Source organism: Mirounga leonina, unplaced genomic scaffold, assembly GCF_011800145.1.
Source record: "Mirounga leonina isolate KUSES-001 unplaced genomic scaffold, KU_Mleo_1.0 Mir_173, whole genome shotgun sequence".
NCBI classification, from domain to species: Eukaryota; Metazoa; Chordata; class Mammalia; order Carnivora; family Phocidae; genus Mirounga; species Mirounga leonina.
This window is the reverse complement of record NW_023270447.1, coordinates 11,220,699-11,292,787: the sequence shown is the minus strand read 5'-3', so window position 1 is coordinate 11,292,787 and position 72,089 is coordinate 11,220,699. Positions and strand designations below refer to the sequence as shown.

The 72,089-nt window shown below is 39.2% G+C and overlaps 2 long non-coding RNA genes across 2 annotated transcripts; one reads left to right on the top strand and one right to left on the bottom strand.

Moving 5' to 3' along the window:
* Positions 1-53,086: 53,086 nt before the first annotated feature.
* Positions 53,087-66,741, top strand: LOC118019100. Its single transcript, XR_004681567.1, has 3 exons — positions 53,087-53,367; positions 60,534-60,614; positions 66,523-66,741. It is a non-coding gene; the product is annotated as an uncharacterized LOC118019100 (long non-coding RNA).
* On the bottom strand, positions 60,049-65,131 carry LOC118019101. Its single transcript, XR_004681568.1, has 2 exons — positions 65,096-65,131; positions 60,049-62,141 (listed from the first exon to the last, which is right to left on the bottom strand). It is a non-coding gene; the product is annotated as an uncharacterized LOC118019101 (long non-coding RNA).
* Positions 66,742-72,089: the final 5,348 nt, after the last annotated feature.

Below are 72,089 nucleotides of genomic sequence, written 5' to 3'. Positions count from 1 at the left end.
ATGTAGAATTTCTCCCTGCTGAAAAGTTAAAGTAGTTTCCCAAGTCATGGATCCACCTCACTCACCTTGAAAATATAAAAACGAGAAAGGGAGAGAGAGAATGAAAGTGGGAAAATATTTGGGAGGAGATTTCTTTGGAGAAAGCTATGCTTTGAGCTTTCTCCCACCTACTCAGGACAGGGAAGTGGTCAAGTATTACCTCATGTCTCTCCAGCATAATAAATGGACTTCCTGTGGCACCTAATTGGCCACTGGATTTTCCCCCGTAGTTGATGGGCACAGAAGACTGAAGCTTGACTCAAACCTCAGCTAGCCAGAATGTCCTGTGGCAGGGTAGCCCTATTGGCATGGAGCTACTCTCTCAAATTTTTGCTGGGACAAGGGATGTATGAATGTTTCTGGTGGATGAGATGCAAGGCCCTTGGTAGACAGAGCTACCATGGCATCAGAGTGGGCCCAGTGAGGCAGGGACACCTGGACAAGCAAAGAAATTCCAGGAACAAGAAACTAGAAGACTCTTGATTCCTAGGGACTGTGGAAGGGAGTCAAAGTGACCATGCTATATAGAGATAGATCTGAGAGGGTTTACAAACCTAAATGTGAGAGGTCTGCAGGGATGAGAAGCCCAGAAAAACACAGAAAAATGCCCAACAGAGAGAGAATCACATTGGAAAAGTACTCAGCCCAGAAGAGCCAATTTATGACCTTTTCTATTCCCCTCCACCTGCCCTCCCAAACCTCAGTAGGGTCAAGAAAAAGCTCAAAAACTGGAATGAAAAGAGTGGTAAGGAGGAGAACAGCACAAAGCATACGAAGACAGAAGCCAACAATGTCTCTTCCATCATGTCTATCAACTAGAAGAAGGCCTGGGTTGGAAAAAGGGAAAACATCTGATACTGAATCAAGTTCATTGTGTATTAACATCTTAGACTTGGCAACTCTGATTTATTTATTGAGACTCGGTTTGTTTCTTAAAAGAGATGGTAAGATATCTTAATAACCAAGTAAGAGCAGAAAAGTTATGGAACCTACCCAAGTTCTGATTCACTAGCAAGAGATAATTACTCTCATTGAATGTCTGAAATAAAGCTGAGAGAGACAATAATGAAGTTGTGTTTTTGCTATGTGTCATGAGTCGTGTCTCCCCACAAAGGCCTGAATCTCACAACTAATCTGTCTCAATCTCCTCCATCTTCTCTTTCTCTCACTCCTCCTCCTCCTCCTTCTTGTCTCTCACCTTCCGCCCCCTCCAATTCTTCTCTCTCTCTTATCTGTGCATCTGTTTGTCTCTCTCTTTTTCTTTTTCAAGGATCTTTGGAATTATCATTAAAAAGAATTAGAAATAATTGACATTATAACATACCAAAATAGGTAAATAACATTCCCAACACAATCCAGTTTGCATCCTCTATTAGTCAGTGTTCTGTTGCAGAGAGCAGAACACACACATAAAGCACTTAGTCCAAGTGCACATAATAAGTACTCAATGAAGAACAGCTATTATTACTTTAAACACCACCTCTTAAGCATGCTAAGGGACAAGGCATCTTGAGAATCACTCACTTTTTCTTTTTAGATGTTGTTCTGCCACTACTTACAAAGAAATGCATTGTATTACTCATTCTCTTTCAACTCATACATATTGTTTGCAGATACCAAGCTTCTTTCCAATCATTAGAAATAATAAATCACATTTGTACATTCCAAACTCTGAAGGAAGTTAAATATTTACAAAGTTCTGCGTGGCAAATAAAGAACAATTCATTGAGACAGGCCCTTAAGAATGATTCTTTATACATTTTTGGGAAACTCTATCAGAAATTTGGCCAGAACACTATAGCAATAATTCATCTGACCTTTAATGTTATCACTGCTTTTAACTTCCTCAGATCCACACAAGAACAGAATGCAGCAAGATCAACAGGAGCTGTTAGTAAACTAGCATTTTTCTATCGTGTAAACTTTCGATGGTGCCAACTGCAATCACCTAAAAGACATAGTAGGGTGAAGCAGATTTTTTTCCATTTTCCTTCTGCCTTTCCCTGCTCCAAAATCAAATGGAAAAAAGTGCTCAACTTTCCAGCCATCTAATGTTACCAGAAAATCTTAAATTTTCCGGATTTTTATGAAAGCATACATCCTTAAAATGAAACATCCAAGTAACTAACAATTTTGTGAATCTTTGTGGTCTACAGAGCACTTCTGCTATTCACCACTCTTGCAATGCTCTCCCTTCCCCCATGAGCTAGACTTTATCCTCCTAATTTATAGATTAGGCAACTACAGCACAAAGCCAACCAGCTAGCAAGTGCTGGGTTATAACTCAACTATTACACTTCTGAACCTTTTTCATTTCAGTATTTCATGCTTTCTTAACCTCTTCAAAAAAAATATTTTCTGCTCCTTATTGAAAGTTGATCATCTATAAGGAAGTGAAGTGATTCCACATTTAGGACTTGTAAGGAGGACAGAGGAAACCCCAGTTCTTCTTATACAGTTATTGAATGACCAGAAGATGCAGCACATACTCTCTGGGCTTTTAGGTTTCTTCCAGTGAAGTAGACATTCTCACTGCCTTCCAGGGAGGTAATGAGAGAAAGAAGGGAGCAGATGAGGATGGGGATGTGTATCACGTGCTAACTGATCTTAAAAGTAGAGCTGACTTCAGCCTTTGCAAGCGTGTGCTTTAACATAGACCTTGGCAGATGGCATAAGCGAATTCAGAGAGGCTATGAAAATATGGTTAGGGAGATCCCAACAGAACACCCAAAAGCATCTCCTGCTAGCTCCAAATCCAGCATTCAGGAGGGCTGGGCACCTTCATACATTGAGTCTGTCAGTCAAAAACTTCACTGTGGGCTGAGGAGGTGGAGATGCAATGTGGGCTTATCTGGAAGGATAAGAGATCAAAAGAAACAGAGAAAGTGTCTATGAAGTGCTTTGAGCTCTTTAAAGATAAACGCTTACTCTGAGATGCCATCAGCAAGGACTGGTCGTGGCTCTAGGAGGGAGATGTTAATTGTGTGTTACAAGTAGGCTTGTTTTGCTTACACCTACAAGGATAGTGACTGATAAACCTGACTCACCAGATAGACACAGTTAGTAATCTCACTCTCCCTAGTACACAACAGAAAAGGTGTTGTCCTAGCACAACCTTTGCTCTCTTTCTATGCCATACCTTAAAGATTGCTTGCCTTCATCAGCTGTATTGTGAGCTATGCTCTTCCTTTTTCCCAAATGCCTGCAATGATAGAATTCTGCCTCCAGATAGGATTTTACCTTCGTCCCCTTTTAGCCATCTCCTTATCTTTCTTTGCCTAATATTCCTTTCTCATCTACCCTCACATCAAGAGCAGATATGTCCAAGTTTAAGAAATAGGAAAAATTTGAACTTACAAATATAGTAATCATGAGTAATGTTTCTGAAATATTTAATTTACAAAGATTAACAGAGTCTTATAAATAAATATTTTCCGAAGTGCATTTAAAATGTATTTAATATATTTTTGAAGTATATTACCAAGTACTTTTCCAATTGCTTAAAATGAGGTTCACTTATATTATCTTCTCTTAGAGAATCGTTAAGTAGCCAAATAAATAAGTAAATAGAATCAGAATTCAATATTGCATTATCAGGTTCTTATAGCGTGTTGGTTTCAGCAATGTCATGAAGGGGATAATACTAGAACAGCCAATGGATTTCATTAAAATTATAGCTAAATTTTAATTTGGGCTTCACTACAAAAATCATTTCAGGCCCTAATTACTCTTGGGTATGGGACAATTTTGTCATTCCTCAACATACTAATGAGCCTGGTGATCTATTAAACAGAGGGGATGGACTGTTTGAATTTTCCAGGCTACAAAAAGGCTACTCAACTCTGGTCATCTTTCAAAATTACAAATCTTTTTGAAAAATATACTGGAAGAAAGCTTTGAACAGCTATTTCCTAGTTCTTTTCAAGGCATAATGCCTTGCTCTTAGAATTCTTTCAACATATAAACTAAAAGCCAGTTTTAAATTTATCAAAATCCCCTCAGCATGCCTCTTTTCCTGAGCCCCATCCAGCCGTGGAGATAAATTTCTATGTTCATACCACCAGGTTTAAAATTCCAACTACAGGGACACCATAGGTGAGTTATATTGCAGAAAGAGAATTAAGCTTAGCAAATACATGAAAGCTAAATTCCCTATTAGGTTAGCAAAAGAAAAATTTATCCTCCTTACAAAAAACAAAAACAGGGGCACCTAGGTGGCTCAGTCAGTTAAGCACCTGACTCTTAATTTCAGCTCAGGTTATGATCTTGGGATCATGAGACTGAGCCCTGCATCTGGCTCCACCATCTGTGGGGAGTCTGCTTGAGATTCTCTCTCCCTCTCTGTTTGCCCCTCCCCCACTAAAATAAAAAATAAATCTTTTTTTTTTTTAAAGGCAAAAACAAAATCAAAACCCTGTGCTTAATGTGGAACCTGTTTTGTATCTTCACTTTTCTTTCCCTAAAAGTCTTTAAAAGTAATGATCAAGATGTTTCAATAAATTGAGTGCCAGGTCAGAGTGAGGTCACTGTCTGCTAGGAAGGAGATACTTTGCAGTATTAGCATCACTTGGTCAAGAAAGTTATAAAGAAAACTATACATTCTTCCAGGTTCCAGATCTGATAGACTTGTGGGGAAATAGATAGATGATTAGATACATAGATAGATGATAGATAGATAGATAGATAGATAGATAGATAGATAGATAGATAATAGATAGATAGATAGATAGATAGATAGATAGATATAATGAAGAAATCCCTCCCAAACTGCTGAAAAGCTATAAAATTATGTGTATGTTTATAGAGTCCTAGCTGGACCCACATCACACATAAAGTTTATTTCCTTAACATAAGACAAAAGAAGAGAGTATATATCAAGGTACACTCTTTTTTCTGCTTCATTCTATTCTGACCCAGTATTTAGATGTCAAAAATTTATGGGTTTTTTTATTTTCCATTTCTAGATCCCTCCAAGATTATTAAATATTCAGAAACACTCAATCAATCTCCTTCAGATATTCTAGAAAAAGCTTGCTTGGGAGAAACCAGTCATCTTCTGTTTCAATCTTCTGAAGTCTACCCAGGTGAAAGAAATTTGTCACCACCAGCAAGTCACAGGCATGCTTAGTACCACCAATATTTGCTATTTTTTGTTATTGTTTGCCCACCCACTAATTCTACGCAGCCTAACAAACAGAAGTAGGTCAAAATTACCTGTATATTAAGAAAAAAAAAAACTAATATTGAAGCTCTCTCCACTTGCTCTCTACTTATCACATTAATCAGCCTTTTATTTTTCTTCCATGACTTCTCCAAATGTTCAAATAACAATAGACAAGACCTTCCACACAGCATTTTTCCTTTTAGATAGTAGTAAACAGGGTAATTGCTGGCATCAGGATGGTCAAGGTCAAGCAGGCAAAAACAATGATTTGCTTATGATGTGCCTTCTAGAAACACATCACCAGCCTCACGCCATTAGTAAAGTTGGTCCTGAATTAGAAGAAAGGCCAACATTTTAAATTACTCTCTGGAAAAGTCATCTCGGAAAATATCCTTCACTGAATCCTCATCCCCTTCATTTGTTCTTCCTTTCCTCCATTCCTATTGATCCTCAGTGTGAATTTTCAAGTTCTATGGCAGCCACTTCCAACCTCATTGCTGAGTTGTTGCCAGAAATAGTAACAGGTTCGCAAAAAGAGCAACAGCAGAAGTCACTCAGAAATATTTCCTTTCAAGGAATGCTCTGACAGAAATAACCTTCAATCCCTGCTCTCACCAATGTCCTGAGATGTATGTAACATTAGTCTTAGACTGGGTTCTGAAGACTTAGAACAGACATCCTGACAATTTATTCCACAGAATCCTGGAGCTTCTAGAGTTGCCCTAGGGGCCACCCCAAAGGCAAAGATAGAGCAAATCTACACCTGCTCTAACCCATGACACATAAACACACACACACACTACACCCAATGCCACGTCCAATTTAGCTCTGGTTTTTTGGGTTTGTTTGTTTTTTTAATTTTGAATTTCTATGTAAGATTTCCTTGGCAAAAAAAGGTTTGTACTGCTAAGAAAAATTATTGACTCAAGCTTAATCTCTATATTTTATAAATGAGAAAACTGAAGAGAGTAAATGATTTTCCCAAGGCCACATAAATAATGAGTAACCAAGCAAGGTCTTGAATCCAGAGGCTCTGAGTCTATATCTAGCCTCTTTTTAGCTCTTTGTTATTTTTCTTCATGTCAAGAAGTCAAATGTTTACCCAATGTGTCCACTTCTGTGACCTACATTAGTTTATCCAAAACAAGGCAAACTGATGATCAAACTATTAATTCCACCAATTATGCAGCCTTAATAAATAAAAATCAATAAAACTAAACTTTCTTCTTTCACAAAATTTTTTTTAAATCTTCCTAAATCCCTTGGCAGAAGTTTCCTTCAAATATTTTTTCTGATAAATGTCAATAAGGTCAAGAAAGAGGCCATATATAGATTATATAGCTCCTGTACATCTGCAAGGCAATGTAATTATGTGGTCAAAGAATGACACAGACCCAGAATGGATTTTTAAAGTTTCATCATAAGTTTCTGAAAAGTGAGCTCTTGAGGAGGTGGGATAGGGAAATAATATGACTAAGGCTTAGGAAGACACGATTTTATTTTTAGTTCATCAGCATTGCTATAAATACAAACTGATCATGGAACAGAAAGGAACCCAGAGAAGTAAGCCCTGCATTCAGAGCCACTTTTTTCTGGAGACTTCCGCTTCTTTTAGGAAAGACAATGAGGTGCTGAGCAGAGATTCTGGAAACCTTCTAGGTTAGAAGAACAAACTTTCTTTGGTGAAATACTCTATACTTTGGGTTATAATCCCAAAGGGCTGAGTCTAGGAAGAAGGATAAACCAGAAATAGTTCAACCTTTGCAGGGACTGAAATACAACTTCATATCATATTCATTTCTATAATTAGAATGAGTTGATCTGGGATGGCTAATGCTTCTACACTCTTGCAAAAAAAAAAAAAAATACAGTTAGTAAGGCCTGGGATAGCATATCATATGCTTCAAATTAATTTTATAGATTTCATTATACGTTGCTCAGCACAATCAAAAGTAACAAGACAATGTGATTAAAAACTAAAAGAAATAAGAGAAAACAGATTTAGAAGATTCAGATGATGAAAATTCTATACACAGACTTTAAGCCTTTATTAATATGTCAAAAAAAGAAAGAAAAAACTTAAAGAATTTTGACAAAAATATAGAAACTATAAAATAAAACCAAGTGGAAATTCTGTGCTATGGTGAGCGCTGTGAATTGTTAAGACTAATGAATCACAGACCTGTACCTCTGAAACAAATAATACATTATATATTAAAAGAAGAAGATAGTAAGAAGGGAAAAATGAAGAGGGGGAAATTGAAGGGGGAGATGAACCATGAGAGACTATGGACTGAGAAACAAACTGAGGGTTCTAGAGGGGAGGGAGGAGGGGGGATGGGTTAGCCTGGTGATGGGTATTAAAGAAGGCACGTATTGAATGGAGCACTGGGTGTTATACGCAAACAATGAATCACGGAACACTACATCAAATAAATAAATAAATAAATAAATAAATACCAAGTGGATACTAAAAACTCAATGGATGACTCTAAAATTAAATTATGCACAGCTAAGGACAGAAATAGTGAACTAAAAGCAAAATTTGAATAAAATCATCAAAATGAAGCATGGAGAGATAAAAGTAGAGAAAATTCAGAAAAAAGGGTAAGAGATATAGGAGATATTATAGTGAGAAAGTCTAACTACTTATAACTGAAATCCCAAAAGAACAGATTGCTAACGGGGCGGGAAAGTAGGAATTCCAAAGTTTCTGAACAAATGGCTTTCGAAACAGTTAAAATCACCTAGTTTCAGCAGTATCTTTTGCAACAGTCAACGCTAAAATAAAATTATAGAATTGTCAGTCAAGGCCCAAGAATTTTATAACTAGCCTAATTGTCATTTGCCTAAAATCAGAAGCCAACTGTGGAAGTTATTCTCCTTGTTTATTTTAACTGAAATAAATAGGCATTGAAGTGTATGACAGTTATATTAATATCTTACCTTTTCAGTGATAAAAATGGTTTTATATATTTGTTTTTTATATTTTTTTGTTTTTGTGCTTATAAATATGATGCTTACAAGCCTACAAAAATCTGAAGCAAAAACTATCTTACGGGGGGGTGAGGGGGGGCCGGAGCAAGATGGCAGAGGAGTAGGAGACCTGGATTTCCTCTCCTCTCAGGAATTCAGCTGGATAGTGATCAAACCATTCTGAACACCTACAAACTCAACAGGAGATCGAAGAAAAGAAGAGCAACAACTCTCTCATCAGAAAAGCGACCACTTTCTGGAAGGTAGGACGTGCGGAGAAGTGAATCCGAGGCGATATTCGGGAGGATGGACGGCGGGGGAGGGACCTCCGTCGGCCGCTTCTGGCAAGTGATAGAGCCGCGGAGCACAAAATCGGAACTTTTAAAAGTCTGATCCACCAAGGGACGTCACTCTGGTGGCTAAGCGGGGGGTGGAACCCTCCGGGACAGTGTGGTCTCAGGACCCTCGGGGTCACAGAAAGACCGGGGGTGCCTGAGTGCGGCAGAGCTCCCAGGTAACGGAGCAGGGAAGCCGGCTGCAGAGGCGGAGCCCAGGCGCGGGCTCTCAGCTCGGGGTGGCCATAAACCGTGATCCGCGGCCCAGTCGGGCCCCTGCTCCTCCAGCAGGGACCCAACAAGCGGCAGATCCGGGGAGACTCACCTTCCTCCCCCGGAAGGAGCCACACGGGAGTGCACCACAGGGATCTGCTGGGTTTGGAGACTGCACACGGGGTCGGGTGCCAGAGATAGAAACGCACAGTCACAGGCCGGGTGAGCACGGAGTGCGGCCGGAGACCGGGGAGCCGGGAGTGACTGCCGGCTTTTCTCTGGGGACTCACTGAGAAGTGGGGACCCGAGTTCTCGGCTCCTCCGGGGCGGAGATTGGGAAGCCGCCATTTTCACTCTCCACCTCCAAAGCTGTACGGAAAGCTCGCAGGGAACAAAAGCCCCGGAGAGCAAACCCGAGCAGATTACTTAGCCGGGAGGGGGCAAGGGCGGGGCAATTCCGCCTCCGGCAAAGACATTTGGAAACCACGGCAACAGGCCCCTCCCCAGAAGATCAGCGAGAACAGCCAGCCAAGACCAAGTTTACCGATCAATGAGAACGGCAGAACTCCAGCGCTAGAGGACTACTGCACATAGAATCCATGGCTTTTTTACCATGATTGTTTAGTCTTTCAAAGTTAATTTTTTTTTAACTGTCTTTTTTTCTTTTTTTTTCTTTTTGAATTTTTCTTTTTCCCTTTTTCAACCAACATCTTATCAATCCCTTTTTTTAAAAAAAAAAACATTTTTCTTTTTCATTTTTAGAGTCATATTCTATCCCTTCATAGTAGTTACCCGTATTTTTGGCTTATATATATAAGTTGTTCTCTCTTTAAAATTTTGAGATAGTTTCTTCTAACAGATTAAAATATACCCTAAATCTCTAGTATATGGTGTTTTCTATTCCCCTGCCTGATCACATCCTCTCCCTTTTTTTTTCTTTTTTCTTTTTTTAAATCCTCTTCTTTCTTTTTTCAAACAACTTCTTATCAATTCCTTTTATAAAATTTTTTATAATTTCCATCTTTACAGTCATATTCCATCCCTTCATCATATCAACCCTTATTTTTGTACATATATAAGTTTTTCTTTCTTTAAAATTTTGGGAGGCACTTTCTTCTAAAAGACCAAAATACACCCCAAATCTAGTGTGTGGCACTGATCTATATACCAGCCTGATCATATTTGATCACATTCTGGTTTTTTTTGTTGTTGTTGTTTTGTTTTGTTTGTTTTTGTTTTTATCTTTATCTTTTTCTTTTTCTTTTTTTTCTTTTTCTTTTTTCTCTCTTTCCCTTTCTTTTCCCACTGCTTCAGGTCTTTTCTGATTTGTTTAGAGTATATTTTCTGGGGACGTTGTTACTCTGCTAGCATTTTGTTCTCTCATTAATCTATTCTCCTCTGCACAAAATGACAAGACGGAAAAAATCACCTCAACAAAAAGAACAAGAGGTAGTACCGACTGCCAGGGACCTACTCAATACGGACATTAGTACGATGTCAGATCTAGAGTTCAGAATCATCACTTTAAAGATACCAGCTGGGCTTGAAAAAAATATGGAAGTTATTAGAGAAACCCTTTCTGGAGAAGTAAAAGAACTAAAATCCAACCAAGTAGAAATCAAAAAGGCTATTAATGAGGTGCAATCAAAAATGGGGGCGCTAACTGCTAGAATAAATGAGGCAGAAGAGAGAATCAGTAATATAGAAGATGAAATGATGGAAAATAAAGAAGCTGAGAAAAAGAGAGATAAACAACTACTGGATCACAAGGGCAGAATTCGAGAGATAAGCGATACCATAAGACGAAACAACATTAGAATAATTGGGATCCCAGAAGAAGAAGAAAGAGAGAGAGGGCCAGAAGGTATAATGGAGCAAATTATAGCAGAGAACTTCCCTAATTTGGGGAAGGAAACAGGCATGAAAATCCAGGAAGCACAGAGAACCCCTCTCAAAATCAATAAAAATAGGTCAACACCCCAACATCTAATAGTAAAACTTACAAGTCTCATAGACAAAGAGAAAATCCTGAAAGCAGCTCGGGAGAAGAGATATGTAACCTACAAGGGTAGAAACATTAGATTGGCAACAGACCTATCCACAGAGACCTGGCAGGCCAGAAAGGACTGGCAGGATATCTTCAGAGCACTAAATGAGAAAAATATGCAGCCAAGAATACTATATCCAGCTAGGCTGTCATTGAAAATTGAAGGAGAGATAAAAAGCTTCCAGGACAAACAAAAACTAAAGGAATTTGCAAACACAAAACCAGCCCTACAGGAAATCTTGAAAGGGGTCCTCTAGCAAAGAGAGAGCCTAAAAGCAACATAGACCAGAAAGGAACACAGACAATATACGGTAACAGTCACCTTACAGGCAATACAATGGCACTAAATTCCTATCTTTCAATAGTTACCCTGAATGTAAATGGGCTAAATGCCCCAATCAAAAGACACAGGCTATCAGACTGGATTAAAAAACAAGACCCATCGATATGCTGTCTGCAAGAGACTCATTTTAGAACCAAAGACACCTCCAGATTGAAAGTGAGGGGGTAGAAAACCATTTACCATGCTAATGGACATCAAAAGAAAGCTGGGGTGGCAATCCTTATATCAGACAAATTAGATTTTAAATCAAAGGCTGTAATAAGAGATGAGGAAGGACATTATATCCTACTTAAAGGATCTATCCAACAAGAAGATCTAACAATTGTAAATATCTATGCCCCTAACATGGGAGCAGCCAATTATATAAGGCAATTAAGAACAAAAGCAAAGAAACACATCGACAACAATACAATAATAGTGGGGGCCTTTAACACCCCCCTCACTGAAATGGACAGATCGTCTAAGCAAAAGATCAACAAGGAAATAAAGACTTTAAATGACACACTGGACCAAATGGACTTCACAGACCTATTCAGAACATTGCATCCCAAAACAATGGAATACATTCTTCTCTAGTGCCCATGGAACATTCTCCAGAATAGATCACATCCTAGGTCATAAATCAGGTCTCAACCGGTACCAAAAGATTGGGATCATTCCCTGCCTATTTTCAGACCACAATGCTTTGAAACTAGAACTCAATCACAAGAGGAAAGTCGGAAAGAACTCAAATACATGGAGGCTAAAGAGCATCCTACTGAAGAATGAATGGGTCAACCAGGAAATTAAAGAAGAATTAAAAAAATACATGGAAACCAATGAAAATGAAAACACAACTGTTCAAAATCTTTGGGATGCAGCAAAGGCAGTCCTAAGAGGAAAGTATAGAGCAATACAAGCCTTTCTCAAGAAACAAGAAAGGTCGCAAGTACACAACCTAACCCTACACCTAAAGGAGCTGGAGAAAGAACAGCAAATCAAGCCTAAACCCAGCAGGAGAAGAGAAATAATAAAGATCAGAGCAGAAATCAATGAAATAGAAACTAAAAGAACAGTAGAACAGATCAATGAAACTAGGAGCTGGTTCTTTGAAAGAATTAACAAGATTGATAAACCCCTGGCCAGACTTATCAAAAAGAAAAGAGAAATGACCCAAATCAACAAAATCATGAATGAAAGAGGAGAGATCACAACCAACACCAAAGAAATACAAACAATTATAAGAACATATTATGAGCAACTCTATGCCAGCAAATTAGATAACCTGGAAGAAATGGATGCATTCCTAGAGATGTATCAACTACCAAAACTGAACCAGGAAGAAATAGAAAACCTGAACAGACCTATAACCACTAAGGAAATTGAAGCAGTCATCAAAAATCTCCCAAAAAACAAAAGCCCAGGGCCAGATGGCTTCCCAGGGGAATTCTACCAAACATTTCAAGAAGAATTAATACCTATTCTTCTGAAACTGTTCCAAAAAATAGAAATGGAAGGAAAACTTCCAAACTCATTTTATGAGGCCAGCATTACCTTGATCCCAAAACCAGACAAAGACCCCATCAAAAAGGAGAATTACAGACCAATATCCCTGATGAACATGGATGCAAAAATTCTCACCAAAATACTAGCCAATAGGATCCAACAGTACATTAAAAGGATTATTCACCAGGACCAAGTGGGATTTATCCCTGGGCTGCAAGGTTGGTTCAACATCCGCAAATCAATCAATGTGATACAATACATTAACAAAAGAAAGAACAAGAATCATAGGATCCTCTCAATAGATGCAGAAAAAGCTTTTGACAAAGTACAGCATCCTTTCTTGATCAAAACTCTTCAGAGTATAGGGATCGAGGGTACATACCTCAATATCATAAAAGCCATCTATGAAAAACCTACAGCGAATATCATTCTCAATGGGAAAAAACTGAGAGCTTTCCCCCTAAGGTCAGGAACGCGGCAGGGATGTCCACTATCACCACTGCTATTCAACATAGTATTGGAAGTCCTAGCCACAGCAATCAGACAACAAAAAGAAATCAAAGGCATCCAAATTGGCAAAGAAGAAGTCAAACTCTCACTCTTTGCAGGTGATATGATACTTTATGTGGAAAACACAAAAGACTCCACCCCGAAACTGCTAGAACTCATACAGGAATTCAGTAAAGTGGCAGGATATAAAATCAATGCACAGAAGTCAGTGGCATTCCTATACACCAACAACAAGACAGAAGAAAGAGAAATTAAGGAGTCGATCCCATTTACAATTGCACCCAAAACCATAAGATACCTAGGAATAAATCTAACCAAAGAGACAAAGGATCTGTACTCAGAAAACTATAAAATACTCATGAAAGAAATTGAGGAAGACACAAAGAAATGGAAAAAACGTTCCATGCTCATGGATTGGAAGAACAAATATTGTGAAGATGTCAATGCTACCTAGAGCAATCTACACATTCAATGCAATCCCCATCAAAATACCATCCACTTTTTTCAAAGAAATGGAACAAATAATCCTAAAATTTGTATGGAACCAGAAAAGACCCCGCATAGCCAGAGAAATGTTGAAAAAGAAAAGCAAAGCTGGTGGCATCACAATTCCGGACTTCCAGCTCTATTACAAAGCTGTCATCATCAAGACAGCATGGTACTGGCACAAAAACAGACACATAGATCAATGGAACAGAATAGAGAGCCCAGAAATGGACCCTCAACTCTATGGTCAACTCATCTTTGACAAAGCAGGAAAGAATGTCCAATGGAACAAAGACAGTCTCTTCAACAAATGGTGTTGGGAAAATTGGATAGCCACATGCAGAAGAATGAAACTGGACCATTTCCTTACACCACACACAAAAATAGACTCAAAATGGTTGAAAGACCTCAGTGTGAGACAGGAGTCCATCAAAATCCTAAAGGAGAACACAGGCAGCAATCTCTTTGACCTCAGCTGAAGCAACTTCTTCCTAGAAACATCGCCAAAGGCAAGGGAAGCAAGGGCAAAAATGAACTATTGGGACTTCATCAAGATAAAAAAAGCTTTTGCAAAGCAAAGGAAACAGTCAACAAAACCAAAAGACAATCGACAGAATGGGAGAAGATATTTGCAAATGTCATATCAGATAAAGGGCTAGTATCCAAAATCTATAAAGAACTCATCAAACTCAACACCCAAAGAACAAAGAATCCAATCAAGAAATGGGCAGAAGACATGAACAGACATTTTTCCAAAGAAGACATCCAAATGGCCAACAGACACATGAAAAAGTGCTCAACATCGCTCGGCATCAGAGAAATCCAAATCAAAACCTCAATGAGATACCACCTCACACCAGTCAGAATGGCTAAAATTAACAAGTCAGGAAACGACAGATGTTGGCGGGGATGCGGAGAAAGGGGAACCCTCCTACACTATTGGTGGGAATGCAAGCTGGTGCAGCCACTCTGGAAAACTGTATGGAGGTTCCTCAAAAAGTTGAAAATAGAGCTACCATATGATCCAGCAATTGCACTACTGGGTATTTACCCCAAAGATACAAAAGTAGGGATCCGAAGGAGTACGTGCACCCCGATGTTTATAGCAGCAATGTCCACAATAGCCAAACTGTGGAAAGAGCCAAGATGTCCATCGACAGATGAATGGATAAAGAAGATGTGGTATATATATACAATGGAATATTATGCAGCCATCAAAAGGAATGAGATCTTGCCATTTGCAACGACGTGGATGGAACTGGAGGGTATTATGTTGAGTGAAATAAGTCAAACAGAGAAAGACATGTATCATATGATCTCACTGATATGAGGAATTCTTAATTGTAGGAAACAAACTAAGGGTTGCTGGAGTGGGGGGTAGGGTGGGAGGGATGGGGTGACTGGGTGATAGACACTGGGGAGGGTATGTGCTCTGGTAAGTGCTGTGAATTGTGCAAGACTGTTGAATCTCAGATCTGTACCTCTGAAACAAATAATGCAATATATGTTAAGAAAAAAAAAAAAGAAGAAGAAGGTAGCAGGAGGGGAAGAATGAAGTGGGGGAAATCGGAGGGGTAGACGAACCATGAGAGACGATGGACTCTGAAAAACAAACAGGGTTCTAGAGGGGAGGGGGTGGGAGGATGGGTTAGCCTGGTGGTGGGTATTGAGGAGGGCACATTCTGCATGGAGCACTGGGTGTTATGCACAATGTATGGGGATTAACATAAGAATAAAAAAATAAATAAATAAATTTTTAAAAAGTATCTTACAATTACTTTAGGTAAACTTTCAAAAATAACTTAAGTTTCAAGGAACAAGACACAGCAAATATTTGATACACTCCTCAGTTAAATATTCTTATCAAACTAAATGTGACCAAGAGGTAACTGAACTCTGGGGAATTTTTGCCTAGTGATGTGGCACTAAGTAATCAATTGGGAATAAAAAGTCAGCCCCGGGGGAAATTTGTAGTGTAAAAGCAACCTTTTAATATTAAAATGTGTTCAAATTTCACAACATTCCTCTCTTAAAAGTCGCTGATAAAAGTTCTGCAATTCTGAGTCATCATAGAAAGGTGTCTCCGATGGAAGACGATTGACCGAAGACTTACTTGGATTCTATTCGATATTGCATGAAATGAGCTTGATAGGACTATTATCTAGTAATGCTTGCTTTTGAAGTTGAGGGAAATCTGATCACAAATTGCCTGACTCATTTAAGAGTGAATATCTCTGGCATACTGCTTGGTGCCAAAGTTACCTGAAAGGATTCATTTACTTCTAAAAGGTGAGTCATTTACTACCCACTCACTAGTCAGATGACGTCAGTATTGGTAAATTTTTTGCCAATTTCGTCTTAGTAATATTCATCTTCCAGATTTAACTGAGAGAAAGGAAAATTGATTTGAGGAAGGAAAATCCACAGTGCTTCTGCATATTTGTGCTTTATTTAATCAAGCTTGATGAATTATGCTCAACAAAATAACACACAAATACAATTTCTTTACAATTCCAACACAGTGTAAAAGGTCACAAGATTCCACAACAATACTGGGTTGACCAGATGACAATAACAAGAGGTCCCTTTATATCATGTGGTAATTCTATTGTTGTACAGAGAATGAAATTTAATGCCAAAATAATTATAGAGGCAACTCCATGATAACAGTGATTTCAAAAAGGGTTCTCTTTGGAAAGTTGAAAAAAAATTTTGAAGGTCCATCAGAGATTAAAGAGGAAAGAAAATGTAATTCTGAAGAGAGACAAAGCAAATATGAAACCTAGCCACGGAGCATAGTTCATGTCAGGGCCAGCAGATGAGAGGTCAACAACACTAGAGCTAGAATCCAAAACAGGGTTCACAAGCAGGAACAAAAGTCAAGCTAAGAAAGATAAGCAGCCCAGTTCAGATTCTTTCCGCACATAAGCATGAAACTATTAGATGAACAAGGATGATGGGCACCCTGTGTCCTTTATGAAAGGAGAACTGACTGATAGCCTTGGCCCTTGGATAATGCCAATGTGGGTCAATAGGTCATTCTGCTCCCATCAATCAAGGGACTATATCGGCATTTATGTATTGGCAGGACAATGTTTTCAATGTTAGTTTTGTGATTTTAGGTGTAGCAGAATCTCTCCTCTAATGCAAAGACTTCTTAGTTGACAAAGGTGATCTAGTCAACATAAAAAGTAGATAAAGCATGCAATTAGAAGCAGTATTTGTTGGGTTTCACTAGATAAACAGACTCGCTACAGCATGTACTTAGTATATATTTCCCGAATAAAGGCTGGGAGAATAGAGAGTCCACTCACATTTCAGAAATCACACCACAGGGACAATTGAGGCCATCAAATTCTGCCCCTCACTCATGGGAGGAATAGCTCTCTACAACTTCCCTGGTTAATGGGCAGGCACCTTCAACCCAAACACTTCTGGAGAAGGGAACTGGTAAATTCTTTTTTTTATTAACATATAATGTATTATTTGTTTCAGGGGTACAGGTCTATGATTCATCAGTCTTACACAATTCACAGAGCTCACCATAACACATACCCTCCCCAATGTCCATCACCCAGCCACCCCATCCCTTCCATCCCCCACCACTCTAGCAACCCTCAGTTTGTTTCCTGAGACTGAGTCTCTTTTTTTTTAATTATGTTATGTTAATCACCATACATTACATCATTAGTTTCTGATGTAGTGTTCCATGATTCATTGTTTGAATATAACACCCAGTGCTCCATGCAGAACGTGCCCTCTTTAATATCCATCACCTGGCTAACCCATCCCCCCACCCAAGATTAAGAGTCTCTTATGGTTTGTCTCCCTCTCTGGTTTCATCTTGTTTCATTTTTCCCTCCCTTCCCCTATGATCCTCTGTCTTGTTTCTCAAAATCCTCCTATCAGTGAGATCATATGATATTTCTCTTTCTCTGATTGACTTATTTCGCTTAGCATAATACCCTCTAGTTCCATCCACGTCTTGCAAATGGCAAGATCTCATTCCTTTTGATGGCTGCATAATATTCCATTGTATATATATACCACATCTTCTTTATCCATTCATCTGTTGATGGACATCTAGGCTCTTTCCATAGTTTGGCTATTGTGGACATTGCTGCTATAAACATTGGGGTGCACATGCCCCTTCGGATCACTACCTTTGTATCTTTGGGGTAGATACCCAGTACTGCAATTGCTGGGTTGTAGGGCAGCTCTATTTTCAACTTTTTAAAGAACCTCCATACTGTTTTCCAGAGTGGCTGCCCCAGCTTGCATTCCCACCAGCAGTGTAAGAGGGTTCCCCTTTCTCCGCATCCTCGCCAACATCTGTCATTTCCTGACTTGTTAATTTTAGCCATTTTGACTGGTGTGAGGTAGTATCTCATTGAGGTTTTGATTCGGATTTAGGAATGGGTAAATTCTTAAGATTGCCAATTCTACTTTTTTTTTCCCTTTAAAAAACTTGGATAATTAATATATTCACAGGGATCAGATTTTTTAAATTATAAAATAATACTAGCAAAAAGTCTCCCTCCAACCCATCTGCCTGGTTCTACAACCATACCAGCAGCCCCACTGTATCCCACCCTGCAACGAAGAACCACTATTATAAATGTTCTGTTTATTCTTCCAGAGGTTTAATGCATACAAAAGTGAGTGCGAATATTTTTTTCCAGTTCTACTTTAAGGAGTTCCACTTATTAGAAAACACTCATTTGCTATGATTATAATTTGGCTTCCTTTTATTGAACAGAAAACTTATAACAATAATATTCAAAGACATTAAATAATATTAAGTTTGAACATATATGTGTGTTTGTACACTACCCTAAATGCTTTACAGTTATTTTGTTACATTAGCCTTACAAAAATCCTATAATGTAGGTAAATAAATCCTTGACTCAGGAAAATCAGCAAATGGAATACAGGTTAGCAAAAATATCCTCTGATTTCTTTTCTTCTCCATCTCCCCTAATGCTCACATCTACACCCAAATCATCTTTTTGCTCCTAAATTCTGGCATGTTCACCTGTAAGGGAGCCATGTATCCAATACCAACCTCGCAGTTGCTTAGCCCACATAGTCTTTAGCATAGACTTTGGAGAAAAACAGATCTAAATTTGAGTCAACCTTTACCATTCATGAGCTATGTGAACCTGGATTCTGTCCTTGCCTCTCTGAAATTAAGAAATTGGAGGTGGGGTGAGTGTGAGGGAACACAAAATGGAAAAAACTCTACAGATTTTTGTAACCAAATATTTATGATTCTGAGCCATAATTGGGTCCCCAGATTTCTTTTATTTTGTCCCTTTTTATTATATTCTATGGTGATTAATCCAAACCATTGTCATTTTCTTTTTTCCTCCTTACCTCATGTCTATAGCCCTCATTATCAGCATATTAACTTCAAATAACACCATATAGGCAAGTGTGACATTAGAGGAAATACATGTTTGGTCTCTGCCCCTAGTTTCTGACACAGAGCTCCTAAAACCGTTGTAATTTCCTAAGTGATATGGATGTTAGGAGCATCTTTTTTTTTTTCTAATATTTTACTTTTTACTCCAGTTCCTGACACAGAGCTCCTAAATCCTTTGGAATTTCCTAGGTGATTAAAAAAAAAATGGTAATGCCATTCTTTTAGAGTAGGTCTATTAATGACAAATAATTCTCTTAGTTTTCCTTCATCTTAGAATGTCTTGATTTCCCCTTCATTTCTTTTGTTCAAATGAGACAACTCTTAGTGGGCTCCTGGATAATTTTAGGATGGGGGCTGGTCATCAGAAAGGCCAAGCCATGATTAAGAGCTTGGAAATTTCTGGAACACCTGGGTAGCTCAGGGTTGAGCGTCCAACTCTTGATTTCTGCTCAGGTCATGATCTCATGGTTGTGGGATCAGCCCACATCGGGCCCTGTGTCAGGCTCCTTGCTCAGTGGGGAGTTTTCTTGAGATTCTGTCCTTCTCCCTCTCCCTCTGCCCCTCCCCCTGTTCACTCACTCTCTCTCTCTCTCTCTCTCTCTCTCTCAAATAAAAAAAAAAATCTTTTGGAAAAAAATAAAAACTTGGAACTTACAGCCCCACCCCCATTCTCTAGAGGGGGAAGAGGGTCTGGAGATGAGTTAGTAATTAATCATGCCTACATGATGCTATTTCCACAAAAATTCCTAAACTGCAGGGTACAGGGAGTTTCCAGGTTGGTGAAAACATCTACATGCCAAAAGGGTGGTATGCCTCAACTTCATGGAGACAGAAGATTCTGTGCTCAGGATCCTTCTGGACCTTGCTCTTTATGCCTCTTCATCTGGCTATTAAGCATAAGTAAATATTTCCCTGAGGTTTTGAGCTGTTTCAGTAAATTATCGAATCTGAGAGAGGTTTGTGGCAAACCTCAACTTTGTAGCCAGGTTAAACCAAACTATGGGTACCCTGGAGACCCATTACTTGCAACAGATGTCTGAAGCAAGGACAGTCTTGTGGGACTGAGTCCTTAAGCCTGTGACTAGTTAGTGGCAGAACTAAATTAAATTATAAGATACCAAGTTGATGTCTAGAAAGTTGGATAATTGGGTTGGTGTTGGGGGGCGTTACAGGGAACCCACCTATTTGGTGTCAGAAGTGTCAAAAAAATCTCAACAAATTTTTAAAAATTGAAATAATCCAGAGTGTATTCTCCAACCACTTCAAATTAGAAATCAGTAAGAGAAACATAACAGGAAAATATACAAACTTGGAAACTAAACAACACAATAATTCATAGATGAAAGAGGAAGTCTTCAACTAAAAGAAAATTTCATTGAATTAAATGAAAACAGAAATACAACATATCAAAATTTGTGGGCTATAGCTAAAAGAGGGTTGAGTGGGAACTTTATAGTATGAAATGCATACATTAGAAAAGAAGAAAAGTTTCACATCAATAATCTAATCACCTACTTCAAGAACCTAGAAAAAGAAAAGCAAACCAAGCCCAAAGTAAGCAGAAGGAAAGAAATAATAAAGATAAGAGCAGAAATCATTGAAATTAAAAACGGGAAAACAGAGGAAAAATCAACAAAGCAAAGAGCTATTTTTCCAAAGATCAATAAAATTGACAAGCCGCTAGCAAACCTCACTGACAAAGTACAAAGAGAAACGACATAAATCACCAATACCAGTAATGATACAGAGGATCTTACTACAGACCCTGCAAACACCAAAAGGAAAATGGGGGGAAACTGTGAATAATCCTACATACATAAATTTGACAAAGTAGGTGAAATGAGCCAATTCCTCTAGCTACCACAATTAAACTAATATGAAATAGATAATTTGAATATACCTATAACTATTAAGGAAATTTAATTCACCAACTTAAACCTACCAAAAAAGAAATCTCAAGGTAGAGGTGGTTTCACTGGAGAATTCTACCAAACTTTAAAAAATAAACACTAATTCTGCACAATCGCTTCCAAAAAATAGAAGAGGGGAAAGCTAATATTTTGGTGAAGTTAATATTATCTGACAAGGACATTAGAAAAAAGAAAACTACAGACCAACATTCTTCATGAGCATAGACACACAAATCCTTAATAAAATATTACCCAATAGAATTCAATAAAATACAAAAAGAATTATACACCATGATCAAGTGAAGTTCATTCTGGGGAAGAAAGGCTGGTTAAATATTTAAAAATCAATCAATAGAACCCATCATGTTAACAGGCTAAAGAAGAGAAAACATTTGATCATATCAATTGATGCAGAAAAAGCATTTGAAAAAAATCACTATTCATGATTTTTAAAAACTCTCAGAAAACTAGGAATAGAGTGGAACTTGCTCAGTTTGATTTTTAAAATCTACAAAAAACTACAGATAATGATGAAAGACTGAATGTACACACACCCCTCCCCACCACCTAGATCAAGAACAAGGAAGGCAATGATACCCCTCTCTCCACTATAGTTCTGGAAGCTCTAGCTAGTACAATAAGGAAAGAAAGGGAGGGGGAAAGGCAGAGATTGGAAAGGAAAAAATAAACAGCTTCTATTTTCAGATGACATGATTGTCCATGTAGAAAGTCCTAAGGAATTTACAAAAGAACCCCTAGTACCTCCTAGTATTAATAAATGAGTTCTGCAAGGTCACAGGACATAAACATTCAAAAATCAATTATATTTCTATATACTATCAATGAACAAATAAATGCTAAAATTGAAAATGCAATACCATTTACAATTGCTCAAAAAAATAAAATACTAGATGTAAATCTAGCAAAACAAGGACAGGACTTACATGTTGAGAAGTATAAAACACTTATGAAAAAAATCAAAGAAGATATATTAAATGAAAAGACGTAACATAGTCTCAGATTGCAACACTAGGCATAAAAGTGTTACTTCTCCCCAAATTGATATAGAAATTTTAACACAATTCTTATCAAAATTCAGTAGGATTTCTTACAAATATAGACTAGACTTCTAAAATTTATATGGAAAGACAAAGGAACTGGAATAGTTAAAACAACTTTTAAAAAATAAAGTGGGAGGGGGGCACCTGGGTGGCTCAGTCGGTTGATCATTCAACTCTTTGTTTCAGCTCAGGTCATGATCTCAGAGTCATGGGATAGAGCGCCAAGTCCAGCTGGCTCCACACTCAGCAGGAAGTCTGCTTTCTCTCTGCTCCCCCCCTGCCTTTGCCCCTCCCCCCACCCCCACATGTGGTCTCACTCTCTCTCTTCTCCCTCTCAAATAAATAAATAAATCTTTAAATAAATAAATAATAAAGTGGGAGCAATCAGTCTACCTGAATTTAAGACTTATAAGTAATCAAGACTGTGTGGTCATGTTGGAGGGATAAGCACACAGATAATGAAACATAATAGAGAACCAAAAAATAAACACATGCAAATATGCCCAACTGATTTTTGGCAAAGGCAGAAAAACAATTCAATGGAGGAAAGATTGTCTTTTCAATAAATTACGCTGAAGCAATTGGACATCCATAGGTGAAAGAAAAAAGAAGAAAAGAAAGAACAGAAAAAAAAAGAAACTTGACCCAAGCCTTACCTTATACGAGAATCAACACAAAATAGATCACGGACTTAAATGAAAAAGGTAAAACTATAAAACTTTTAGAAGAGCACATATGAGAAAATCTTCAGAACCAAGGACTAGACGCAGTTTTTAGACTTGGTACCAAACAAAAAATTGATAGGTTGGACTTCATCAAAATTAAACCTTTTGCTGTGTGAAAGAACTTGTTACTGCAAGCTATGGACTAGAAGAAAATATTTGCAAACCATGTATCCAACAGAGGACCAGTATCTAGTAACTAGACTATATAAAGAATTCTCAAAACTCACCAGGAAAAAAATCCAGTTAGTAAGTGAGCAAAAGATGAAGAGACATTTCACCAAAGAGGATCTACAGATGACAAATAAGTACATGCAAAGGTGGTGGGCACAGCTCGCCACTAGAGAAATGCAAATTAAAGCCTCAAGGACGTATCACCACACACCTATCAGAATGACAAACACAAAAAATTGTAATAATCCCAAAAGGCAGCAAGGGTACAGAGAAGCTGGATCATTCACACTTCGCTACTAAGAATGTATAATGATACAGCTGCTCTAGAAAACACTTTACCAGTTTCTTCAAAAACTAAACACAGCTACCTTGCAATCCGAGAGCAGTTGCACTCAGGCATTTAACCCAAAGAGGCAGACTTATGCGCACATAGAAACCTGTACATGAATGTTTATAGCAGTTTTATTCATAATAGCCTAAAACTGGAAATAACACGTGGCACTTTATGTACTAGAATTATACTCTTGGAGCCTTTTAGTTATTTGCTTCCATGTCCTTCTACTCAACTAAAAAATGACATGTTTGAGGTCAGAAGTCTTATTTACCTGTGGGACATCGCATGGAGGGTTAAAGGATGAAACTCCGGAGCCAGACAGTGTGGATCAGACCCCACATGGTAGCTCTCTGTCCTTGGACAAGTTATTTGATTTCTCTGTTTTTATTTTCTCGTCTATAATAGTGATAATAATAAGACACTTTCCTGCACAACACTGGGAATAGCTCCTGGACACAGTGAGCTCATACCACGTACACCTGGCTTCTGGCACCTCGCCCAGAGCCTGGCAAAAAGTAAGTGCTTTAATAAATGTTTGTTAAATGAATAAGTGAGTGAATGAATGCATGAACTATTAAGGTTCCAAAATACTTTCCCCACACTGTATAAATTATTGCCCCTTTCTATCCCCATCGCTAAAAATCCAATCAAATCTCTTATCAATCTCATCATACTAGCATAATAAACTCTGACCTAATAAATGAGATAATGTTTAACATAGTTAGCCCAATGCCTGACACAAAATACTCAATGATAGCCATGAATACATGGCTACAGTCTTATGAACTCCTTCACAGTTCTATCACAGGGAATCACTCTTCTCTTACTCCAATCACGAAGTATAAATCTCTTAGCATAACATTGAAGTTATGGCAATCTGACATTAACCTAGTTTGATATACAAGAAAGTGTTCAGTAAATGATAGCCAAAATTATATTTACTTACCCACTAGATTCCTTTCCATGTCCTATATTCAAATCCTACCAAATTACCCATTATTTCCTGAAGAAGCAATGACTCTATCTGAAATATTCTTCTCTTCCTTATCTGACATATATTCTCTCTTCAACAAAGCCCCCCATCTGTCTCTACCCAAGCCCTACCCACACACCTATCCATCTAAATCATTCTTTAAGCATTCACTTATTATTTATCTTCTTATGCCCAGGGTCCAGCACAGTGCCTGGCACATAATAATGCTCACTGATGTTTGTTGCATTGAATTGAGGAAGAGAGAGAGAATCGCTAAAGTCACCAATTTTCAAAACTCTTAAAACCTGCACTGGTTTCTTGGAAATGTAATCATTATAATTGAGTGCTATGTGCAGTGTTTGGTAAAGTGCTTGAGTTTCTAAGAAGTAGGACACTAACTGTCAAGACATTATTTTAAAAGTTGCCACATGAATCTCTTAGGAAATGCTGAGTGTGTCTCTAAGGGGTGTGTCCAAGCTGGGTATTAAAGGATGCACCACCACTGTCACCCCCCCTCCCTGGTTCCCTGCCCCCAGGAGCACTCCTCCCAGCCACCTCATCTCGCACTGCCCAAAGTTCCCAAACACACATCTAGTCCACATTCCCACCATGTCCTTTCTACTTCTTCTAGCAAACTTCTTTCTCTTTCCCATCAAATCCAACTCCCAGGGTCCTATTCACAGCTATTTTAAATAACACTGATACCTTGATGACTAACACAACTTACAGGTTTTTTTCTATCCCTGTCACATCATTTGAGCACTTGAGCATTTTGAAGTAATTCCTGTTTTGACTTCATAAATCCCAGCCAGGAATTTTACCTCATCCTTCAGATTACTGCCACCAGATAGACAGTGCCAATGATGAGAATATAAGCTTTACAGAACACTGAGCCGAACTTTGTATAAACCTGACTTCATTTTCAAAAATTAAAAAAGTCTAATTAAAAAGGCATAAATTTACATTCATTATATAATTGAATCAAAAAATTCTTAGAGCAAAGATATCACTCGCAAGGTACATGAATCTACTACTTATTTAATTTTCTTTTTGGTAAAATTTTCTGACAAGATTTTGACAGATGTTTCTAAATAGATTTTTCCATCAGAATAGTTTCTACATCTTTAATGAGCTAGGTTGGTTTTTGTTTTTTTTTTTCATTAATAAATCACTCCCTGACCAAAATTGATCCACACAGAATGAGGGCACTCTTTCCCCAGCTGTTTTAACTCTTAATCACTGTTTCACCAAATCTTTACCTCCCCATCACACAAGGCACAGAAATATAATTGAATTTAAAAAGCTAAGCCTTGTTTTCTCTTTCCTTATACATATGATATCAAGTCTGATCATATACATACATTTTCCATCTGCAACCTGAGATCTCACAGTTTCCTCCACCTCTTAACATAGAACTTCTAGCAAAGTCTGTGAATGTCCCACCCAGCCAAGGCCACTGATCCACAGGCAACCAGGGCCTCCAAGGCGATTTATGGAGCAATGAGGGTAATACCTCTCTCCTACTTGGGTTAATCTCCAAAGGTGAGGATCCTCACAGGTGTTTCTCAAACTTCACCATTTATATTTTTAGTGAAAGGGATTTTTCTATTTTTACTTATTCTCTTTCCCTGTCAAAAGACCAATGATAACACTTTCATGTTCAGAATCATTTTTCCTCTTCAATGTCTAAGACTTTATGACTCAGCCAAGCATGGGGTCTGGCTCTTTTTGCTTTTAGGATGAAGTTTCCTCCCAGACATGCTCAGCTTGTATAAACAGTTCTGTGAACTGCCTGGGCATCTCACCAGACATATCCAGCATGCTTCAGTCCTGGAAGGAGCAAAGCTCAGGTTCAAGTTGATTCCCCACCACCTACTAGGACTAAGTAAAGGAAGAGGACAAAAATTCATTGCATTAAAACCTCTTGCAGATTCTTCCATTTCAAAAGAGAACATCTGAAAATGATAATACCTTCACCCAAAGAAACAAATGCCTGACAGCAAAACTTCCAAGGGGAGAGCAGGTGAGGAAATATCTTTAGAGATTTTCTATGAAATCACACACTACCAGGATTATATTGGCTGTCTCCTCAAAACATCCAGGGCTTTCATAACTCACATAAAGGATCACTCTTGATGGGCATTATGGGTCCATCAGCCCACCTCAAGCCCTTGGTCCTAAGTAGCACAGGTGGTGTCATATCCTGTCTCTAGGACACTTAAATATCTGCACTCAGGAGCTGGCCCGCTGCCACCCACAGGGAGAAACTTCACACAGGTTTATTGTGGTAATTTGGGGATCCAAAAACAACCTGACATTTAAGTTTTGCCACTAATTACTCTAACAATCAGCCCACTGTTCTTTCAGTACCACCTTGACTTTCCTTCATTTCCATCCAAGCTTTCTTTTTGAAATAAAAGTCATTTCCCACCTGACTTCTTTTGCTCTCTCTCTGTGCAGATTTGTGAAAATCTTTCCCCTAGCTTTCTTTTATTTTTAAATCTATCTAAGGACTTTCAAAGTGTGTAGACAGTGGTTGATCATGCAGTTGTTAGATTAAGCACTTGCTTCCTGTGGGGAAGGGAGAAGTGGGTCACTGACATTTATAAAGCATAATTCTGGGTTCTTTACACAGATGTGAAAGCCCCACGACTTCCTTCAAGGATGAGTTGTGTTGCCTTCATTTTACAGATGGAAAAACAGAGGCACCACGAGACAAAGTAAGATGCTCAAGGTCATATAGCTCCTAAAGTAGGGAGACTGGGTTTGAGCCCAGGTCTGTCAAACTCCAGATCCCACTCCCTTTCCATATACACAAAGCTTTCCATCAGTCAGAAAGAGAATTCCGTAGATAATTCTCTTCACACCAGTCAGGCCTTGAATTTAAGTCTAGCAATTCACTTCTCAATCTACCTCTTACTGGATGTTCCTATAGTCACCATGTTAGAAGAATATTTATGCCTTGGATTTGTCTCCAAGTAGATATCTCTACTATTTTGTCTCATTTGTGTGGGGTTTTTTTGTATCTCAGAGGGCAGTTTTAGAATTATTCCACACTTTCTTATGAAGTCCTAGCCGGTAAACATACTTTCTCCCTCCTGGAGACCACTCATTTGGATGAAATTACTTGGGACTACTTAGCCAAATTACAGCTATTATTGAAGTATGAAATAAAACTGAAAGATTTAAATCTGCAGTCTCAAAAGACCTTGCTTCTGGATGGTGGGGTTAATTGTTACCTGGAAAAGGTCCTGATATAAGATGGTTTGGGCAAAATTGATTGGGTAAACAGTAAACCTTAAAGACTATAACAGTTTGATAAACTGTAATGAGGTAGAAAATAAATGTTAATATAATTTTGTAAACACCAGTCAGACATACTAGGTGAAGATTACATAGAGTCAAATATTTGTATAGAACATGCCTAAAATTCTGGGTATTTAACCTTCCTCTGTAAACTCTTCTGAATTTTGATTTGTGTGGGCAACACTGTTCAAGAATTCTACAAAGAAATACTCAACCAATGAGGTCAGCCTTAGTTAAGTATCTGCAAAAAAAAAAAAAAGAAATGAAATGTGTATATAAGAATATAAATCATTGAGTCAACACCACCTAGGGAAAACACAGCAGCTATGTAGAAATGCAACCAGACAATTTCAAAATCCCAGAGTAATTTACAACATATTATCTAGTTACTGTAGCCTACAACAGCATCTTGCATTAGGAAGGGTGAAGTGGCCAAGGTCTTGATTGGGACAAAATTCATGTCACCTGCTTTGGGTGGATCCTCATTTAAACAAGTTCTGTAAGCAAATAAAATTTTTTTTAATTTTTAAAATGTCTTCTTTTTTCGTTAAGTTGGGAGATCTGTGCTAGATCTGCATACCCATTCTCAGTAAAAACACTCCCCAATTTTCCCAAAGTTTCCCTCCTCTGGAAAATGTTCCATCATCTTCACAACACAAAAAATCATCTGCTGCTCCTAGTACTATACTTGTTAGCGGCATCTTCCACTTGCCACTCATTATATATTATCTTGTATTATTACTTATTATTTGTATCTTACATGTATCTAATTTGTACGCCAACAATAGATTGTCTAGTCCTAGAAACAGGAGTTGTTATGCATCTTTGTAGTCTCCCCAATGTGTAATGTGCTGTTGTATATGTATTGGTGCTCAACACAAAGCTGATTTACCTAGCACTGATTTTTTTTTATAATTACCAGGGCTATCTTCTTCAATAAATGTCAAAGATTTTTGCTAAAATATTCTGCAAATCAGAACAGATTATTTTTTTAGTTCTTATATAAATATCTTCATTGCAACTGATATAGATATAATGTCTGGTGCTGAGACAGTCATTAATAAAATTTACAAAAAATATAAATATAATATGTAAGAATTCTAGAAATAAAATACCAGAATAGGCCTTGAAAAACCTCTCATGATCATTCTGCCTCAGCATTAAATGATCTTTTAACCATTCATTCAAAAACATAGTATAAATACTATAATATCTAAAATTACTTTTTATCATAGCTTTGATGTATTTATATGTAATTCATTAATAATTCTAGTATACTGCTTCAATTGAAATGTTTTGGTACATATTTACTACTCTTTAGTTGCCAGACAACACATTGCAGTATAAATCTTTTTAAAGCTTTGAATCTTCCAGGAATTGGTTCATTTGCTCCTTTGGCAGATGTAACAAACATTCTCTAATTTTATTATTTCATTTCCTTTTCAGTGATCCAATACCTTTTATATTTTTTCATTTTGATATTTTGATAGAGAAGTTCAACTGAAATTCAGCATGTACTTAATTCTAACCTTGAATAACCCATAAAGTAAATACATGATGACACTGACAAGAATCTCTGGACCTTCCACAAATTCTGACATACTTTGGAAGACAGGGGAGAATATATGTATCATAACAGTACAAGAAAATCATGACAAATGAACTGATAAAGATTGAAGTGACAATTTTCCAGTTTCTTAAATATATCAACCCTTAACAACCTAAGATTATAATGAACTTTGAATAAAAGCTCAGTGCCTTCCCCTACTCATGTCCATTTTAAACTTGAACTATATCCAGTTTTTGGGACTTGACCCTTACGTTAACTCAAAACTCAATCTCTGGAGGCCAGTCCTAAAACTAACATGGAAGACTCGCAATAATGAACAGGAAATCTGGCTTTCAACCTGGTGCCTGAACCTCTGTCCAAACCTTTAATATTCATTAACCATGAGTCCAAGTACCATTGCTGAGAGAGATTTATGAAACTTATGCCCCACTGGAACATTTTGAGGTAAGCCAGACCTAAAAAGAACTTTATTGTTTGTGAGAGAACCTAACAGACAACTCTGAAGAAGGAAATCTGATTTCACAATTGAATTATCAGCCCCCCGAGGAATTGAGACAAGTGACATCTTTAACAGAGGAGAAATCCCAAGAGAAAGTCCCAGTGAGGGGAGGAGCATAGCATGGACACAGAAGCAGGAAGAAAGTGGAAAAGGGGACTAAGGAACTAGGGAAAGGGACAAGGGAGGAGACCAAGACCAAACCTGAGGAGTTTGTAAGAGGCAGGTTATCCAGTATCCCCACTTTCTGAAAGCCCCTTCCCTCCCCGACTCTCTCACACACACATACACACTCTACAAAGGTTAGGTTCCAAAAGAACGTTGGTTGCAATAATCCACACTGAGGTGCTTTACTAAGCAAGCAAGAGAGGTAAAAGCACAATCTCTGCCCTGCCCAGTTGGGAGGGGAGGGTTAGTGGAGATGAGGAGATCAGGACAAAGGAGCTGAACTCTGAAGTGGAGCTTAGAACACACCAGAATGCCCGTCAGCATCTTCTTATCTAGCATCTGCCTCCCTGACAGAATGGAACAGTCCCAGAACACAGTGTTTTTGCTTAGTGGTGGCTGGCCATGACCGTATGAGGGAAAGCTGTTCCATAGATGAAGACATCTTTTTTTTGGGGGGGGGGGGGGGTTCAGAGCAAGAGCAAGAAAGACAGATTAATAGGGATTTCTCTTTCTAAAATCTGACTCAGACTTCCCTTTTAGGCAAATCTGCCAAAGACATTATTATTGCTACTTTTTGTAACATAAAAGCTAGAATTGAGATATTCCCAATTTAACTTAAAAGATTAAATTTTTGTATTTCAGCACTCTCCTACCTGAGAAAAAGTGATAGCTGAACTATAGTGGTAATATCCCCCTCTGAAATGCAGATTTTAATGCAAATGAGGGGAAAACTTCCTTAGAGAACACAATCAAAAATAGAATGGGTTGCCTTCAGGGGGATGGACGTCTTCAGTACCTCTTCAGGCAGAATCTGGGCCCTAATAAGTGTTTAGAGAGCATTCATGAATCAGGGGTGTGTGTGTGTGTGTGTGTGTGTGTGTTTTCAGAGAAAGAGAGAAATAAGTATGGCAAAATGTTAGCAATTATTGAATCTAGGTGGAAAACATATGCGTGCTTCTTATTCTTTCACTCCTCTGTTTGAAATTTTCATAATAAAATGTTGGGAAAAATCCTATTCAACTTGTGTGCATAACCTGAGTATTCCCAAATCATTACATTATACTAGAAGTGTGGCTTTGTGTTCTTTTTTCACCAAATATATCATAGATATGTCTTCATATGAATTAATTTATGTTTACATTACAGTGTAAAGTAGTCCTTGTTTTGCTTTAACTTTTTTAAACTAGTCATCATGGGGCGCCTGTGTGGCTCAGTCATTAAGCGTCTGCTTTTGGCTCAGGTCGTGATCTCAGGGTGCTGGGATCGAGCCCCGCATTGGGCTCCCTGCTCCGTGGGGAGCCTGCTTCTCCCTCTCCCACTCCTCCTGCTTGTGTTCCCTCTCTGTCAAATAAGTAAATAAAATCTTTAAAAAAAATAAAAAATAAACAAACTAGTCATCATTACTCTATGAAATATTAGGTAGTTTCCATTTGTTGTTATGTTAAATAAAGTAGCAAGGAGCATCTTACATACATATTTTTGCTTCTTTGTGATTATATCCCTAAGTAATTTCTAAAAGTAGAAATACAAGGCCACAAGTACATGTATTTTACATTTTGAAACAATGGTTGCAAGATTGTTCATACAATTTGTACCATTGCATATTCCCTCCTACAGTGTATTGAGAGGGCCTCTAGCCTCAGTTTTGCTAAACATTGGTTATTACCAATTCTTAAATATTTTCTATGATAAAATGGTAAGCATTCTTTTTTTTTTTAATTTTATTTATTCATTTAACAGAAAGAAACACAGCGAGAGAGGGAACACAAGCAGGGGGAGAGGGAGAGGGAGATGTAGGCTTCCCGCCGAGCAGGGAGCTGGATGCGGGGCTTGATCCCAGGACTCTGGGATCATGACCCGAGCCAAAGGCAGACATTTAACAACTGAGCCACCCAGGCACCCCAGTAAGCATTCTTTTAATTTGCATTTATTTCATCATTGATGAGTTTAAACTTTATTTCATATGTTTAATGGCCATGTATATTGTTTCTTCTGTTTTTCTCCAGAAGTGTCCACTACTTCCTTATTGATTTTATACCTCTTTTGTCATACCTCTTATATAAGAAAGCTTAGTACTTTTTATCTGTTGTTCAAATTTGTTTATAGTGCTTTCTTTTGCTTTTTTTAAGATTTATTTATTTATTTGAGAGAGATAACCGGGGTCAGGGGGAGAGGCAGATGGAGAGTGAGAAGCAGAGAATCTCAAGCAGACTCTGCGCCGAGCACAGAGTCCGATATGGGGATCAATCTCAGGACCCTGAGATGATGACTGAGCCAAAACCAAGAGTTGGACACTTAACCAACTGAGCCACCCAGGCACCCATTTATAGTGCTTTCTATCCCAGAAATATTTTCATGCAACCAACCTGCAATTTTTTTCTTTAGATGTTGGCTTTAGATGTCATTTTTAGAAAGCCTTCCCTATTTCTAGATTATGAAATTCTTGTGTAAATCTTCAACTATCATTATGAGTTTTTTTACATTTAAATTGTAATCGCTCTGAAATTTAATTTGACATAAGTAGCTGAATGTTTTGTTTTGTTCTGGTTTTCTCCAGAAGCAGAGAATAAGTCTCTTTCCTTCAGGGTTCCATGTCCCGTCCAAATGTCATTCACCGATACTTCAGGATTATTAATCCTGTGTCCTAATTCTATCTGCTCCCTACTCCTAAACCGACCTTACTCTCTACTCCTGAACTACTTGCCAATATGGCCATATGAACTCAAGAAGTACTCCTGACGCAAATATTCACGCGACAGTATTTCAGGACATTCATACAAATTTCTCAAGTTCTGAAGAATCATTTCAAAACCATCCAAGTCTCCCTAAAGTGTCAGCTCTCCTGCCACCCCACTGGCAGTAAATGGTCTAAGTGTCTCAGCTCATTTAAGAAGTGACTTAAGTAAAAGGTAACACTTCTAGCCGTCTCAGAGTTTATCAAAGTCTCCGGTTCACAGAAAAGGACTGAATTTTCTCCCATGCCACAGCCACTTCCCTTGATCTACACATGTGACAAGTCAGAGTGTAGCATTTTCCTTACAAAGACTTGTCGGGTGTCCTCTGATCACAGACCTGACATTAGAAAGACGGGGAAACTTAAAGCCAATGGTGAAGAAAAGGAATCTGTCCCACTGTATTATCAAAAATTGGTCTCCTTTTCTCATTCAGGTTTATCCCTAAAGGTTTCCTAATCACTCAGTGACAGCTCTGTGTCTGGAGTCTCTGTGTATGTTTGACAGAACTGAGGTGAGAGAAGGCATATTTCTGTTCCTACAGAATAAAATTGAAGGCCCTTTCCTTTTCTTTTTTTTTTTTCTTCATAAAATGGTCAGGGAGGTACTATGAGAGATAGACTTTCATGAATCAAGCAGAATAAACTTACTGTGTTGGCTATTTCCAAATCACAATGGCTCCATTTTCTCTCTCATCTGAAAGTCAATAATCTCTGTTTTGCATCACTGAATTTGTTTTCTTTTGAACCAACTACTTTAGGCCTCAGGTTAAAAAAATTACTCTGGGTGCTGATCACAATTTTATTTCATGTCTTCCAAGCAGGTCATAACTTGCCCCTCCAACAATACTATCCCCATCTCTTCCCCAGAAACTCCTTCAGGGAAAACTGGCATCATTCTTGCATTTGTTAGTCTTTCGTTGTATTTTCTCCCTGGAAGAAGGATGAAGTCGTCTGGTTAAACAAGTTTATTTCTTCCCGGTCAAGAAGAAACAGGCCAGCCCTAGGATAGCCACTGTGAGCTGTGGTCATTTGCAAACCTGTTATTGAGTATGCCACCTATGAAACTGAAGCAGAAGGCACAAGAAATGTTGCCACAATCCCCTCACCTGTTCAGTGATGGAAGCAAGTAGGAGGACTGTGAAGCTTTAAGTGCTTAACTTCGACAACCCACTGGCATTCGTGGAGTTCACCATTTGCACGAGGGCCCTCTGAGGATAGGAAAGTTAGCATACAGCAGGATATCTCATGATATATTTTTTTGAAGTGTAAGCTGTAAGCCAGTCCATTACAACCTGTCCACCTGAGCTGTTTGCTGTTTTACTCTTTGATCTCTGCATAAGCAGTATCAGTCCAGACCATACTGAAAGATTGGCAGTGATACGGAAGATAGTTAGGAGGTACCATACTTTCCGAAAAGCCATGATTTAGCCATGTGGAATCCACCCTGTCTCCGATAGGGAGCTTGCAAGCTTTGGCATGTCTTCCTGTGCTGTCCTGCCAGCCTCCACACATTATATTTTGAAAGCACGTCCTCCAACTGCCGCTGAATTGGCAGGATGGACCTCCTGTGGATCAGTTTTTCCATTCTCTCAGTCCTGCTTAGGCACGGTGTTCTGTTGTCTGTCAACTTTCTATTCTAGACCGGGCCCTGCTCTTGGCCTGCTAGAAACCTGGGAGCTGTTGGAAAGGAGAGAGCCCTGTTAACGGTGCATACCAGACAGTCAGACATCCGAGCCTTCCCCACCTCTCCCGCCACACATCTCTGGCTTCAGACCAGCAATAAGCAGGGGCCGAGCAGAGGGTATGTGATCATTTGGTTTGTTTAAACCAGATTCTTTTACTGAATGTTCACTGGTCTCCTTACAAATCCTGTGCACATGTGATGTGTAGCCAGAATCCTTTTTGGTCCTCATTAAACCCAGGGATCATCCCTCTAGACCCAGTCCAGAACTATCAGTGACATCTCATGAGCTGTCCTTTTGATACATTCCAGCAGAAGAACATTATTTGAATCAACTTCCAAATAAAAAGTGAAACCAACAGTTGTTTAGTGAGCACAGGCTCTTTGCCCAGCACCACCTAGAATACTCAAGATGGCACAAATGTGGTATAAGGCATGATCCTTGCTCTCAAGGTACTTAAAATTCTATTACGAAGAAAAGACCACCACCAGAGCCACGAGAGAAAAACAAGTAGTAATGAATTAAATAGTATGGTATAATTCTTAGTATTATGGATGATAGGACTGCCAAGAAAGAAAAGATATGAGTGAGATGGAAGTGTTGGGGACACGCTTCATGAAGGAGTTTGACCTCAAAAGATGAATTGATAGTACTTTGCTTTGTAGGCAAAGTCAGGACGTAGGAAAACTGAATGCATCATAATGAAAAGCTTTGATGTTTTCAAAGGACGATTGAATAGGAAGTGTCTTTTGCCAAAGAATACATTTATAATAATAAAAGTAAGAGTTACCATTTAATGAGAGCTTACTATGCGGCAGGTACATCGTATAACATCATATATGAGATAATGTATAATGGCATTTAATCTACACAGTAAACCCTGCTACCATTATTAGCCTCATTTGAAGGTTAAGGAAACTAAAGTTTACAGTAGCTAAGTGGTTTGTTCAACATCACAGTAGGCAATAGTGTGCCAAGAACACAGGCCTCTGGCCCCAGAACCAAGACCTTGACCAGCTGCACCCAGACCTCATGCTGTATTATTATCACTCACAAAGGACAGTGCTTGAACTCTGGTCACAAAAGTCCAGTCAGAGCCCATGTTGTTCAAGGTTCCTAAAACTTCCATCCTTAAAGAATATTAGTTTAGAGAACCATGATAGCACAATCTACCTGAGGAGAACACCAAACTCATTTGGTCATGTAATTTTCCTAGTAAATGGACTGTAGGGCCCTACTGGTGAAGAGCATGGATGCTGGGGCCTGTAAGGTTTTGGTCTTCTCACTATAGTCCAGAGCAGTCCCAGAATTTACAACCTCGCCTTGTGTTATTGGCAATCAAGAAGATCCCATGAGTTGCATAGGAACAACACCTACTTAAGACCTTACAGATTCCTTAGTCTGCCTTAGAACAGATGCAAATATTTCAGGCCCCCCTACTTATGATTAGGCCCACCCTGGACCTCTCAAGCTGTTCTACTGTGGGGAAGGGCTCCTGGATCACCCCATACCTAGTCTATCTTTGACATAAACGTCGACAAAGCCCACCACGGATCCATGTGAGTCTTCTCTTAATGGCCAAGTCTTAGTAATTTATTTCTTTATTCAACTACTATTTACTGAGTACCTACTATGTGATAATCTCTGTTCTGCCAAGTGGTATCAGAAGAGTTCTTTCTTCTTTTTTCCGCTTTTGTCCTTCCTCATACTCATCCCTAGTGAGGAGCGGGATATGTTGCCTAACCTAATAACATTAAAGTTATGTTGTGAAAAGTGCTCATATTACTGAGAAAAGATTGTTGGTTTACAGTAGTTGCAATCTATCAACTACAGGGCTATTTCTTAGTTTTCCTAGAAAAAAAAATGGTTCCCACTGGCCTTTTTGAAATTCACTCCCTCAGCTCCTCCCAGTTTTTTAAAATCTTATTCCTATAAGAAATCTCTGATTTGATAACATTCATGGTGGTTCTGCTTCTCTGGGTGAACCCCAGTTAATAGAGTTCCATATGAAAAATGCATGGAAGCATCTGGATCAGTGATATAATAGGCAGATCCACTTCCTGCCTGTTCAGACAGTGTGAACACTGGGGCAAAGAAAAGGCTTTTTCAAGCAATTGTGTGTGTGTCTATATTATATAAAAGGCCAAGCCAAGTAGTGGAGTATCTACTGTCTATAAGCCATAGGAGGAAAGTATTTAACATAGTTTGCAAATAAGGATGTATTAGAATTGTGTCCTCATGTGTTCTTGCCCTCCCCCAAAGCTAAGCACTTACATTAATATCACAGAATGGGGAAATAATGGAGAAGTTGAGGAGACTTGTGTGCATGATTCCTCTTTTTCCTTTTAATAATAAACTAATTCCAATATTTAAATTAAATTAAAACCAATATTTGTTAGAAATCTCTTTTGCCCACCTCTGGCTACACCTTGTCAAAGTTGAGCAAGGGGGAGTGAACAAAATATGAATCTTGCTCTCTAAGAACTTACAAACTAGTAAACAAATGTCTCAAATGTACATTAGTTTAATGAAAGATAGAATATTTTAAAAATTGCTATAAGAAAAGTTCAAATATAGGTAAATAGGAGCTTAGATCCAAAGAGATTGCTTCTGGTATGTTTCTGGGGTGAAGGAGTACTTTCATATTTGAACAGAACCATGGAAATCTAATAATATGTTATTCACTCAACAAATACTTTATTTATTTAAATGTTTTATTTAAGGTCCTTTTACACCAACACATAATGATATCTTACATAAATGCATAGATACTATCATAGCACCACACTTGAAGCTATGACTTGGAAATCAGAACCTTTGTTTAGAGAAAGAAGTGTTAGAAAATGAAATAAGTGAAGGCAAGGTGATGTTCATCCTAGTAAACCACCCTTTGGAGAAGGCCATCGAGGTGTTATAACCTCGAAGCTTCATGATGGTCACAGGTAGAAAGAGGCAGTTCTCTCTCTCTCTCTCTTTTTTTTTTTTTTTTTTTTGTAAAAAATGCCTGCATTCTGGGGCTTGAGGCCCTATGAAGCTAGGAAAATAAAGACTCATGAGGAGAGGCAGTATCTCCTGGCAACGGACTAATCTACAACAACATTGCACTCACCACCAGTGAGTCTTGAAGGTCATAAAACCACACCTTATTTCATACAACCACCTAATACCCAAGTGGAAGAAGACACTCCAGACCTTGAGGAAACAACTTGCCTAACAAAACAAGGACAACAGTGAGAGCCTGTTAGAAAGAGCTTCCTCTGTCAAACAGAGCAGCTTCTGTTCCAAGGCTAGGGTCCCTTCGTGAGAGGACAGGCTCACTGGGTTTGCTGGGGTTTGTTGGGGTTTGCTTTGTTTTGTTTTGTTTTGTTTTGTTTTGTTTTGTTTTCTTGCCTCTCCAATCTGGCTCCACTTCTTCAGGCTGAACGTGTTTGATCTCTGCCAGCAGCATCAGCAAGAGGTGGCTCTTTCCAGGCATCCCCCTGAGCATTCTGTATCATGACCCCCTCCTTCCAGTAATGAAGCAAGTATCTACTACCTGCTCAGACTTCATCTAGGACCAGACAGGTTTACATCCTAGTCCTTCTTCTGTAGAAGTAGAACTGCTCTTCTTCATGCGAAATGAAACTCTCAACATGTCAAAACATAGCCTGTCTTAGATTTCCTGAGAGAATGAGTAGAGCACTCAGGAAGGGGTAAGATCAGTGACAATCAAGTTGTTTTTCTAGCCCTGCCAGAGCTGACAGGAAAAGTAAAGACCCTTTCATACAACAACCTCAGCCTCAGGTCTTCTCCCCAAAACCATCACTTGACAGAACTGTCCTATCAACAATGGGCTGAGTGCATGTGGCATTTATTAAACGAAACTATTTGTGAAAGTAATAGTGTATCTTAGATGCAGTCCTGTCCAAGGAACTAGAACAAAATAAAGTCAAGGACAAATCACAAGTGTTCAAACACACTGCCATTTATGTGCTTCTGATGCTCTCTAGAATATTCTTCCAAGTCATTACGTGCTCTGAAGCAACTAACATCAAAACCAGAGTACCATCTTGACACCCTTGTTAATTGAATGCCTTAGAAATCCAGTGCTGTAAAAAGACATACTCTAAAAAGATAAATGAAAAATCAGTTTAAAATTTCCTTATGTATGTAAAGAATCAAATACTTTTATATGACTAGGAATTAAACAGAAAAAGAAGAGATATTCACAAACAAGAGCAATAGCTCTCAACTGGGGGCAATTTTGCCACACACACCCCCTCCCCAAGTATATTTGGCAAGATCTGAAGACATTTTTGCTCATCACTACTGGGAGGGAGGGAGTTGGTACCGACATCTAGTGAATAGAGGCCGAGGATGCTTCTGAACCTCCTATAATGCACAAGACAGCCCTCTTCCCTAACAAATAATTATCTGGCCCAAAATGCCAAGAGTTCTGAGATGGAGAAATCCTGGAGTAGAGCCACCAAAAATTATATTATTTTCAGCAACCATGAATTTTAAAGTATAGTTTAACAGTTCTAATCTAAGTTCATACTTTGAGCCTCTCCTCATTGTCCAAAAGCCCTTGTTCCAACCATTGTATTGATAGATAATATATGAAAGAGAACATCAAAACACAAACTATGCTTACAAATAAGATAAGCATCTTTGTGCAGCAGAACCAGACAGCAGTGTGAGTTGGATACAGGTGCAAGCAGGGGCAGCCAGGAGTTTTGTCCCTGTGCACAATAAAGAAGGTGGGGAAAGCACCAAGTCTCACTGCAGAGAAGCACATTGTGAAAATAAGTTGAGAAAAGCTATTACATACAGCTCTGTGAGGCTATGGCTTGTAGGAAGCTGGATCCCCAGGAGATAAAGGAAACATATACAGACTCTTAACTAGGACTCGAGCCTAGCCACGCAGTGTTTAAGAATCTATGATGTCCTTAATATCGCCATGGCACAGGAACCTGAGCCATCAACGTAAGACCTGGTTCTGTGTTTGGGGTTAAGGAGCTAAAGGTAGTGACTGCAAAAGCAGTAGAGAGCAGAGAGTGGGCAGTAAATCTGTACCTCAGTTCCAAACACATGCAGAAATTAACACTAAGAAAATTAGTTTTTAAAAAAAAAAAAAAAGCAGAGCATAAATGCACTCTGAATTAGTGATTCTCAACTGGGGATGATTTTGTCAACCAGAGGACATTGGGCAATTGCTGGAGACATTTTGGGCTGTCTCAACGGGTAGGGGTGGGGGTGCTACTGGCATCTTGTAAGTAGAAACCAGGGGTGCTACCGTATATCTTACAGTGCACAGGACAGCCCAGAACAGAGAATGGTCTGACCCAAAACGCCAACAGAAGCTCTGCTCTCGAAGAAACAAACAAGAATGAAAATGTGTAAAGTCCTCAAAGAGGTCCTTGAGGCAATAACATCCATTTTGAAAACTGGGAAGTTGTGAAACGAGGTCAAAGAAATGAAACAAATGAATGTATTAAAATCTTAGAAATGAAAAAATATCAATATGTTAAAACTCAAAAGTCTACACAACATAGAAAAGTAATAAATTAGTATAGAGTACTGAAAAATTCACCAAAATTCAAAACAGCATGATGAAAAGAATTTTTTTAAATATGCAGAAGTAGCTAAGTGCCTGGAGGACAAATTAAGAGCCTCCAATTTTTTTTTTTTAAGATTTTATGTATTTATTTGACAGAGAGAGACACAGCGAGAGAGGAAACACAAGCAGGGGGAGTGGGAGAAGGAGAAGCAGGCTTCCCGCGGAGCAGGGAGCACGATGCAGGGCTCGATCCCAGGACCCCGGGATCATGACCCGAGCCAAAGGCAGATACTTAATGACTGAGCCACCCAGTCGCCCCAAGAGGCTCCAACTTCTAACAGTAGTTCCAGGAAGGGTGTTAGAGGCAATAGTATCAATCAATGCAATATTCCAAGATAGAGTGAATAAAATAGCTTAAAATACAAAGAAGGCTACGAGCACTTATTAAAAGAACCCTCCAAGTACAAGTAGGATGAACAAAGATAAATCTACATCAAGACATATCAGAGTAAATCAGCAGAATATTAATATGCAAAGAGAAAACTTTTAAGAACTACCAAAGAAAAAGAGATTACCTAAAAAGTAATGACTATCAACATTTTTTTACGCATTTTCATTGTCATTAGATTTCACACTGGTAGCAATAGACATCAGAAAATAATGGAATGATAGCTTCTAAAACCTTAGGGAGAATAACATTCAACCTAAAATTCTACACTCAGCAAAACTATCTTTCAAGAGTATGAGAAAAATAAAAATACTTTTAGACATAATAAGAATAGCTATAGACTCAATGTAGACAAGAATCTCTGTATGTATATAGAGAAGCAAAGGTGTGTGTATATATCCTACATGTAGAATTGTATGTAATCATGTATGCCTATAACACACATATATGTGCATATACATGGATATGTACATATACATATATAATTTTAGCTTCTAAACCAGGATAGGAATTAAGAAAAGGAGAATGTATAAGACTATCATTTTAGAATGGATAAAGACAATGTAGCACATATATATATTTGTGTGTGTGTATGCTATTGTATATCTATTATATATATACATGTATATGTATATATCTAATGTATATCTATTGTGTGTATATATATATACACAATAGAATATTATTCACCCATAAAAAGGAATGAAATCTTGCCATTTGCAACAACATGGATGGATCTAGAGAGTATTACGCTAAGTGAAATAAGTCAGTCAGAGAAAGACAAATACCATATGATTTCACTCATATGTGGAATTTAAGAAACAAAACAAACAAAGGAAGAAAAAAGGAGACAAACTAAAAAACAGACTCTTAACTATAGAGAACAAACTGATGGTTACCAGAGGGGAGAAGGGTGGGGGGATGGGTGAAACAGGTGAAGGGGATTAAGAGTACACTTATGATGAGCAGAGCAATGTATAGAATTGTTGAAATCACTATATAGTATACCTGAAACTAATATAACACTGTATGTTAACTCTACTGGAATTTATTTTTTTTTAAGATTTTATTTATTTATTTGTCAGAGAGAACGGGGAAAGAGAAAACATGAGCAGGGGGAGGGGCAGAGGGAGAAGCAGGCTTCCCGCTGAGCAGAGAGCCCAATGTGGGAATCAATCCCAGGACTGTGGGATCATGACCTGAGCCAAAGGCAGATGCTTAACTGACTGAGCCACCCAGACACCCCTATACTGAAATTTAAAAAATAAATTAATTTTTAAAAATGTTTAAACTATCATTTTGAAGGAAAGAGGAAGAGAGAGAAAGAGAAAGAAAGAAAAAGTAAATAGAAAGGATAATAACCAGAAAACACAAGTAAGATAGTAGAAACAAGTCCAAATATACCAATAATCATAGTAAATGTAAATAGATTAAACAGGAAACACATTACAATAAAGGTGCACAGGAAGTTTGGAAATAAGAGGCTAGAAAAGATGTATCATGAGACTATTAATCAAAAGAAAACTCATGTTGGGGCAGCTGGGTGGCTCAGTCGTTAAGCGTCTGCCTTCGGCTCAGGTCATGATCCCAGGGTTCTGGGATCGAGCCCCGCATCGGGCTTCCTGGTCCGCGGGAAGCCTGCTTCTCCCTTTCCCACTCCCCCTGCTTGTATTCCCTTTCTTGCTGTGTCTCTCTCTGTCAAATAAAGAAGTAAAATCTTAAAAAAAAAAAAAAAAAGAAAGCTCATGTTTCATATGAGTAAATGTAAATGTTTTGGAAAAAATAATAAGGAAAAAGTTGAGCACTAAATAATAAACAAAGAACGTTCCACTGTTATAGCAATACATATATATGCATCTAATAATTTGGCCTCAAGTTGATAAAGCTAAAACTAACAGAATAACAAAGAGAACTAGACAAAACAATGATAGTGAGAGATTTTAAAACACCTCTATCAGAAACAGATCAAGCAGGGAAAAAACTGAGATTCAGAAAATTCAAACAACATAATTTTACAACCCTAATCTAAGAGACATAAAGAGAACCCTGCACCTCGAAAATAGGTAACACTTTTATTCGTACATGAAACATTTGCTGAACAAATTCTACAGAATATTTTATTAATCTAAAGAAGTATGTGCTTAAACTTGTATATGCTAGTCATTATCTAGATAGAAGAGTTCTTGAGAAGAGGTAGCTGGAGGAAGACAGAGGTGAAAGAAATATATCTTAGTTTATTTAGTAGACGAATAACTGAGCATCTAGTATGTTCCATACTCCAAAATGGTTAAAAAAAAAAAAAATCTTCCAAAGTGCTCGCCCCCACCCCGCTGCCACACACACACTCTCTATCCATTCTCCCAGATGCTTCTCAAGCAGAGATAACTTTTGAAGATTCCCTCCTGATAAACAGGTATGTAATTCTTTTAAGCATATTTTGGGTATTCTTATTTTAAACTACAGAAAGCTTGTAAGGGACAAAGGGGTAAGAATTTCATTAAAGGGTTAACTGGTTTGTGGAGCCTGTTCAGCTAATCACCATTAGTGGTTTTAGATTTTGCTTAATTGCAAGGACTCAGACTGGGGATAGACACACGGTTTTAAATCCTTTTTCCCGTCTCAAAACCTACAAAACCAAGAACCTACTCCAAAAATGACTACGGGGCTGACGAATAGGGGGAAAGGCGGTAAGAGGCTTTCATCTTCTCTCAAGGCGGCAGCAGGGTTCAAGAAGCAACTTGACATGAATCCGACTCCAACTTTTGTTAGTACACAACCTCTAGCAAGTTCTTAACCTCTCTGAGCGTCAGTTCTCTTCTTAGTGAAATAGAGATAATGATGCATCATAGAGCTAGTCTTCCGAGATTGTGGTAATGAGTAAATGACATAATGTTCAAATGTGTAGCACAGGCCTAATGGGTAATAAATACCCAATGCCTGTTAGATCTGAATCTCCCATTCTGAAACAGCGTGCCGAGAGCTCCCAAACCAGCTAAAGACTGCTCCTTTCCTTAAAGTCCCACTCCTGATCCTGTCAGCTGGCCCCACCCTTTCCTGAGTTGGTGACGTCAACTTCATGACCACTTCACTGTTTCCGTGCTGGGAAATTGGCAGCTTCAGTTCAGGAATAAAGAGTCTGTATTAGGTAGTAATGCCTATCAGGGTAAAGTATTCAGAGAATTTCATGGGTGCATTAGGAGGATATCGGCACTAAAATCAGAGCTCCATAGCCCTGGGATTTTGGAGGGAAGGATGCTTGTTTTCTTTTTGTTCCATTCTCCTCGGTGTTTAACATTACTGGGAGATGAATACGCTAGAAGAAACGACTTTATGACTGAAAGAAGACCTAAGGAAAGGTCTGATCATACTGTTATTTACAAAATGGGGTAAAATCCTAAAATCCTACTAGAAGGAAAAAAAAAAACAGAACGTAAAATATTATTACAGATTTTAAAATTTTCAAATGACCATGCCTTAAATTCACAATAGTAGCTTATAATTTGGTCTGAGTATTCCAATTTATAATCGTCAGTAAAATATTCCTATAATAAGAACATTCAGGTACATTTGGAAAGGCAAAAATTGACCACAAATAGGAGGTAGAATTTGTTTTGACTTTATATGATATGAAAACTACATCTACTTAGTATAGGAGGTGCCAGGCTTTCTAATAGTTTTTTCTATTTGTTTGTTGGCTTGTTTTTTCGTATCTTTTGAAAGGTTCCAAACCAGATATTTGCTTTCACTACTATGTTTAGCGAGAACACATTTCCCAGGTCTTTCTCCCAACCCAGTGTTTAAGCAGCTGCCTTTCTGATTCAACACTCCCCCAAATCCTGGAGCTAGTGAGCAATGAGACATTGGCTCTCACATCAAACTTATGTGTGAATTTTAGCAAGATGCCCTCCGCCCAGCTTTCTTTTGATGTAACAAAGGAAAAAGACTACTTCCCTCCTAAGAAGTGAAAAAAGGGTCAATAAAAATGAAAGGAAATCGTTTCAACGGAAGGAAAAGGAACACATCACACTTGCAATATCATCTCTTTTGCTAGACCATAAGCACCATGAAGACAGAAACCACAACTAAACTGGTAATAATAATACCTTCCTTGGCAGAGTTCTGTAACAGACAACAGAAAGCACTCTGGCTGGTAAAAGGACAAAGGGATTTATCAGGAGGTATCCAGAGCTTATGAAATTATTGGAATGCAGCAGATTTTAGGCTTTTAGGAGCACCTGAACCCTCAGAATCATTTTTCCTCTGCAGGAGGCTGCTGACCACAGGACCACACTGCCCCTGTGTCTCAGCCAGAAAAGCAGAGCTGCTAAGAATAATATAGAATATGGGATCTATTGTTGGGACTTGACTTTATGCAACTGTGGGAGTAGTTCAGTGATTTATATATGACTATTGCTCTTGCACCTGGTATTGGAGACTGACAGTTCCAGGTCAGCAGGATGGGCAGCTGGGAAGGAAAGATGAAGGTGAGGTACAAGAGAACCAGGATAACTTAGAACCAGTAAGGACGAGCTGGGACCCACACGGAAAACTAAAACCCACATTGGCCTCTTACTGCTTCTAAGCCTTCCACTTCAATAATGGGATGTCCTGTAAGAGAAGCCTTCACGCACAAACCTGGTCCAGGAATTAAAGCTGAAAGGGAGGATTTAGCGGGGGCTAGAAGAGCTGTGGGTTCAGCTCCTGCCCCATGCCAGCAAGGCGACCCGCAGACAGGGACAATATATACAGCTGCAACGGGGCCGGGGTGTCCTCCGTGGACCTTCTGAGGGTAGAAAGAAGATGATGATTACTGCTTTATTTCCACTTTCCAGATCTCAGGCAAGATCACATAGCCCATGCTTACGTGAATTACGCAGGGAAGGGAATTCTGAGAAACATAGTTCAAGTTTAGCTAAATTAACAGAATACAAACCCACCACTATGAAATGGTTGCCTTGTGCCTTCCGTTCCAAGTCCTGCCTCAAGCCAATGCATCTGATAGGAAGACTCAAAGTCACATATGGCACCCTAGTTGCAAGGGAGTGTTGGGCAATGCAGTTCTTCTAGCTTTGTGGAGAGGCAATCTAGAAGGAGATTGGAAGAGAGGCTGGGTCAGCCAACACATAATATATGCTAGAGTAACCAACATTTATTGACTCTTTACTATGTGGTACATGGTATACTTAATATTTCTATGTATCATTATTATAACTTATACGAAATAGGCTCGTGTGATTACGGAGGCTGAGAGGTCCCCCGCAATCTGCCCTCTCCAAACTGGAAAAGCAGGAAAGCCACTGGGGTAGTTCAGCCTAAGAGCCTAAAAGCCAGAGAGCTGATGGTGTAGATTCCAGCCCGAGGCTGACTGCCTAAGAACCAAGAGCACGAGGGCAGGAGAAAACAATGTCCCAACTCAACCAATCAGGGAGAGAGCAAATTCAACCTTCCTCTGCCTTTTTGTTCGTCTCAGGACCTCAGTGGATTAAATGATGCCCACCCACAGTGGGGATGGCCATCTACATTACTCAGTTCACCAATTCAAATGCTAATCTCTTCTGGAGACACCCTCTCAGACACTTGGAGAAATAATATTTTATCAGTCTGGGCATCCCGTGGCCCAGTCAATCTGACACATAAAATTAACCATCACAGAGGTTTAATTGGGCAAGCTCCAATTAGCCAACTCAGATGGGCTTCACAGGAACCAACCCTCCCTTCCCTCTTTTTGTAATTTTCCACTTCCCCAGCTGTCCGGAGCCCCTCTCCCTCCACTCCCTACTCCCTCATTTTCCCTTTAAAATGTCAGGTCACCACTTTACAAATCGAAGTTGAGTTCAGCTCCTGCTAGACTCTTTTCCCTCTTGCGGTAGTATATTAAGGATCAAAAGCTGTCTTTACCACTTTAACTAGTACCCAGCTTTGTTTATCTTTGGCAATACTTAAACATTAAAATAAAATGGCTTTCAGAACTGCCAACTTGAAAAGTGGAATTGTTCCACCTTTTAGGGACTGTACAAGAACAACTATGAAGAAGAAAGAAAAAGAAAAAGGAGAAGAAAAAGAAAAGCCACACTGGTTATTTCAATACTAAATTGATTGACTAACACCATTAAATTTATAACGGAAATTTTGGTGCTAATAAATGTGAATCTTTCTGAGTTCCTCTGGGATGGAGTTCATTCCTGAGGAATTCACATTGCCTCGGAAGTAAATACAGAGGACTGCTGCAAGGCTTCCTGCCTTCATTTGTCCATTCAACAGATTTTATTGAGTACCTAGTATGTTGAGAACCAAGTAAGAAGACAGAATAACCCGGCAGCCAAAAACAAGATAGGAATCAGAAATCAAGCCTGATGAAAGAAAAGGAAAAACAGGGGCACCTGGGTGGCTCAGTCAGTTAAGCGTCTGCCTTCAGCTCAGGTCATGATCCCAGCCTCCTGGGATCGAGCCCCATGTGGGGAAGCCTGCTTCCCCCTCTCCCTCTGCCACTCCCCCTGCTTGTATGCACTCTCTCTCTCTCAAATAAATAAATAAAATCTTTTTTTAAAAAAAAGGAAAAATTTAAAAAGAGGGTCATGCATAATTTATTATTTATTATCATTATATGTTACATCTATTGAGGACGTGCTAAGTATTGGCACTGTGCTAAATGCATACATATATTATGGAAGACACACCCATCCCCAGATCATTTTAGCAAATGAAATTATTTCAGCCTTTGACCATTCACCTCTTGTATTTCCTCACATAGTTCCATATTCTATTGTTTCTCTCTTAACAAGAAAAAGAACCTGGTATCATTCTGATAACACCTTGGATTAATTCAAATTCACCTACCCTGGGAAAGCCCACTAACATTGCCATCAGATTTGGAAGGCCTGGACCCCGTCTGGATCATAATTTGCTCAGGCACACCTGAATTGTGTGTCCCTCCCAAGTCCCCACCCCAACACTCCCCGCCCCCAGTGAGCATTCTCAGTCCTATGTGTGCAACATTTTACGTAAACTATAGAACATGGTTTGGACTGAGGACCATACACCCTCCAGGCTGCCAGAAGGATGTTGTAGAAGAACTCCTGAACCAGCTTGAGGCTCTTCGTTACTGAAAACAGTCTAGACACCATGTTTTGTTTTTTTTTTAAAGATTTTATTTATTTATTTGAGAGAGAGAGCATGAGAGGGAGGAGGATCAGAGGGAGAAGCAGACTCCCCGCTGAGCAGGGAGCCCGATGCGGGACTCGATCCCGGGACTCCAGGATCATGACCTGAGCCGAAGGCAGTCGCTTAACCAACTAAGCCACCCAGGCTCCCTAGACACCATGTTTTACTCCCAGGAAAGGTCAAATGAGATAGTCTATGTGAGTAGACTTTTTAAACACTGTACAATACTTTGTAAATGCTCCACTTTATGTTTCCCCAGCAAGCTACCCTGGGCCAGGCTCCACATTGTTCAGGACTGAAACGGTCCTCAACTAGACTCCAAGTGACAGGAAGTTAAGAGACTGGTAAAATTTATTATCGTGGCCTACAACTGTAAGAAGTAATTTTTTTTTCCACAAGGACTAATGCAATACGAATGAAACTTCTGCAGGCTGCAAAAAATTGTTGAAGAAATGAAGAGATTTTTCTACAGGCCCCGCAACCAGTCAATCCAGAGCAGTAGCTAGAATTAACCCATTTCATTTAAGGTAACACTTACTGATGGGTGCTGAAGAAAGGAAAATGAATGACCTTAGCCCTCTTTCCCCCACAGTTAGCTTCCTCATGGCCACGAAATCTTTATTCTTCTTGGTTGGATCATGCTCCTAGGAATGACACTGTTACCACCAGTTTCCTAGAATGAGCAGCTGGACCCGGGCTTGTTGGAGAGAGGGTGCAACTCTCCTGTGATTTCTGATGCCGGAGGGTCACGCTGGGTCATGGCCCAGCTCTGTCATGCAGGATCTTCCACTCGTGAGAATGCACCTCTGGCTGCCACTCTGAAGACCAGCAATTTTTTTTTTTTAAAGATTTTATTTATGTATTTGAGAGAGAGAGAATGAGAGACAGAGAGCATGAGAGGGGGGAGGGTCAGAGGGAGAAGCAGACCCCTTGCTGAGCAGAGAGCCCGATGCGGGACTCAATCCCGGGCCTCCAGGATCATGACCTGAGCCGAAGGCAGTCGTTTAACCAACTGAGCCACCCAGGCGCCCCAAGACCAGCAATTTTTTAAAAAAGATTTTATTTATTTATTTGAGAGAGAGAGAGAAAGCACAAGCACAGGGAGCAGCAGAAGCAGGCCCTCTGCGAAGCAAGAGCCCAACTCGGGAGCCACCCAGCCTCCCCAAAGACCAGAAATTCTTTAAGGTTACTTTCCTGGGGACGCCTGGGTGGCTCAGTCGATAAGTGTCTGCCTTCGGCTCAGGTCATGATCCCAGGGTCCTGGGATCGAGTCCCGAGTCGGGCTCCCTGCTCAGTGAGGAGCCTGCTTCTCCCTCTCCCTCTGCTGCTCCCCCTGCTTGTGCTCTCTCTCTCTCTCTCTCTGACAAATAAATAAATAAAAATCTTAAAAAAAAATTACTTTTCTGTTTGTCCTGATGAGTGTCTCCCCAATTCCTTTTCTTTGTATTAGTTGAAGAGCATTGGTTTGAGGTAAAACTGAGGGCCACTTGCTCAGGTTGCTGGTTGCTTCTGAATTAACAAAAGTTTTTACACCCAAACACACAAAACCTTACAGTAAAATCCAACACAGAAGTCAGCAGTTCTTACCATTTTGACCCTGCTCTCATGGTAGTAGGGGAATATGAAACAGGCCACAGGAGAAAGTCTAATGAGGAAGAATTCCCTTGGCAACCTCTATCATCAAAATATTTGAATTTGTCCTCCCAAAATGAGGACCCTTAGTGATCTTTAGTAGCTCTGGAGGAATTTGATTTATCTGAAGAATAAAACTAGGTTAAAAAAAAATTTTTTTTTTTCCAAAAGAAAAGAGAGTATCAGACAGCCAAGTCACTGGAGACCAACAGAAACACTGAGGTCTGAGGCAGGAGAACATTCTCAGAAGGAACTCTTGGGTGTGAAGAAAACAGCGACCACAAAGAAAAGATCAACTCAGCCCTGCAGCCTCAAAAAGGAGGGCAAACCAAGGGGAATTCTGAGGGTGAGATGTATAACGGATTGAGAAACTTCATCATAAAAGTGACTGAATTTGAAGATATCAAGGGGAGGTAAGGTAGAGAAAACTAAATCAAAAGAAGCTATGCTTTTCTGCACAGAGAAAGCACACAATTTTTTGGAAAGACCCAAACGTCATGAGGAAAGGGTTATTATTATTGTTTGTTCTTTCCTATCACAGCAGCCTAGCTGGAAAGCGATAGAGTCAGCTAGAAAAACACAATGCAGCCTTCTGTTCTAGGGGAAATGGAAACAAAAAAAGAGGTCCAAGGTTGCCTCCTTCTTACCCACTCTGGAGGCACATTTTTATACCATTGTTGGACTTTGCGGTTTTCTTCTGGTTGCCATGGCATCGGAGAGACAAATGCCTTGCTTCCATTTTAAAGCTGAGTTCTCTTATAAACAAGATTGTTTCCCTTTGAGATAGTCTCACCCTCATGCTCCACCAAAACTGCTTTCAAAAGAACGTATCTTTTTAAAATATAGATGAAATTCATCGCATCCTTCTGATGACAGGGGGAAAAAAAAACACATTTTTCTTTTAAAAAATTAGAAAGTGCAGAAAAATATTTTTTTAAATGAAATAGAATTGCCCTATGAGCTCTTGGCCTACAGATGATCAATAATTCACATTTTGGCATATTCATTTCAGGTCTTTCCTCTACGTGTGCATATATATATATTTATTTTATATTATATGGTATATAATTGCCGCCCTGTTATGTATATAGTTGTGCAAGTTCTTTTTTCTTTATATCCTATAGAGGCACTCTCCTGAAGCAGGGATAGAAAACCCAGATAGGTCCTTATAGACCTTTAACATTTTCTTCATTTGAATCCTACATATTGTTATCAAAGGAGAATTTAATAAGACAGCAGTTTGGCCTTTATGTCCCCATGAATCTAAAAGTTTATGAAAAGTTAGCAGCAGGGAAGCATGACTTAACGGTGTTCAGAAATGCTTGCAGTGGCCATTTGCTTTCCATTAATTCACACCACTAAAGAGGGAATACAGATAGCATCATACGTTATCCTGGGTTTGTTTGAGCAACAAAAAAATCTGAGGAGGTAACTATAAAATGTCATGATTTTTCTTTCAATAATTACATTTTCTCTACAAGTACCAGAATACTTTACAATTAGTAATTCATTAGCCCATTCATTCTTTTTTTTTTTAAGATTTTATTTATTTATTTGACAGAGACAGAGACAGCGAGAGCAGGAACACAAGCAGGGGGAGTGGGAGTGGGAGAAGCAGACTCCCCGCCGAGCAGGGAGCCTGATGTGGGACTCGATCCCAGAACCCTGGGATCATGACCTGAGCCGAAGGCAGTCGCTTAACCAACTGAGCCACCCAGGCGCCCCTCATTCTTTTTTTTTTAAAGATTTTTATTTATGTATTTGAAAGAGAGAGAGAGAGAACCAACTGGGGTGAGGGGGTGGGCAGAGGGACAAGCAGACTCCCCCGCTCAGTGGGGAGCCCGACGACACCGAGGGGCTCATCCCAGGACCCTGAGATCATGACCTGAGCCGAAGTCAGTTGCTTAACCAACTGAGCCACCCAGGTGCCCCTAGCCCGTTCATTCCTGAAAAATTGAGATTACTAAGCTAGTTCCATAAGGCAGGAAACCAGACTCTGGTGTATATAAAAACACCAACAAAGACAGTGTGCTATAGCAGAAATTGCATCCCAGTTTTGCATCACACAAAAGTGGTTTCCAATCTAAGCCCGGAAATTCAGTAAATGTGTGATCTTGAACATGTTATTAAAATTCCCTAAATCTCAACTTCCTTATCTCTGATAATCTATATTGAAAAACTACCCAGCCATAGGATTACACTAAGAATTAGATGAGATGAGGGCGCCTGGGTGGCTCAGTTGGTTAAGCGACTGCCTTCGGCTCAGGTCATGATCCTGGAGTCCCGGGATCGAGTCCCGCATCGGGCTCCCTGCTCGGCAGGGAGTCTGCTTCTCCCTCTGACCCTCCCCCCTCTCATGTGCTCTCTCTCTCATTCTCTCTCTCAAATAAATAAATAAAATCTTTAAAAAAAAAAAAAAAGAATTAGATGAGATGTAATATGGGGGGGGGGATGCCTCACATCATGCCTGACACATAGTAGGTACCTGGCAACTATTGATATCCTTCTTTCAGTGGCAACCTGAGTTAAACTTAAAATTCTTCTTTGGACTTACACCATTTCTGTAAGCAATGCTGTTTATATTGTTCGTCACGTGATTAGTGATTCTATGTTGTTCTTCATTAACAACCACGCTTGGTAAATCCTACCTCCATTCTCCTCTTAGTAAAAGTTATGTAACGTAAACATTTTCTAAAGAAACTAAGAGTCAGGAAGAACAGGAATGTTCATATTTCCAACAGGTTCCTTTTTCGGAATTCCCAGCTCAGGAGAGGAAACGAGTTAATTTGTGTACCATCAAAACCAAAAGAGAAAAAAAGACTTCCCTATTCACTCTTAAGAAATCTCGTTAACTATTCTACCAGGGCTTCCAGAATCAAGATTTAAAAGAAAAGGAAAAAAAATGAAGTTTCCACACGTTTCGTATCAATAGAAGGATGTTGAAACTGTGCTGGTAAACAGGGTAAGGAAGCAAAAGCCTCATTAGAACCTAATTGTTTTATAATTAACCGTACTGGAAGCAGATGCTATCAGGGGGGTTGCTGGAAAGATTTTTGAAGATCACAAGACAAGACTAAGTTAAACCAATTATTTACTAAATCTCCTGAAAATATATAGCAGGCACCTAAAAGCATTCTCATTTTTTATTGTTGTCAGAATTGGTCTAAGTCCGGGGCACCTGGGTGGCTCAGTCGTTAAGCGTTTGCCTTCGGCTCAGGTCATGATCCCGGGGTCCTGGGATGGAGCCTCGCATCGGGCTCCCTGCTCCGCGGGAGGCCTGCTTCTCCCTCTCCCATTCCCCCTGCTTGTATTCCTTCTCTTGCTGTGTCTCTCTCTGTCAAATAAATAAATAAAATCTTAAAAAAAAAAAAAAAAGAATTGGTCTAAGTCCAAATAAATAGTAGAAATGTGATTATTTTTCTCTTGGCTATTAGGTTTGTTTATTTTGCATGTTTCAAACGAGGTAACTAAAATCAAAACCACTTGTATAGGTAAATCAATGTAACATTGGAAACCAGAACAATTCACACCCTGTATTTGTATCCACCCTAAATACAAACTACCACTAATTCTACTGAGAGAGAGATGATAGAGAGATAGATAATAGTTAGATATAGCAAAATACTACTTTTGAACCATTTAAAAATGATTAGATATACATATCTGCCCTAGGCTACTAAGATAATCTATGAGCTTCTATATGTCAATGTCATTTTATGGATGAAAAAAAAAACAATGCCCAAGAAAATTTTGTGATTTGTTTAATGATCTAAAGATTTGAAAACCAAAGTTGAAGTGTTTGGATTTTCTTTCTGGGACAATGACAAGTCATGGAAAGTTTTTGATCATGAAGTTTATATTGTCACTAAGATGTCTTTGGAAGGTCATTTAGGAAGTACTTTGCAGAATAAACTGAAAGAGAGAGAAATCAGTGGCAGGGAGGGAAAAGAGAAGCCTAAATGAAATAATCCAGCAATGAGGTAATTTTCAAAAGAGTGATATGTAACAGGTTTGCTTCCACCAAAAATAGTTCAGTTTGGTTTGCTTTGCTCTCTGGTTTGGTTTGTTTTGTTTTTGTCCTCCTACCCCATTAGAAATACCTTCTCTATTGTCTCTTCTACTTTAGAGGAAATCTGGCCACTGTCCCTCCCCCTTCCTTCCCATTCTTGGGAACTCCCGCCTTGTGGTTTTTCATTCTCACTTCAGATTCCAGCCTCTGGTTCTGAAACCTCTCTGTCTGTAACTATAGGCGCGGATGTCAGGACTGTCCATAATGTGTCTTATTCACTCGTCCAATCTCTCCACTTGCCGTACATACAAGTTTGAGCCCCTCAGAGAAGCCGCCTCCATGTGCAGCTGTAGACTATGAATCCTTTGTGAGATTACCTCTCAACAAGAGAGAGACACGGGATGTCTATCATCCAGCGTTCCCAAGTAAGTCTTGACTTTTAACCCCACAAGCGCTTTCAAACTGATAATGAATTTCTTTGCAGAGAGAAATTGCAAATCCACAAAAAAGTATTTCCTTTTAAAATACCCATTCCTGAGGTTTGGGAGAGCTAGGATAGCCTGACTAGGGGTGCAAGTGTAGAGTCTGTGATTTGGGGCCTGCATTTCAGGGCCCCGTCTTCTTAGGAAGGTTACAAGGTTTTTCATTCTTTTGAGGTATGAGAATATATGGGTTTTTTTTCCCTTTTTCACTGTGAGAATATCTTCCTTCTTTGGGATACATTTTTCTATTTCAGATAAACTGAAGAAATAGGAATCTTGATGATGAAGGGAAAACATGATCATGTTTATTTTTATATGATCGATAAGTAAACTTTTATCATTGGTTTAATAAACAGGCAAGAAAATGTCACATATTTGACAAAGCTCACTAACTTTTAAAATTGAAAGATATTCTAAAGTATGTATGCTCTGATTTTCCATTTTGTATTTGAAAAAAGGAAACAGCTCTCTACCTGGTAAGGCAGTAATTCTTTGATGGACAAAGTATAATAAATTAAAGAATATCCCCAAATTTCCCCGATAAAAACCTTTGAAATACTTGGCAAATCATTCAGAGTTTAAGGATTACCCAATATAAAAAATAATCAATATTATTTTTGGACTAATATGTTTTCTATGTTCCAGGATCTAGTTAATGCACATGTCTGTTAATTTCAATATAGGGGAAAAAATATTTTTTAAACCTCTGGCACTTTCTCAAAGTGCTTATCAGATTGTTTTGAACTTCCCTATTGTCTTTATCCACCACTCAACTCTAAGTTCAGGAGGACAGGACAGCATCTGACATGTTCATTGTTTTATCAGTGACTAGAGATTGTAGGCTTCAGCAGCTATCTCTTGAATAAATTCAACAACTAACTAATCAATTCATATTTTAACAACAGGGCAGTTTTTTTAAATAAATTTGTTATGTTTTAATATCTTTAAGATTACAGACAAGTAGTGAGGATAGTACAGAGAGTTCTAGTATATCTCCCTTACCCAGTTTCAGTTTCCTTTAAATGTTACCATCTTACCATGGGACATTTCTCAAGACTAAGAAGCCAAGATTGGTACATTATTACGAAGTAAACTCTAGACTTTTTTTCAGATTTCAATCTCATTCTCCCATCAGGGTTCTTTCTCTGTTCTAGAACCCAAACCAGGGTACCACACTGTATGTAGTCATCACATCACATTAGTGCCCTCTGGTCTGTGACAGTTTCTCAGTCTTTCTTCGTTTTTCATGACCTTTAGAGTTTAAAGGAGTATGTATTTTATACAGTATCCTCAAAATTGGCTTTGTCCAGCGTTTTTCTCATGATTAGACGGGGGTTATGGGTTTTTGGAAAGAATGCCACAGAGGTGAAGCGCCCTTCTCATTACATCGTATCAAGGGTATGTGATTTGCACCTGACATTGGTGGTGATAACCTTGATCACATGGTTACAGTAGGGTTTGCCAGGTTTCTCTACAATAAAGTTATTATTTTTCTCATTCCTTACTCTTTCCTTTGAAAGTGAGTCCGTAAGTCCAACCACATTTAAAAAGGGGAAAAGAAAGTACTTACCTAAATTATTTGGAATTCTGCTAGAAAGATTTGTCTTTTCTTCCTTATTTACTTTTTTATTCAATCATTTATGTATATGATTATTAATATATGTATATCTCCTTTGTATTTCATAGTATAATACTATATTATGCTATTTATCTTGGGGCTCAGATTATTCTACTTTGGTCAATGTGCATTCCTTCAGTTTAGCTCCTGTCCCTTTGACACACTCAATCCTTTACTTTTTGAGCATGTCTTTACTTTTTGGTCCCATGAGATGCTCCAGGCTTGTCTTGTGTTTTCCCTGCCCAGTCCTGCAATCAACCATTTATCCAAGGACTCCTAGCTGCTTGTATAGCAAAATGACATTTAGAAACCAAGGTATGTGCACGGATGGTGCTTATGTCTCCTGGGATATCACTGCTTCTTAGACTCTTAGTGGACAAAGCTAAGTAATATATGTATGTTAACCTATATGTAGAACACATGTCTAAATTTTTTTCTATATTAACCCATCTGGGTGTATATTAAGCCCTATGTGAATTCAGACTGATGTCTTCAACTCTAATCCAGGACCATAGGATTCATTCTAGCCTTCCCCTCTTGTAACCTCCCACTCCAACAGTGAGAAATATGGCACCCACCATCCACTACCCACTTGCTTTGTTCAGTATCAGTGTAAATGTAAAGCAGTTTCATAATTGTTAACCCATACCTCCTTGAAAAACAAAATCACCTAGAATACAGTATGTATATAGTTCTTTTGTCTTCACTTTTAACAGTTTTGAGCCAAAACTCCATTTTCCAACTTAGATCAGCTTTTTTTCCCCCATACACTGGTGTTGTTATGTTGTACATTTGTACTATAGTTAGAATCATTGGTCAAAGTCTGCATTCCATCTTGGGAATCTCTAATATCCTGGTGGACTTTTTTTTACAATTTGCATAGATTAAAGTTCACTATATGTGATGTGCAGTTCCATAGATTTTGAAAAACACATAAGGTTATACATCTACCATCCCAATGGCATACAGAACAGTTCTATCACCCTAAATTTTTCCTGTATATCCTCTCTGTAGTCAACAACTGCCCCCATCAGCCAACCCCTGGCAACCCTGATCTGTTTTCTGCCACTGCAGTTTTGCCTTTTCCAGAATGTGATATGAATGGAATGACACGATATGTAGCCCATGGGAGCTAGCTTCTTTCACTTGTAGAATGTGTTTTTAAGATTCATCATGTTGCTGGGTAAATCAATTGCTCATTCCTTTTTATTGCTGAGGAGTGTACTATTGAATGGATATACCACAGTTTATCCATTTTCCAGCTGAAAAACATCAGTTTTTAGTGATTATGAATAAAACTTCTATAGACATTCACATGCAGGTTTGTGTTTGATTATAAGTCTCAATTCATTCTGACTGGTGTGAGGTGGTATCTCGGTTAGGAAATACCTAGGAGTGTAATTGCTGGGTCATCTTGTAAATCTATGTTTAGCTTTATGAGAAACTGCCAAACTATCTTCAGGGACCTTTTAAAATACTATAATATAGACTGCAGAATAAAAAACATTCTTAAACCAATTCAGCTATAAATGAGATTGTAGCATTAATAGTGTATTATCATAATTTTTAAAACCATGCTAGTTAAAAGCCTCTCTAAAAATGTCTACAATAATTCATGACTGGAGGGCCTTGGGTCAATTATTGTTCAGCTAACATTATCTGTGAATAGTGTTGCATTACTTACATACAAAAATTACCAGGTTAAAGCGCTTTTTGTCTTGAGGGTATTTGTAGCCAATGTAGGTAATTCATAATGACAAACTAATTTCAAATGAAGAATGTGGTAATTCTCTACAAAGCACATTCAAACTTCTGCAAATACTAATGAGCAACTTCTCTGTCCTACTTTAAAGCCTCATGTATCTCAAATATAAGAGCACTAGGCTATTAATTTTAAGAAAAATTAAGTGATGGTCTCTCAGAATTATTAGCAAAGCCCTTCTTTTCTATGTCATATATTTTACATGATACTCTTTCCATTGAATTTCTGGTTTAGGTAAATTGTTCCTAAAAAATTAGGAAGTTATTCTTATATCATCCTCAATCTTCTTCAAGTTCAGCTACATACTTTCTTGGGTATTTTTCTAAATCTGTTTCCTGAAATGTAAACTAACTCGTCAGTTCTTCAAAAGGCAAGGCTGTTTCTTTCATTTTTTTACTTTTCCCTACAGCTCCAGAGAGTCTAAAGACAATTAAGTAGGCATTTTCTTTTTTTTTTTTTAAGATTTTATTTTATTTATTTATTTGACAGAGAGAGAATGAGAGAGAGAGCACATGAGAGGGGGGAGGGTCAGAGGGAGAAGCAGACTCCCCGCCGAGCAGGGAGCCCGATGCGGGACTCGATCCCGGGACTCCAGGATCATGACCTGAGCCAAAGGCAGTCGCTTAACCAACTGAGCCACCCAGGCGCCCTAAGTAGGCATTTTCAACTACTCAACTGTGTAATTTATGTGCAGCCTACCTTTTGTCCTCTCATCCAAAGAGAGAACATGGAAAAAATATTAGAGTGTCAATATAAATAAAATGCATTTTTATGTTGCTATTACCTCCTCTGTCCATGAAATCATATATAGTTTCTGAACAGCTGAGCTCATTGTGGATTCATTATCCGTTTATTAAAATACATTTTCCCACTCTTGTCTTTGCCCCCCACCAGAAAAGGACAAAATGATAGAAAACCATTCTAGAGCTTATTTGTGTCTGTAAATATCATGCAGACTAAAATTTTAAAAAATTTAATGTCACCTTTACTCTTCATTCCACAACCTTATTAATAGAGATAACCTATAACCTGTATATCAAGCTATCTTCAATGTAGATCAATAAAAAGAACCAGGAGAGGTAATTCTTTCTTTGAGTTCAAGATCCAGAACCAAATTCACAGGTATGCAACCTGTGCAGACACCCAGGGCTCCACACTGACAAAGGCCCCACATTTGGTTTTATGCTCTGCTGTCTCTGTCTTGAAGTTCCTAATAACTTTTGAACAAGGGGCCCCTCGTTTTCATTTTGTACTGAACACTGAAAGTTATATAGCCAGTCCTGTCAAGATCATATCTTAACCACTAATCAAGGCATGGCAAGGGCGCTTTGTGGAACTGTGCATAGTTTTCCTTCCAACAGGATCTGTTTTTAGGGTGATAGTCTCCTAAATCAGCCAGCTTGGTTTTGCAAAGACTACAATTCTATAAATTCCTCTCCCCTTATTTGTCAGGGATGAGGATACAGTAGGGGAAAAGCAGGGAGGAGCATGATAGTCAAAAGCTTCTTTGCAGTTTTTATATAAAATGGACTTTTCTAATGGTCCAGATTAATGAAGAGGCTTCTGATTTAAGGGGCTACATCTAGTAATCTACCCTGTTCCTGGACCTAGAATCAGTGGAAATAAGGTGTGATAGATGAGATTTCCTATTAGTAGACCTGAGTGTGAATCCCTTTTTCACCACTCACTAGGTTTTTGATCTTGGATAAATTATTTAAACAATGAGGCTCAGCCATTTTTTTTTTAATTTAAAAAATAGAGATAATGATACTTGTCTACAAACTTTTGTAAAATGGGAGAAGAAAACTAATATTATATGCTCAATATTATTGTGGAACCATTCCATTTCTAAAAATTGAAAATACAAACAAAAAAATCACACACACTTGGATGATCACAATTTTTTTAAGATTATTTATTTATTTATTGGGGGAGGGGCAGACAGATGCGGGAGAGAGAGAAATAAGCAGACTCCACGCTGAGTGGGAATCTCCATGTGGGGCTCCATGCAAGGGTTCCATCTCACAACCCTGAGATAATGACCTGAGCCCAAACCAAGAGTCAGGTGCTCAACCAACTGAGCTACCCAGGCGCCCCTGGATGATTATGATTTTTTTTAAGATTTTATTTACTTATTTGTCAGAGACAAAGAGAGCACAAGCAGGTGGAGTGGCAGGCAGAGCAACAAGCAGGCTCCCTGCTGAGCAAGAAGTCCAATGCAGGACTCGATCCCAGGACCCTGGGATCATGACCTGAGCTTAAGGCAGATGCTTAACCAACTGAGCCACCCAGGCATCCCTGATTGAATACAATTTTAAAGACTCCTTAAATCTCCTCCTCTTGGACCATGCTCACTTCAGGGCTCTTTTCTACTTTGTCATGTTGCCATTAAAAATTCATCATATGTATTTATATCCTAGCTGAAAAACACAAAGGAATTGAAATAGGCTCCAGCACATAGGTTCCTTACACTTGGCAGACCCTTATTAAACTGTTTGGAAATAAATAAAGGAGATAGGAGGAGTGAGTCAAAAACAACCTCTATCCGTAGTTTTTTAAGAATTGGCCTACCTGTCTCATCAAAGCCCTATAAATCCACATCTCTCTCTCAGACGGATTGTTCTGGGTTTCTCCTTCTCACTAGTTAAAATAGTAAAAGTAAGAAGAGAGTTCTTTCATCTACATTTTGCTTATAAATCTTCATTTCTCCTTGGGGAAAAAAATTAGCTATTTTTGAATTCATCTTCCATTCCCAAAAACACTAAATAAAAATTTACATTTTCAATGTCTTTAAATTGAAAAAATTAGGTTAAAAATTGTTTCAGGCTGTTATCATCACCAAGTGATGTAACTAAATTCCAACAGGATGCCTTCAGAGGACATTCAATGTCAAATTTGTTCAGAGCTATTTATAATTAAGTTTCAATATGATGAAGGTCATAAGTAAACAATCAAGATGCTTTATCAAATTCCACCACCAAAACTTACCCTGCCACAGTCACTTATGCATTGAAACCTTAACTCAATGGCTTTCTTTGTATGTGCCCGGTTGTTGACATTGACCCATGAGAGGAAATCACATAAAACAAGAGACGGTCGTGCCTGGGAGTACAACCAGCCCTCTCAACCTTCCTCAAAAAGTTCAACTCACCTAAAACCAGTTAGCAGATTAGTTTGTCCTGTAAGAATCTGATTAAAGTTCTGAAGCTACAACAGACCATTTCAATCTATTTTTCAAAATTTGTTCATTTCTAATATGTCTCTGTATTACTTCTCAGAATAAAGACATCAATCCTGTTGCTTAATGAACCTGTTTTCCAATTAAAACTGTCATTGAATTTTAGATTTGGTACCTTTGAAATTATCTCATCCATCCCCTTTATTTTACAGTCTAGAAAACTGAGACCAGATAATTTAAGCAACTTGCTCAAATCTTGCAGCATGTTAATAGCAGACCTGGAGCTAGAACTTGTCTCCTGACTCCTAGGTCTACTGTCCTTTTTATTAGCAAGTGAAGCCACTTTAAAGTTTATCATACCTGTCTGTGTCTTTTGCTAAAACTGCCTCTTGCTCACTTACATCAGAACTACTCAATGTCAGAGAAGGCAGAGGCTCAAGTATGGATGTGAATCTCAGGTACAGTCAGAACAAATATTCTTGCCCACATATGAGTAAAAATTGGGAAAATCATTTTTTTTAAGTATGAAAATTTTCCCTGTGGATTTGCAGCATTTATAGGCCTGACATCAGCTGCCACAAACATGAAACAGCTCCACAAGAAAGTAATCTCCAGATGGCTACATCAAGTTGGTAAGATCTGAACTTCTTTTCCTCATGTCTTCACCATCTCATCAAGGGTCTGGATATGCATTTATTCCAGTATGTCTTGTTGTTTTGTTTTGTTTTGGGGGGGGGGTTGTTTTTTGTGTGTTTTTTTTTGCTAAAACCAAAATACACATGGAATAGGTTTAAGATCTTCCTAGAAACCCGTAAAGCTAACCCTAGATGTAGCAGGCAAGTTGTATGACACCAGGGCCAAGGGAGCCATCCAAATGTTTAAAACACGGGGTCTCTCCCCAAAACCCTGTTATTACCATAGTACTATGCTCAGCCTACCTTGGTTCAATCTCCATCCCCATCCTTAGCTCACCACTAAAACCTTTGCAGTCTGGCCTCACATTGGAACTTGCCAGAAGGACATTCTTCTCATCTCCCTAGGCCTGTGGAATTAAAAATCTTGGGGGTGGGACCCAGCAATCTCTGTCTTCATAAGGCCTCTAGCTGAGTCTCAATCACCCTAAAGTTTGAGAACCACAGATCTAGCCTACATCCCTTTACTTTAATTAACATTGGTAACAGGAGAAAGGATGCCTGGGTGTCTCAGTCAGTTAAGCATCTGCCTTTGGCTCAAGACGTGATCTTGGGGTCTTGGGATCAAGACCCACATCTAGCCCCCGGCTCATGCTCTCTCTCTCTCAAATGAATAAATAAAATCTTTAAAAAAAAAAAAACTTCAGCAACAGGAGAGAGAAGCATGAGGAAAAAGTAAGGGTTTGATGAGACTAGAAAAAGACTGTAAGGAATTCAATGAGGACTAAATACAAGTTGAACAAACAGTTCAAAAAAACTTCAAAACTTCAAAAAAATTTTTAAAACTGTCATATAATAACAAAGATTCCATTGAGTTTAGTTAACACAATATGCAAAAATTTTGCATCTTATCTTGCAGTTAAAAAGAAATAAAGAATGGGGCGCCTGGGTGGCTCAGTCGGTTGAGCGACTGCCTTCGGCTCAGGTCATGATCCTGGAGTCCCGGGATCGAGTCCCGCATCGGGCTCCCTGCTCGGCAGGGAGTCTGCTTCTCCCTCTGACCCTCCCCCCTCTCATGTGCTCTCTCTCATTCTCTCTCTCAAATAAATAAATAAAATCTTAAAAAAAAAAGAAATAAAGAATGTATGGGATGGGGAAAGACAAGAACATAGGCAAGTGTGGTAGATTTGTATTATGTCAGCTTGGCTAAATCTCCCAGAGTTCCCTTCTCTACGTAGGACTAGGTGACTTTGAAGCACAAAAGACAGCATTTGAAAGGCAAAAGAGGAGGAGCAGTCATCTTCCTTTTGTGCTGGGAAGGTCAATGTCAGGCTCAAGGTATAGCTGCAGCTCCTGGACATCATGCTTCCATGCTGTTCTCTTGGGTGGCACAGGGTAGCAGCCAAGTGAACAACTTCTCCATCTCCAGATAGATCTCCCACTTCAGCTTCTACGGATCCTGGGCCAGGTGCACGTTTAGCTCTGTGACAAAGAGTGCCAGCTTCTCTTGCAAGATATGCCCATCACCTGAGTTAAAGGGAATCAGGAAAGGACTGACTCAAGGCCATTTCAGTGTTTTTTCGCCTTCAACTGCCTCTTCTGAGAACTTCAGGCTCCATTACCAGACAAAGAAATAAAAGCTTCATGTAAATTGTGCAATCAGCTCTCACAATTGCGTGATGTCAAATCCCTAAAATAAATTCCTTTTGTGTGTTGATGTTTATATACTAAGGGATACTGAGATAGATACAGATGATATAGATGATAGGTGGATATGGACATGGATATAGATGTAGATATAGATATGGTATGGATCTGGGTATGGATGAAAATGAGGATGTGGACATGGATGAGGATGTGGCGTAGTGTGGATATGGATATGAACATAGGACACAAACATGACACAGACATAGAGAAAGATAATGGTTCTCTGATCAGATCCTAACTGATATAGATTTAGGTACCTGGAAATGGATGCTACTCTAACAAAAATTTAAAATGTGAGTGGCTTGGGGTGCCTGGGTGGCTCAGTCGTTAAGCATCTGCCTTCGGCTCAGGTCATGGTCCCAGGGTCCTGGGATCGAGCCCCGCGTCAGGCTCCCTACTCGGCGGGAAGCCTGCTTCTCCCTCTCCCACTCCCCCTGCTTGTGTTCCTTCTCTCGCTTTGTCTCTCTCTGTCAAATAAATAAATAAAATTTTAAAAATAAATAAATAATATAATAAAATAAAATAAAATGTGAGTGGCTTGAGATGGGGTGATAGACAGAAACTGGAAGGACCTTGAGAAAAATGTTTTTAAGAACCTAAAAGACTTGGAAGAGACTGCTATGAAAGCCTGATGTGCTTCAGTAAGAGTTTAAAAGATAGTGAGTGAAAATAAAATAAAATAAATAAAAATAAAAAACAGTGTCTGAATGTGTAAATAAACTGTGGTACATCCAGACAATTGAATATTATTCTATACCAAAAAGAAATGAGCTATCAAGCCATGAAAAGACATGGAGGAAATTTAAATGCATATCACTAAGTGAAAGAACCCAGTTTGAAAAGGCTACATACTTATGATTGCAACTGTATGACATTCTAGAAAAAGCAAAACTATGGAGACAGTAAAAAATCAGTGATTAGGGGGAAGGGAGGCATAAACAGAGCACAGAGGATTTTCAGGGCAGTGAAATTACACTGCATGATACTATAATGGTGGATACATGTCACCATACATTTGACAAAACCTATAGAATATACAACACCAAGAGTGAACCCTAAGGTAAACTACGAACTTTGGATGGTAATGTGTCAATGTAGGTTTGTCGATTGTAAAAAATATACCACTGTGGTGGGGGATGCTGATGGTAGGCAAGCTGTGTCTGTGTGGGTGATGAAGGAGCAGAAGGCTAACTGAGGACAAAGCACAAACTGACACCCTGCAACCTCACCCCCGCCCTCCTGGGTGGGACATGTGTGACATCTCCTCCAGGAAGCCCCCAACTGTCTTAATGTTAAATGCCTTGCTAGAGGGAAAAACAACCTTGACAATGGCAAGGCCTCCAGGATCTTGTAGGTTCTCTTTAGCATAAGAAAGTTTTTTTGAAAACCTCCCTTTTTCCTTACCTCCCCCAACCCCACAGTATATAACCAATTGCTCCTCACAACCCCAGTGCAGGACTTTCCGCCCAGGGGTCCTGTCCCCATGCTTTAATAAAACCACCTTTTTGCACCAAAGAGGTCTCAAGAATTCTTTCTCAGCCCTCGGCTCCAGACCCCACCCCACCAAACCTCACCTATATTCCAAAACTACATCATGGGGATGAAGGCCCCTGGGAACTCTACTTTCTGCACAATTTTGTTGTGAACCTAAAACTGTTCTAAAAATAAAGTCTATTTTTAAGAGAAAAAGAAAAAAAGGAAGTGTGAGAAATGTTATTGAAAGCTGGAGGAAAGCGTGTCCTTGCTATGTAGTGGCAGAAATGTTAGGAGTACTGTGGCCTGCAGTAATGGGCAAAGTAGAAAACGTATCTAATGAGCTAGAGGATCTAGCTAAGGAGATTTCCAGCAGGTTGCTACAAGTCCCACCTGGCTTCTTTTTGCTCCTTACAGTAAAATACGAGAGGAGAGATGAGCTGAAGAAAAACGTTTAAATATAAAGAAGCCAAGACTTGCTGAGTTCAAAAATGAAACTCTCCCATTCTCAGCCTTCCCAAGATTCTCAAATTAAGAAATCACTTCAGGACAAAGACCAAATCCAGTGGAGAACCATACGATCCTTTCTTAAGGCCTTAGAAAGATCTCAGGCAGTACCTAGAAAAACTACTCAGTCAGACAAAAGGTCCTCTAAGGTCTAAGACTAAGAAACACAGATTTGCTCCTTTAAGCAAAAATCCCTCCAAGACTCTTAAAGGTTATGTCTTGGTGAAAAATTGACATGACTGGTGCCATTTTAAAATAAAGTCAGAGAAACTACTATAGAGAAACTACCTTATCCACCTTTGTTTGAACTGGGCCTAAACCTTTGGACCAGGCAAAATGGCACTTGTTTTAAGCAATTGTTTGAGAAGTCAGCAGAACAGACATCCTGATCACAAGACTGATGGTTGTGGACTTTCTGAAAATAGAATCAGTGGTCAGTCGATGTATAACCCAGAGTAGCTTAGCTTGTAAACACACATAGAAAACATTTTTTTCTCTTCTTAACTTATGCAGTCCCCTGACTCTGCTTCCTTTTCCTCATAAAAACCCCTTGCTTTCTCCTGTAAGCAGGAGCACTATTTAGGTATCTAAATGAATTGTGCTCCCTGAATTGCAATCCTTTAATCCTAAGTAAACACTCATTTGCCTGTCACTGTGGCTCTTGATTTTCTGGATGACATCTCTCAGTAACCTTGTAGGAAGATCAAGGTGAAGGGGAGTCTATCTTGAAAAAATGTGTTTGTGTAGCTTCAGTCTAATAGACTGGATTATAAATCTATTCATTAAATACTCACAAAACTTTGGGGCGCCTGGGTGGCTCAGTCGTTAAGCGTCTGCCTTCGGCTCAGGTCATGATCCCAGAGTCCTGGAATCGAGCCCCGCATCGGGCTCCCTGCTCCGCAGGAAGCCTGCTTCTCCCTCTCCCACTCCCCCTGCTTGTGTTCCTTCTCTTGCTTTGTCTCTCTCTGTCAAATAAATAAATAAAATATTTTTTTTAAAAAACTCACAAAACTTTAAAAAGAATTATGTCTTCTTGGATTTAAAAGGACGGAGACAGTACAAAATGAGAGAGCTTTGAATCCCCAAACACCTTGGGCGAGAAGCAGGTTGAAAAAAACCACTCAGCTGCAAATACTAGTCATTTCATAGGAAAAAGGAAGACTCAGAAGTTAGAATCAGGAGCCCAGAGAGCAGAGGCAAGAGTCTCGGAGAATCCTTCCCAGGCAATAGAGTCGAGCCGTAATCAAGGAACTGGCAGTGTGGGCCTAGCTGGATTGTAGAATTGCCACAGACCATAGACCACTGTGTGACGCCTGTTTTCTCTCCTTTTTGAAGAGCTGGATTGCTATTATCCTATGCCTTTCCCTTAATTGTTGGATACTGGGCATTAAGGGGACGGAAAACTTGTCCCCTTAGTTCACAGGTCTTCAGATCTTGAGGAACATTATTAAGGAGCGTTACCCAGATCTGACCTAAATGATGCCGTTTTGGACTTTGAGCTGATACTGTAATAGCATGAGATTCAGGGATCTTGTGGAAGGGGATTAATAGATTTTTCAAATAGGAGAAACAGAAACCATTGGTTTCTGGTCTCAAAGATGGCCTCTGATGATAACCACCACTATCCCACCACCACCCAACTGAATTATTCCTGCCCCGGGTGACTAGTACAATATGGCAAAAGTGACAGTGTGTGACTTCTAAGACTAGGTCATAAAAAGCATTTCAGTTTCTCTCAGTTCATTCACTCTGGGGGGAAGCCAAGTATCATACAGTAGGAGACCAGAATGCACCACCTCAAAACATGTCTCCTTGGCTTCAAGATTATTTTGAGAAACAGTAAACACAGGAGAAGCTCTGAAAATGGAGTAGAAGTTATCCTTTGGTAAGGCAAATTTATATTTATAAAGAAAATCTCCATCTGTAAAGATGTCTCCCTATTTGTACCAGGAAGATCACTCTAAACCACAAAAGACTCTTATCAATGGAGAAGACACTTAAATCTATGTAATAAACCTTACACTTATTTACTGCGCTTTCCTATTCATCTTCCCATAACTGGCCTCCCCCAAACCCTTCTTCTGTTTTAGCTAAAGATGGTATTTAAACTCCAATTCTAGCCACCTCTTTGAATTACTCAACCCCAAATATTTCCCATGTATATACAAGATATACATGTTAATAAACTTGTTTATCTCTTGTTAATCTTCTTTTGTTACAGGGGTCCGAGCCTAGAACCTAGAAGGGTAGAAGGAAAAAAGATTTTTTCCTCCTCTACAATTCCAGGAGGAAACTCAAGCAGGACGAGGACCATGGGGAAAGGAACTGAAATGCCTAGCCAAGAGCTATATGAGTAAACCACCTTGGAAGTGGATCTTCCAGCCCCTGTTAAGTCTTCGGGTAACAGAGCCACACCTGACCTCTGACTACAGTATCGTGAGATACTCCTAAGTTTTTGACCCACAAAGCAATGAGAAATAATAAATGATTATTACTATTTTAACTGCCACGACATTTTGGAGTGGTTTGCCATAGATGACAAATATAGCAAGATGGGAAATGTACATCAGCAGGGGGAAGGATCCAAACATGACAGATAGCACGTCTTTGATGTGACTAACGACAGGGCCCAGACTGCGCAGGAAAGCAAATGACGCTTTGAAGGAAGGTCATGATTTTAATGGGGATGTTTAAAATGAAGTCAACATGTTCTGAGATATTCTGGCATCCCTAAGAAAGGAACTGAAATGACATAACTTCCTGTGGTTAGAAAAGTGTGGTTATAATAATAGTCATTCATTTGAAAAAAATTTTATGAGCAAATATTCTTAGTAATTTACATGTGTCTGGTCTTTGCACACTTAATTTCCCATACCTTCTGGTGTTTAATATTCACAGTAACCGTGTGAGATAGCTATTGTCAATTTAATTCCATTTTATGGATGAAGAAGCTAAGTCTTAAAAAAGTCACCTAAAGTCGCAATTAGGAAATGGCAGAGCCAGGATTGAAATTCAAGTCTTCTGATTCAGTGCATAGTTTTTGTTCCTTTGATCAAAGTTGCTCTGTGGAGAATACAGAGGAAATGGTAAGTCTTGGAAGCCCTATCCTCTCGGAATTTAAAGCTTTGTTAAGGTGAAAAGATATAAATATACAGAGTAGGTAATTAATGATAATTAGCACTTTATTCTCAGGGAAACAGAGGAACAAAGTAGATAGCAAATGCAACAGGAATTTAAAGAAAGAAAAGATGCACATGCACTAAAGAAAAGCTTCATGAAGGGCCCTGGGGTTTTAGTGGAGGAAGGGTACAATTTGGATAGTGGGAGGGGAAGAGATATTCCTTTCAAAAGCCACAGAATAAGTCAGGAGCAAAGCTTCAAATCAGAAAGCACAGCATATTCAGGGAACAGAAAGGAGACTTCTTAGATCCAACAAAAGATCTATATTAGATCCCAAAAGAACAACTAGAAAAACATTGGAAGCTGGTATGAAGAATTGAAGGTTAATACCATATACAGTGGGAACTCACTGGAGATTGCTGGACAAGGTAATGACCCATAGAAATGTCTATTCATAGATGTAAGACCTTCTTCCAACTTCTGGCATAAATACAGTCAGACCAGCTTTACCTTTCCAACTTGTTGCTAGAAACTGCATTGGCCCCAGCAGGAAGTCTAGCATCCATTTCCTAAAAATGGCATCCCATCCTAATCCTGAATTGTCTGAGAATAACAAGGGCTTTCACAGTTCAATTCAAGGGTCATTTTTTCCCTCAATGTTAGGGGAAGGAGAGAATGAAAAGGCACATCAGTCCACTAGCACCATAACTGGGCTCACCGTCAAGTCCCCGCACTGGCTAAACAGCTATCCACTGCTGAGGTGATGTCCATACTGGACCAGATGACAGTCATATCCACAATGTTTCCTTACGCTTGCATTTCAAGGCTTTTCTTCTTTGATTCTCACATGCTTCGCCATTGTCCCCAGAACACAACCTCATGCCAGGGCAGCTGGATCCAATGGGGCATCTGCTACATGTTGTTCAGAATCAATCTCCCTTCCTTTATTTTTTTTAAAGGTTTAATTTATTTATTTGAGAGAGCGAGTGGGGGGGAGGGGCAAAAGGAGAGGGAGAGAGGATCTCAAGCAGACTCCGTGCAGAAACCAAGAGTCAGAGTCTCATGTGTCTGCCATGCCCTGTCCTTCCCCTCATAACCCACTGAGCCACCCAGGTGCCCCTCCCCTCTTTTAATTCTTAGTTCATGTATTGAACCCAGACCACTAACCATTTAGCCCTTCCCTTGAGGTGATGCTAATAGGACTAGCCCTAAAGTAAAAAATGAGTGGGTCAATATATGTAAAGAATGTACACTATGTGGTGCCTAGCAAGTTCTCACCGAATGTTATTCTCACTATTATTTTACATGTGAGCCTGCATGTCAAGTGGCAGAAATCTCAGAGATACAGGCTAAGCATATTATTGTTTCCAAAATAATTTCTAGCTCTTATTAGTGCCTTAGAAATAAAATTTGGTCACTCTGTCTTTCCCAGAGCAAAAATTGAGTACCGGCAAGAGTACTTTGTCAAGAGTCACATCTTCAGCCTAGGTAGTTATTAAAAGTGAGAATGGATGAGTCAAGATTTCCAATCCTAACAAAGCTATACATGTTATAAATAGGTCTTTTCTAATAGAGGGAGCAAGTCAGGACAAGGCAACTTCAGTGAAGAAAAACTAAAAGAGAAATGGTTGTAAAGAAAAAAACAGTTCTGGCGGTGGTGCATGAGGGAAAGGATCACTTCATGGAGAATAAAGCATGATTACTATGCTATATGTGTTTTCTGTGCTGATACTTTCACATCCAATCCTTCCTGGGCCTGTCTTCCAAACTTCACTCAAGTTTGGTTCCGCACATCTGTGTACATCAAGGACATTCGTGAAGACAATGTCACCCAGTACGCCGACTACCTCTGCCGTTCCGAAGCATGAAAGGGCCTAGGAGAGGGCAAGTCTCCTCAAAGAAATCTGGGCGGGGGAGCATTTAGGACTACAGTGCTATACTCTCCATGCTGCCTTTGAAGCAAGCCTGTTTTTTTTTAAATTCACCATCTCAGGTAGCAGGAATGACTTCAACAAAGGGCACTTCCTGAGGATTAACTATTTGGAAGCAGGGAGAATTTTAAAAACTCTTAGCTCCTCCACCTCAGGAAATGCCAGGCCCTTGGAGAGCTATTACTTAAGTGGATCCTGCCACATCATTTCATTCCTAATTAACCCCAAATCCCCACTTTTATCCATGTGCTGAAACCATTGTTTAATTCAAACTTGTATTCTTTTTTTTTTAAGATTTTTTTTAATTTATGTATTTGAGACACAGAGAGAGCGCCAGGGGGAGGGGAAAAAGGAGAGGGAGAAGCAGGCTCCCTGCTGCTGGGGCTCCTGGGACCCTGAGATCAGGACCTGAACCAAAGGCAAACACTTAACCCTTAACTTTCAGGGTTAAGTGAAACTTAACTGTGAGAGGAATTTTTAGACTTCCTAAAGTCTGGGACTGAGCCACCCAGGCGCCCTAAAACTAGTATTCCAAATTCCTCCCCCCCCAAATCTGTTCTGCATCACGAAGACAGCAGTATTAGTACTGAGAAAACGTGATCTAAATCATGACTTCTCTTTTGAAGAAGCTCTTTTTCTTCACTGGGCCTCTTTATGTGGCACATCATGACAGTTTTCTTTGTAATATTTCACCAGGTTTCGATAATAAAACTGCCTTGGTAACGAAGAAAGTAATACTCTAATCAAGTGTGACTGTGGGTGTCTGCCAGTCAGAAACAAAGAAGAAAGCTCTGGAAAATCACATGAAACTTAATGAGTTGGCTCTGCAGGTAGTTTGCCTGTGTTCCACACTCCCCCCACCCCCGAGTCCCCTGCTGGGAGAACATCATCTTGCCTGTGCCCTGGGTGCCCACACCTGTTGTCCTGTCCTCTCCCCCTGGGGTTCCTGCCTTGCGCCCCCCCTGCAGACTCATGTGTCTGCCATGCCCTGTCCTTCCCCTCTGGCTCCGGCCCAACTGCCCAGCGACAAAGCAGGGATGACTGACAATGGAAGGACCCACGTTTCAGAAGGCGTTTTAAATTCCAGGGAAATGTCTGTGAGCTCTAAAGGCAATGCTAGGGGGCCGGCACCTGATGAGCAGCTAATCACACTCTCGATGCCCTCATGAGAGTGTGTCATCGTAGTGACAGGGTTGAAATAACTAGACTCCCTGGAACCAGAGGGTCAGATCCAGGTAAAATTAGCTCAGCTTTTCATCAGGGTAATGACTATAATCTTTTGCATTCCCTAGAGAGCTTTATAGTCAGGGATCTTAGGGAGAGTTTGCCAACAATTAATCTCAGCAGAGGCCTGTAGGCTTCAGATGGACAATAACACTCACTTACTTCTTTCCAGCCCAAGGTGGGCTCTCACAAAGAGCCGCCTGCAAGGACCATGGCTATCAAACCATAATATTACCAGTAATATCACACCTTTCAATAAATGGTCCTATGGAGGACTCAGTGATCCGTGCTGAGTCCAAGAGTGGAGAAGCATGTAGCAAAGCTGGCCATAATGCAATGCATTCACCAAGAGTGGGACATGCCCCTTGCCACCAAACTGCCCATCAGTCCCAGTGGGGCTTGAATCCAAACAGAAACTGGGTCTGAGACAGACCTGTCTTCCAAGAAATGTACTATAAGCAGAATACTATTTTAGGTCCAGATAATATTTCCGAGAATACAAAAGAGAGAGAGGGAGAGATCAACAAAACAAAAAGAATAATTCCACAAACATGAGGAAGACAACAATGTTCCCAAGAAAGTTTATAATCAGTAGTTTTCATTTTGCCCAGAAAAGAGGCAGAATCATAAAATCACAAGACTTTAGAGCAAGAAGGGATCTTGGATATCATCTAGACCAATTTCCTTATTTCACAAGAAAAGATGTAGACTAGTTTTTTTTTTTCCCACCATCACTCAGCCAATTAAGAATAGGTTTCCACTGAAGGGGAAGGAGCCAGGTTGAGCCAGGGCATAGGGCACTTCCTGAGGAGGGGCGGGTTCTGTGGGATTCCCCATGACCAAACTGGATACAAGTGGCAAGATGCTGAAAGGGAAATAAGAATGTTGGAAGGACAGATAGAAGGAAACCAAAACCAACACCGCTGTACATTCCAGAATCTCCTAGACTTACCTTGAACCCAACCCTGAAAGCTTGCAAACAAAAATGAGGATCTTGAGTCTAAAACAAATTCAACAAATTATAATCCAATGTCAGATAAAATTGCCACATGCATTTCTGGAAGCCTTGATGGTACTCCTGTGAAACATGGCAATAAACACGTGTCTTTTGCCAAATATAGACTATGCTCTATGTTCCCTCATAATAATGTTAAATAAGACATGAATGAAGAAAGGTAATTAATGACACCAGGAAGCAGGGTCCTACAAACTTCCATTTGAAGTTAGGACAGTAAAATACATAATTAAAAATATGTACTTTTGACAATTAAAGAGGACCATTTCTCAAACTCTCTGACAATGCTATAGTCTCACACCGCTTCTAAAAATTCCTCTCACAGTTGCTACTATAGAAGTTTACGTTCTGCACTATTCTTAGCTCTCAGCTAGGTCTCCAGCAGTTGGAGAATTCGGGGAGTCCTCAACGCCAAATTCCAAGGCATGAAGCTCATACCACCCCTTCAAACTTCTCTTTTTAGAGTAAATGCGTGATTTTAGGTTTTAGTTATCAAAA